Below are 60,529 nucleotides of genomic sequence, written 5' to 3' on the forward strand. Positions count from 1 at the left end.
TACCATGGGAGACTGCTACAACTGGGTATCCCAAAGGGACTAGGAAAAGAAGGAACACTGTGTCAGGGCTGATCCCAAGCATCTCCATCCTTCCTGCAATGGGAGAAAGCATTCCTACTAGTTGGAGAAATCTACACATTCCTGGTCCTGTCTGGTCACTCGTGGGTCTCACTGAACCTGTTGGTGTTATAGGGTGCTTTGCACTTGTAAATCAAAGTCCTGGTTGTCACAGCTATTAGAGTTTTGGGGACTCTGAAGTCTTCCTCATGAAGTCCTCTGGCTGCTAACTCTCCAGCATTCATATCACCTACTCTCAAGGCATCTTGCACTCTGTGCGTGTATGCCTGTAGCCAAGTGAAATGCAATGGTTAGTGTTAAGGAAATCTGAGGAGGAGAGCCACTGATCTGGTGTTCTGTTGAATCCATTGGTCCTTCAAGTTAACAAATCCTTGTTTTACAATGACAATTGAATAGCTCATCTGCCAGATACCTTGTTGGAAAGGGACTTCAAGAAATACCACTGTTAAGGGAACCAGTATACTGAAAAAAAGAACAACTCTTGCAAGCACAATGAGTGTTATCTACCTTATTTTGTATTGGGTTCAAAGCCTTTAGTGGGAAGACTGGTGATGGCGCTGTGGCAGAAGCAGGAGATAGTGCCTCATGTAGAAATAGAACATCAAATGGCATCACTGGCTGTACCACAGAAAATTTTGACACTGCACTTGCATCTACATTGGGGATTTAGCTCAGATCATGATAAGCTTTTGAAGAAAATGTCCCAGTTGTGACCACTTGTTGCCTTTTGCTTTGCACTACAGCATCACAGGTGTGCACACTGGACCCCTTTCCACAGGAAGTCAAATGTAAGTTATTCTCTATCCATGAAGGAACATTCAGTCTGTGGGACCAGTTGACCTGAAAGTGTGATGCTTCCACAGGAAGTCAAGTGTAAGATATTCTCTACCCATGAAGGGACATTCAGTCTGTGGGACCAGTTGACCTGAAGGAATCCCCTCCCAAGTACATTCATTGTGGATGTGAGATCCTCAGCACTAGTTGTTTTGGGGTACATCTCTGTTCTCACTAGTCCGCACTGTTTTCCAATACAGTCAAATTAGTGGGCAATTGGAATAATTTGTCAATAAATTAAATTTACTCACTTATAATGTATGTAATACAGACATTAGCAGCTTCTATTCAACACTAATATGTTTGCACACTTTCTTATCCTAAAACTAAATATGCTAGGATTCTAGGGTTTTTTGAAGGAGAGAAGATGCTGGTCTTTTAAAAAAAATAAATATTCCAAAAGGATGAATGTTACTTTGGAGGAGGATAATGTGGTTGTCCAGTAAATGCCTTGCTGGCATGAGTAAAACAAATATCAAATATAAGACAACTCACGATCCAGTTTTAGGCACGTGATGTGACTCAGACCTTCCTCTTTCTATTGTTACAATGTGATGGGTTACATACGTACATGTCTGAACAAGAACGTTATTTGCATGGTCCTCCACCAGATGTCCCTACTGTAGGCCCTGCAGAGTCCGTTTATTTGCACACCAAGTGGCTTTGTCACCAGGTGAGACAGGACCAGTGAGCAGTGCCAAGTGTGGTACCCGGGGTGCCAGTTGCGCTGGGGAGGCAGACGGGGAGTGAGAGCAGGAGAGAAAGGTATGGAGCAGGCTCTCCTGCCTGCCCAGGGTGCCACCATCTCTTCCACCTGATGCTATTTACTCGTGCTGCACTTGCTGTCTGAATGCTGTGCATTACAGGTTTTTTTATTTTTTTTATTTTTTTTTTTTATTTTTTGGACAGTGGGAAAAAAAATCGGAGTGGCTGGATAAATAACATAGTTGGAAAGGGCTTTTTATTCTTCAATAGGGTGATGCTGTGGCCAAGGTTTATCTGGGTCGGAGGAACCTGCAGAACCGGTATCTTCATACAAACTCCAGGTCCGCCTGTAACACAAGGAAAAGAACAGGCACATTAGGACTTTTAAAATGACCTGTAATAGGCAAATGAAGCAGCCCTGAGAAGAAGCGTCCGTGGCTATGAACAACGTGAATTAACAGGAGTGAGTGTTGCATACCTTCATGCACCCGTTATACCCTATATCTGTAATAAAATAGTCACAGCCCCAGACATGGGCTCTGCTGCTCCGGCACATGTAAAGCTTTTGAACTGGTTGCCGTTGCTGTTGAGTCTGGTATCCTGTTCTGCCCAAGCTGAGGATAAGCCCAAGCTGAGCAACAACTTATTGCCTCACGACGAACTTGATCATGAGGATGCTGTTGGCTCTTCACAAGATACAAGGCTACATGTTTTCACAGTGGACTATGACTATGTGCAAATTCCCTACGAAGTTACTCTTTGGATCCTCCTTGCCTCTCTTGCAAAAATAGGTAAGTAGGAAATGGGATCTTGGGGCCTCCTACCACTGCAAGAAGTTAAAAATGTACTATGTAACCAAGTATCTTCCATGCATTTTTGTATGGATTGTTTTTAAAGCTTCTGTCATCAAAAGAACAGGTGTGTTCATTATCATGACAATGATAAAATTCCACCTCTGAATGTTTCCAGTTTACTTAAGTAAATGTATAACCTCTAACCATCTTGCCTCTTGGGTTGTCTATGCTAGTGAGTGGCAATGGAGCTCCCCTACACAGTGCTGTCCATCCCTTTTTCTAGTCTTTAAATATCACAAGATAGAAGAATTTGCAACCTGCCACAGATGTAGAAATCAGTAATTCCAGATTGAAACTTCAAGCATATTGAATTTGGGGGAGAAAAGTGGGAAGAATTCTTCTGTTGAGCAAATAACAGGAAATATTTCCCTATGAGTCTTTATTTTCCATGTTTGCTGTTTAAAGTTGGTCAGAAAGTAATACCAGAAGAGAGGGACTGAGGGTCTAAGAGGGTGTAGGTCATCAGAGATGCAGGGTAAGTGCCTTTTGAATTCATGCCAATACAATCAACTTTCTATTAGAGCTCCATGTAGGTATTTGAATGAAAAAAGGTGACTCAATTAGGAGAAGTAGAGACTGCAAATAACATAGCAGGCTAGGTTCAAATTATTTTGACCATTCAGAATTAATGCAGCAATATCAAATAAATGAAGAAGATGGTAATAATGTGAAGAGCTGCACACACGTGAGCTGCACCCTGTCCTTTCGATCTTTCCATGGGATTTTAAAACATTGCTATAGAACAGATTGGTAGGTGAGACTGATGATTTTCTGGTGGTGGCCTGCAGATAAACATTTTGCATGTCATAGTCACACAACTGACAAAAATTTTTACCACTGACCATGGTTTGCCAGTTTTGTAATAGCTGATGATCTGAATCCAATTTATATAAATGAATGTCTTCACTACTAAAACAATAAAAGATTTCACAAATCAAATTTGTTGTTATGGCATTAGCAGAGTGTGTTAGCTGTGACCGTAATCATCAATTTCTTTATTCATCATCCATAAAAGCACAGGAATTTCCACATGACACATATACTCAATAAATACTTTAGAAGAACTGTTTGATGCCTCCCAAACAGACCTGTTCCTTAGCTGGGATTTTTCAAATAGTATTATTCTTGATGAAAAGTGTGGAGCCGCTGACTTCAAATCTACTTGGAAGAAAAAAGTTGTCTGAATAATCTAGTTATCCAGAGAAGATTTCGGAACTGTTACAAATTTTCGGTGTTTTATTCAGGTATTACCTTCTTTCTGGATTTCAAGATTCCAGGGTGGGAAATATTTCTGAGATCTCAAAAGGCAGAACAATCCCATTATTCTGTAAAACTGACAGAAGACCTGAACATGACTTTTTAAATTCACAAAATGACATGAACAGAGTTTTGATCTTAACATACTTTTTGGTAAAAACAAATAGTCTTCTAAATAAATTATTTAAAATTTGATAAAAATTTTATGAAATTTCTCCTATGAAGACAGGCTGAGAGAGTTGGGGTTGCTCAGCCTGGAGAAGAGAAGGCTCTGGGGAGACCTTATAGTGGCCTTCTAGTACTTAAAGGGTACCTACAGGAAAGATGGAGTGGGACTCTGTTTATCAGAGTGTAGTGATAGGATGAGGGGTGAAAGTTTTAAGATGAAAGAGGGGAGATTTAGATTAGATATTAGAAAGAAATTATTTCCTATGAGGGTGGTGAGGCACTGGAACAGGTTGCCCAGAGAAGCTGTGAATGCCCCATCCCTGGAAATGTTCAAGATCAGGCTGGATGGGGCTTTATAGATTTCTTAGTCTGCCTCATTCTCATTCTTGTAAATTTTGAAAAATTCCTTGTACTTCTAATGGAGACACCTCTCATTCACAATATGATTACCCAGTTCCTGGTATAGCAACCAGATGAGCCATTGCTAGACATTATCTTAGTAATGGTATCAGTATTATGTCAAATGGGAAGAATTACATGAACACAGCTGCAGTAGTGGTACATGACGGCGGGCAGGACGAGTTCACACCCACAACATTTATACAGTAATTGTAACCCTTGGTCTGTAAAACAGCTTGGTTACATCTATGCTTGTAAACTAACAAGCACCCTGCCAGGAAATGGTGTGCGATTGTTTATACCACATGAGTATTGGTGTGCTCCTTCTCAACTCTAGCCCATGTTGACAAGCCTGTGCAGATGTGGGCCAGGATCTGTTGCCACAGGCAGTTTGGATGTGACCATTTCTTGCTGGGGTAGGGAAAAGGATTTGGCTGTATAGGTGCAAGCTGAACCTTTCCACTAGGAAAAGTCTTTGGCCTGCTTAATTTGCTCTAGTAGACTCAACCTTTTCTCTAGAGAGGAAAAAAAATCCCTTAGGGTACATTATTTTCTCAGATATATGATGGCTGCTGGTAGTTCTTTCAGCTCCACTGAAATCACTGGTTTTGTTTCCGTAAACTAACTCATAAGGTTCTTTACAAAAAGTTGTTTAATTTAGCTCCACTGAAATCACTGGGTTTTTTTCTGTAAACTAACTTATAAGGTTCTTTACAAAAAGTTGTTTAATTTATGTAGGAACAGCAGTTTTCCCAGGAAAGCAAAGTTTATCATCTTGTACAAAGCCTTATGTTACTGTGGCTTGATTCCTAATGTTTTGGATATTTTCTTGTTCATAAGTACTCCCTCCTTCTGTCTGTGGATCACCTGGAGTCCATGCAATGCTTCAGGGGAGTGTTGGAAGTGGAGGAAGCTGAGCAGACCATGGCATCTCAGCTCCTTCCTGCTCCCCATGGCTTCTCCAGGTTTCTGGTCAGCCCAAATACAGCAGATCTGCAGCCAGCGACCTTCCTCAGCACTAGGGCAGGGGGACATGCCTTCAAACTCGTAGACAGGGATCGGGGCTTGAGATGGAGGAACAACACTGTGCCCCAGAGGTTTGGCACTAGTGGTTGGGCAGCAAGGATTCCTGAAGTGTATTATCTTTCCAAATCATGGAGAACCTTTTCAAAGACTTTTCTGTATTCCTAGAAGTGGAGCTTAGACTCAAGCACACTAGCTCAGAAATCAAGAGCCGGTGAGTGGAAAGAGAAGAGATCATGGCCAAATTCTTCCCCTGCTTTAGTGATGCTAGTCTGGAAATGTTTAATTTCGAAGGCAACAGTGCTACCTGTTTTTACTTTCGTGATCCTAAGAGCAAAACCTGGCTGTGTGAAGATGAAGTATTCACAGGCAGGCAAAACATCTATCTGACATCAGGTTCATTTCAACTTGAATAATATCCTAATGTTTATTCAAGGTTTCCACCTCTATCACCGACTACCAAGACTCATGCCCGAAAGCTGCATCCTTATTGCCATTGGAGCACTGGTAGGAGCGATAATCTTTGCTTCTGATCACAAATCTCCACCAGTGATGAACACAAGTATTTACTTCTTGTATCTCCTTCCACCCATTGTCCTGGAGGAGGGTTATTTCATGCCAACTCGCCCATTTTTTGAAAACTTTGGGTCCATCCTGTGGTGGTCTGTGCTGGGATCTCTTCTAAACTCATTTGGGATTGGGCTCTCCCTCTACGGAGTCTGCCAGATTGAAGCCTTCGGCCTGACCGACCTGAACCTGCTTCAGAACCTGCTCTTTGGCAGCATGATTTCAGCTGTGGATCCTGTGGCAGCTCTGGTAGTTTTTGAAGAAGCCTCCGTTAATGAGCAGCTTTACATGATGATCTTTGGAGAGTCATTGCTAAATGATGGCATAACTGTGGTAAGTTTCTTTCCACTCCTTGTCTTCCCCTCTTTGGTGTCTTGTGGCTTGTAAGGTTATTGGACACAGAACAAGAGCAGCTCTAAGAACATCCTGCATGCATTATTTATTTTATGGATACTCCACTCATTACACACAAGTAATTTAAACATATGGAAAGGTTTCATCTTATATTAACTCTTTCAAAAACATATTGGTTTAGAATTACTGGAACAGGGAAGCACGCACACACATTAAAAGTCACATCTTGCTCTTGCATTCACTGAAGTGAAGGAATAAGCTACAGCTGATTTTGCTGGTAGGAACATTCTTGATATTCTGCAAGCAAATAAATAAAAAATTGTACTGCTTAAAGACTGGAGGCAGCAGGGGTAGCAATACAGGAGACCCTGCCTTGTCACATGCCTTAGAAAGCCCTCTGAAAAAAAACCAAACCACCAAAAAACCAAAAAAACCAGATGTGGACAACCTCTGAAGGCCACACTCCTTCCTCCAGCCCCTTCTCGGAAGTTCTGCAGAGACCTTAGACAGGAATTCCAAAAACTACTAATAAATTTACATAACTGTTTCTATCAGTAAAAAAACTGACATCTGACAAATGGTCACCTTCTTAGTTGCCTTACCTCAAGTATCCAGAAACAATGCTTCTGGAACAAGAGAGATTTGGGGGGGGGTTGTTGTTGGTTTGGTTTGTTTTTTTTTTTTTAAATAACAAAAAAATGTTTTTACAGAGCTCCTTTTGCTAATACTTTTCCCCTCTTCTGATTAGTTCTACTAAAACTTGGAGCAACCTGAAATTCTAGCGGTAAACCACAATTGACAAAACCACTGAGAATATGCATGTTTTTCAAGGAAGAAATTTCAAGCAGGAAATTCATTGCTCAGAAACCAACAGGACTGCTCATGTGCTGCAAGTTAACTGCAAGTTAAGGAGTTTCACTAGATAAGATCTTTACAGAATTTGAATCACAGGAATCTAAAACACATAAAAACTACTCAGATACTGTTGTACAGGAGATACAGCACAACTTGTAAAGTCTGTACAGAGTTCATTGTTGAAAGTCTTCATGGGAGGAGTGCAGTTTGTGAGTAATGAAAAAAGGAAAAGGAATGAAGTAATTTCTTGCAGCCACAGCCTATTGATCATCAATCGTTCTTCTTGGTGAAGCAGAGATGTAGGGCTGATGTAGAACTAAGGGGCAAATGTTACTTCACTTTACATTCACACTGCTAATGTGTTACAGTTGTAACAAAAAAATCCCCAGTGCATCTGTCACTTCCACTTGTCTTTTTAGTTCCTTAAAGTGCAGACCTCAAAAAGTAATACCTCTTTATCACTCTGGAACACCTTGTTTCATCCTTTTTTTGACTGGCTCTCTACCTTGCCTTCCCTTTGCTCCCAGCTGTTATTATGATGGGGGGTCCAACTCATGATGGTATTTAACTGAGCTTTCAGTCAGGATCCTGCTACAGCACTTATGATGGGCGGTACAACTCATGATGGTATTTACCTGAGCTTTCAGTCAGGATCCTGCTACAGCATAAATGTGTAGGGACAGAAAGCCTTTAAAAACAGTTGTATTTAGACATTCCTCAGCAGCACTAGCTGTGTTATCAAAAGAGATGAAAGGGCTGTACGTGGGCAGCGTTGGCTACACAACTGAGTTCCCTTTGCCCCATGTACCCTCATCTTTGGGGCTGTTCTCACAGCAGCTATGCTGCAATCAACCTGTCAGCTCCTGATGATGTATCTCTGCATCACCCACCTCTCAGCCATTTTCTCGGCATTCAAGTTTTCAAAATCTCTGCCTGGCTTCATGTTTGAGAAGACTGATGGAGCCCAGTAGGTGGCTTTCTCCTTTCTGATACCCCACTTGCTCTTTTAAAGGCTTTAAAATGGTTTATCTCAGGTGTCTTATCTTACCATTTCCTCCCTGTTTCTCTCTTAACAGTTTCACTTGAATTAACTCTATGTGTTTAAAAAGATAATATCACCAAGATATATTAAGCATACATATTTTTCTATTGTTTAAATACAAATATTCCCTGGTTCTCTCCAGTCTGCTTATCAGCTTGAACATTTTTTTCCCCAGCAGGAAAAACTAGTACGAATTTTGCTGAACTTGTGTATTACATTTGAGGCAACAATAGCTCCCTCTCCTATATTTAGTTCAATATTCTGGTATTAAAAATTTGCAAAATATTGGACTGTGGAATTAGAATGATGATTTAGGAGTAATAGCTTTGATTAGTATAAAAGTGGATAATTTACTCTTTTCACCCATTTGTACTTTTTCCCATTCTCTTCAGTAGGACCATGAACAAGAAGACTTCAAGTCTTGTTAATTGCCTTTTTTTCCTGTTGCTTCTGAGCAGACTGTTAGCATCAGAATAGTGCAGACAGCAACAGGACGGGTCCTAGCATGTCTCACGCATTAGTGGAGTTTCAAGGACCTGTTCAAAGCAGTGATATTGATAAATCCAGTGCAGATTTCATTCAAACCTGAATACAAGTGGAGGACTCTGATTTTGCTGCAAAGTGTTTCAGGCATCAGAAGCCTCATTTTGTCTCAAAAGGAGCTGAGCACCTGTGTGCATCAGGAAACAGCATATTTCCCCTGGCTGCTTCATCTCTGAGGCTTGCTTTTAGAAACACTGAGGACACCTACACATCATGCTGTGCTCAAAATGAAGTGGCACTGGCTATTTTCTCTAATGGGTTTCCTCTCTTCTTTGTATGCAGTAGCAGAGCAGTTAAAGAAATCTACTGCATGAGGAGACTCAAGTAAAATTAATTTCTTTATCTGAGGGGATTTGAATTTACCTCTCTGATGTTGCCGAACAAGGCTTTGATCACTGGGATGTATAGGTGCTCAGAAGGAGAAGGTAGATACTCGCTGTTTCTGCTGTTGAGGTTGTTTGAGTTGTTTAGAGTACAATTAAACGCATGTGGTCAGAAAGATTTATCAGGGTGGCAAAAAGAGTTATGAAGGCTGCCTCTGTTGGTCTTTAAGGTAGTTACCTGAAAATTTTTTTTCCAATACTTCTGATGGGGATGGTGTGTGAAATGTTTGTAACCAGGGCAGGGACCAGTCCCTGGGGAGGTCTGCTGTGGGCAACAAAACCATTTCTCTCTTCCTTTCCCTAGCTCTAACAGTCATCCAGTGGTACACCACTACATGGTAACATCCCCTTCAGAAAACCCAAAGCACGACATTCTCAGAATTGTTAAATGAGGTCAACTATCAGTCCATCCCTTCTTTTTGAGTGAACAAAGGCATCCTAAATTGATTACAGCTTTCCTACCACATAAAGAATTATAGTACTCCATTTACTGGGATAAACACTACAATCTATCTTAGCCCAGCAGCACTCACATGGAGCCTTACTTGTATGATTCAGTTCATGATGTTGTATGGAACAGTTTACTCCCACAAAGCATGTTATAAAAAATAGAAATTATGTCATATTTCCATAATTTCCATTTCGATGCAAATTCAGTTATATCATATAGACACTTTAGGAACTAGAAGGAAAATCTGCTATGTTCATAAGTCAGTATAGATTCATGCCTTTGTATCATTCATAAAGAATCACAAGTCTTAGGAAGAGGTTGAAGTCTGCAAGAAATGGCAAACAGAGAGAAAACAGAATTTGTAATTAAAAGCTATATGGTAAGTACAATAAGGTTTAGTTACAGTGGAAACATGAACCCTCTTTTCCTTATCGGCCACTGAAGAGCTTAATCTTATGCTTTTTTTTAAAATTTTACAATTTAATTAATTTTAATTTTTCATCAGGAAAAAGCAGCTCAGGGTATTTTCTCACATGAAACATTTTGTTGTACTTTTTTTGTGCCCTGGAAATATTGGCAATGAGCCTCCTGGAGGACAGTCTATGTGACAGCTCAAGGTCATATTTTCCCAGCAGCAATTTAAAATTAGATAGTAGCTGGGGAATAATTATTATCCTAATAAGCTTGACTCTTCTACCTGCTTTAATCTTCTTAGTAGCCTTCTGGAATTAACTATATGAAGAAGAAAGACCGGAGAAAAACAGACAAGGCAAAAGATTTTGGTCTATTTTGCGTTTTTGAACTAATGTTTTGGTGCGACACCTTTGGAGAACTGGTGTCTTTAGATGTTCCCCAAATTCTCTTGAAAACTGAAAGATGAGTTTCACGTGTTACACAATCCCTGCAAACAGATCTGACAGGACTTAATGTTAACCAACTGTCAGCAATCCCTAAGACCTTTTTATTACTACACCACTCATTACTGTAGAAACTTTCCATTAGTTTCTGAAAGATGGATGGAAGTAGAATATATTGAAGATTTTTCATCACAAATTTCTGCAGAAAATAAATCATTGATAAGTGTGATAAACTTATTTGCTCTAAACCAAATGAAATTATCTTTACAGATCAAATTATATAATGTAGCAAATTCAATCTTTCTGCTAATCTGACATCGTCTCCTTTTATTTTTGTCATTTCAAGCTTTCTAGTTAAAATATATGTGTGAAGGGTCTTTATGCCATCTAGACTACCACAGCTTTTTGTTTCCACTTTGACATTGACACAAAGTTCCTGGGAAGGAGGTTAAATGACATCAAACCCAAAATATGTGAGGACAGAGAGGTTGCATTTATCTAGCTAAAAACAATATGAAACTTAGGCTACCATTTTCTTTTTCCCTTCCCTTCCCTTCCCTTCCCTTCCCTTCCCTTCCCTTCCCCTCCCTTCCCTCTCCAGCTTCCTTACCCATTCCAAGTGATTTTTAATGATTTTTGAGCATCAAGTGTTATTAAAAAACATTTAACATTCCAGAGTCCACCTAATGAAGTGTGTCCAGCCTACTGATCATACAGACAACCTAAATAGGATTTAAATCAAAAAGTGTGATTCTTTGTCACTGTCCTGCCCCATCCTGAGTCAGCAAGAGAATGTGGAGGGGAGAGCCTGGGTTGGTAGGGTACCCAGCTGGGCTTTCAACATCTGCTACAAATACCAATAATTGAATTTACCTTTAGAAAACAAAAAACATGAGTATTTTTCAGTTACCTCGATTGCATTTGATCCTCCAGAGTTTTAATCTTCTTACATCAGCATCTATCCTTCTTTTTTTTTTTTTTTTTTTTTTTTGCTGTTTTTCAGGACACTTAACAGGCCCTTAATTCCGGGATTTATTAAGAATCAGCTGATACTTTGATGAGCTGTCTAAAGAAATTTTAGGCATATACACACACACACACCCCCCATGAAATAAGTAAGTCTGCGAGGTTCAAAAAGATGCCTGACTGCTGTCTCCTTATTTTCTTACATAGGTTTTATATAACATCTTCATCGCCTTTACCCAGATGCACAGGTACGAAGAGATCGAATCCATCGATGTCTTTGCTGGCTTCGCTCGCTTCTTTGTGGTGGGGCTGGGTGGCGTGTTGTTTGGCATCGTCTTTGGATTTGTTTCAGCACTCATGACTCGATTCACCCACAACGTTTCCGCTATCGAACCCCTGCTGGTCTTCATGTTCAGCTACCTGTCATACTTGTCCGCTGAAACCCTTTACATCTCAGGCATTTTGGCGTGAGTATCCCTTACGGCTGTTTGGATGTCCTCTTGAAGGTTTGGAGGAGGTGGTTTGCTTGAGCTTGGTACAAGACAGGCAAGTTCAGTCTCTGGCCTAGAGATTTGCAGTGGATGGCTTCTAAGGGATCTGTAAAATGCAATGGTAACTAGGAAAAACAAACCCACAGTCAGCATCTACATAGATATGCTACTGAGGAGCGCGTTTCTGCTCCAAATTCTTTTAGATTCTTGCCTGTTGGAAAAAATACTGCATGCGGTGGGTAAAATGCCTAGTGCTGCCACCATCTGGCTGCTACCTCTGATAAGATCACCAGAATGAACGACTGATTTGATAATAGTGTATCTGGTTTTATTTCTAACGAGCATCACCATCAGATTACAAGAGAGATGAAAAGTAATGAGTATGGAAAACATAATAAAGACCGTTAGAGTATAGAGGTTTTGTATACAGCTGCGAACATCAGCTCTAACACAATTTACTGGAATTACATTACATTTGAACAGTATCACTGGAACTGAAACTAGGCAAAACCAGACAACCGAGGACATCAAGCACATATGCATACATATACTCATGTATATGGATATTGAAGATCAGATTTTGATGTGATCAGGGTAGCTTGATATTGCTGTAATGCTGGGGACTACTTCCTTGAAGTGCTGTCATGGCACGGGTGCCCACTGCAGAGAGAAAGCTGCTAGGTCTATCAACTGCAGTAACTATGGAGAGGAGTGTTGTGGGAAGGAAAGAGGATGGTGGCAGAGAAGGAATCAGAAGAGAAAGGAAGGAATAGAGGTGAGAGAGTGCATTTACTCACCTTCACTTGTCAAACCCTGGTTTCATAGAATCACAGAACAGTTTGGGTTGGAAGAGATCTTTAAAGGTCATCTAGTCCAACCACCCTGCAATAAGAAGAGAAACCTTCCACTAGATCAGATTGCTCAGAACCCAATGTCTGACCTTACATGTTTCCAGGGATGGGGTTTCTACTGCCTTTCTGGGCAACCTGTTCCAGTGTTTCATCACCCTCATGGTAAAAAATTTCTTCCTTATCTAAATCTACCCTCCTTTAGTTAAAAAACATCTCCCCTTGTCCTATCGCTACAGGGCCTACTAAAAAGTCTGTTCCCAGCTTTCTTATAAGCCCCCTTTAAGCACTGAAAGATGACAGTGAGGTCTCCCTGGAGCCTTCTCTTCTCCAGGCTGAACCACCCCAGTTTGTTCAGCTTCAGAGGAGAATTGGCTTTGTAAAAACCACCTTTGCAGGATGGCAGGAAGCAATATAACTAAATAAGTAGTTAGACAGGAGATATGGTTTTCTGAGCAATTAGACAAAGCAGATGAGTCTTGTACTATGCTTTGCATAGTACAATTTTCTCCAATTGAGGTGACTGGTGACTTTAGCTGAACAGGGTTAGACCTACTATGTGGTGAGCACTAATACACTATGGACCCGATCCTATCTGCACTACCCAAAATACTGCTTTCCTGCCTATTCATTACCCTAGACTATATAGCTCTTTATTTCTTTTGCTCCTTATTTTCATTAGACTGGTGAAATTATTAGTAATAAAAAAATGTTAATATAATATGGATTTATTATTCTTAGTGCTTCATTAAGGAAATTATTGCTTGTTTTAGGGATAGGAACTTTTTGTCACCCTTCTGAATTATTGAGGAATTCATTCGTTTTTGACTTGGATCATGAAAGTCTATTAGGCATGTGTTTCTGAAAGTCAACAGTATTAAACATTAATGCCTAATGGCCTTGTCTTAAGAGTGTCCTTGGACCTGCTAAATGTCTCAGCTCCGCCAGAATACCCTTGAGATTTCTTCAGTGGAAATTAAATGAGCAGAAACTAGATGAAGGGTTATTTAATGAACAGTCAGCGTTCTCTGAATTCACAGGTTTTGAAAAATATCATCACAAGAAGTCCCCAAAGACTAAAATAATATCAGCAGAAACTAGATAGATGATGGAATATGTTACTAGCATATCACTCAATCTATCTACTACCTATGACTATGGAAAATGAAGTGGGGAAGAGTAAAACCCCTTCAGTAGTAGCAAACTACTGCTCCATGGGATTGCTACCACCGTCTGCGCTGGGTGGCTGTGGATGACTCTGAATCAGGCAAGGAAGAGGTAGAAAACATCCTTTTGCTTCCTTACGTCCATTCCCCACACCCTGGGTAACTAAAAGGCAGGGAAGGACCCCTCTGTGGGACAAGTGTTTCCCCCTGCTGTACAGCAATGGGGTCCTGTGGGTGGAGAGTCAGCAAAGCTTACCCTGGCTCTGCTGATCTGCCAGCCAGCTGGCAGGGAGCCACCAGGAGCTTTGGCCCTAGCATAAGACAACCAACATGTTCTCCCACCACCACCTCAAAGGTGAAGATCAATAAGAGGCAGGTTATATCCCTCTAACCTATCCGTCCAGAAGCTGGTACAAAACTGACTTTCCCTTTGTTTGAGACTCAAATATTTGGTGCTTGGTGGCTGCATCTTAGGCATTCAGGATAAAGCAAACTAGACTTTGAACTGGAACATGATACCTTCACTTCCTCGTCAGGAAGGCTGACTGATTTGCTTCCTTTTTCCTGTATGCAAAATGGATCTGTAAAGCTGAATGGAGATGGTCTTCTATCTAATGAAATAGCTAACATTACTGAAGAAATAAAATGCTTCTTGGCATTAGGAAGGTCAGAGGCTGGTGACGGAGGGTGCAGGTATGAAAGGTGAGGTTGTTCTTAAATGAAAAGAAAAACAAGTTGTGACTGATATCTGATGTTTTGCCTGGTGCAGGATGACAGCATGCGCAGTGACAATGAAAAAATACGTGGAGGAGAATGTTTCCCAGAATTCCTATACCACAATAAAATATTTCATGAAGATGCTGAGCAGCGTCAGTGAGACCCTGATTTTTGTGTTCATGGGAGTGTCTACAGTGGGGAAAAACCACGAGTGGAACTGGGCCTTCATTTGCTTCACTCTGCTCTTCTGCCTCATTTGGCGAACACTGAGTAAGTCAGCATTTGCAGGCAACCTCCTTTGCCCCTCTGAGAGAAACACTGTGGTGCAAAGGTATGTTTGAAAACTTTGTGCAGGCTGGTATAACCAGTTTAATAGCAAATTTAATAGGCTTATGTTACCGACAAGTTAATTTCACAAATCTACACATGGACCAGAAGGGGGAAAAAAGCCCCCCAGAAATCTGAATGCCAGTCTCCAAGCACAGACTTTATAATTAGGTGAGAATGGACTGTTTTAAGCAAAATTAAAATATTGTCATGATTATGCCTATATAGATGTTTATATCTTAGTTAAGATAAAGCATGTCCTTGGATAAGTGAGTTTCATAATGATTTAATTGCACACTGTAATTAACTTACTAATTAAGTAATGTATATATAATGATATAGCACTTCTGGTGGGTGCTTCAACACTACAGGTCCTGGGCGAGGAGTGCCAGAGGCATTGGAAAAGAGGGAAAGTGAAAATTAGCACTAGCAGATAACTGAACAGAGACTTTTCTTCCTTATACCACACGTTGTCCAACCAAGCTATGCTACTGCTCCTCACAAGTCAACTCTGAAGTTTCAAACTGCTAGAAGAGTGCCTGTTTGAAATTGCTCCCTTTCTACACACAGTAGCTCTCTATGACTGCAAAAGTTTTCTTATGGAATACACCCTACTCAACCACTGTTATTTGTCATTTAAATTTAATTAAAAATATGAGTGAACAATCCTTTTGCAATGAAAGCTGTTTTGGAAGTAGTACACATGAGAGGTTCAAAAATACAAGATTGCAGGCAACCTTATTTCAAAATAGGACAAAGAAGGACAACTGTGTCCTGGGCTACATTAGCAAGTGTGTAGCCAGCAGGTCTAGCAAAGTGTTTCTGCCCCTCTTTTCAGCACTGTTAGAAAGCAGCACTGTTGGAAGTGTGTGCTCTCTCCAAAGTGCTGTCTCCAGTTCTGGGCTCCCCAGGATAGAAAGAACATGCAGGTTCTGGACCAAATGCAATAGAAGCCACCAACCTGGTCAGAGGCGGGAGCACTGGACATAAAAGGAGAGTCTGAGAGTGCTGAGTCTATGCAGCCTGGGGAAGATATGGCACAGGAGGGATCTTATTACTTTCTATAAGTACCTGATCAGAAAAGAGAGAGAAGATGGAGCCAGACACTCTCAGAAGTGCACAGCAATAGGTCAGGAAACAAAAGACACAAGCTGGAACATGGGAAATTCTGATTAGACAGTAGAAACATGTTTCTTAACATGAGGGTGATCCAATATTGTAACAGTGGCCCAGCTCTCCAGTGTCTTTACATTCAAGACTACTGGACCTTTGAGCAACCTGGTCTGATCAGCTGTGCTTTGAGTAGGGATTTGCACTAGATGACCTCCAAACGTCCTTTCCAACCTACAGTACTCTGATTCTAACATTTGAGACCAGATAAGTATTGGTATCAAACATCTAAGATTAGGGTGCTGTTTCTTAAATCTCTCCTGTGGCTTATCTCTCAGCCAAAAGAGCTGGAAGAAGTTGTTGGCTTGAACCTCAAAGCCCATACACGTTTCAAGACCTTTGACTTTTAAGCCTGTGAGCCCTGGAGGAAGGCATTTTACCAGAGGAAAAAGAGGAAAGGGGAAACCTGTGAAGGTTCAAGTATATGCATCTGAACAGCTCATATAAGGATGGCACAAATACTCAACAGTAAAGGTGATATGATTCTTGTGGGTTGACTGCAAAAAGAACGTAATTAAATATTTTCTTGCTGATCCTGGACCAAGTATGGCCTTTAAGTTTTTTCAGAGTCCATATTGGAACACCCTTCCAATTGAGGCAGAAAAAGTGCTCTCCTGGTACAAAAGCTTTTTTGCTACCACATGTCCATCCTTCTCTCAAACACCAAGGGGAGTGCTAGAGCTTTCCAGAGGAAGACTGAAATATTTTCCGCTAAATTTGTTTGCTAAAATGATTACATCATTTTCTCTGCAGCTTGAATAAAGTAAAGAGAATTGGCCTGAGGGTGATACCTCACATACATATGCAGTTTCAGTCCGAGTAGCTGATGTCTAACATAGTTATAAGTACCAAAAAAAGGTCTTATATAAAGCAGTGTGCAGGAACCTACGTAACAGGATACTGATACTAGCCTTATCTGTAATAATCCACGGAGTTTATCAGTGACAGCTGTGTAAAATAAAACCAGTAATTATGAGCATTTTTCAGCTTTTACTTCAGTAATTTAACAGTTTCCACACAAAACATAGGATACATGTTTCTTAGGAAGGTGAAGAAGATTAAGAGTGAATCAAGCAAATTGCTAAATGTACTCTACAAAGAAAGAGCTGCAGTCCTTACACAGCCACAGGCTATCAGATTAATTTTAAATTTTATTAAAAGTAAAATGAAATTTGAGAAATAAACAGAGAATTAGAGACACAATAAATCAGAGGATTAAAAATTAAAATGCTATTACTCTCTGCCTTTCACTGAACCTGTCCGCAGGACTTGTTGGTAAAACAGTGTTCAAACATCTTGGGCAGATACTGTGCAGAAAGTCAGAAACATTGCAGGGGAAGGCAGAGGAGAAACTCTCATTCAGTGGTTTGTCTTGTCTCCAAAACACTTCAGAAAAACACTATGCAATACAAATATAGAAAGTGAATCTTCTCCCTTAGTCTCAATGCTAAACTGCATACATGAATGTGAATCCTGAAGCAGTTTGGAAACATGGTCTTTTCTAGATTATTTCACACAAAACAGATTCAGCAGTTGGTCAAAGAGAAGCTATAAGAACCCCAAATTGAAAAGAAAGGTCTATCAAAAGCTGCCTGAGACAAGATTTTGTTTCACTTTTCTCCTTAATTAATAATAGTCATGGTTTTTCCCTTTCTAGGTGTATTTGCTCTGCTATCAAAAGCTGCCTGAGCCAAGATTTTGTTTCACTTTAAATATTTTCCTTTTCTCCTTAATTAATAATAGTTGTGGTTTTTCCCTTTCTAGGTGTATTTGCTCTCTTCTACGTCAGTAACAAGTTCCGAACCTATCCCTTCACCTTGAAAGACCAACTCATTATTTCCTACAGTGGCCTTCGAGGAGCCAGCAGTTTCTCTCTTGCATTCTTGCTTCCAGGGAAGCTCTTCCCAAGAAAAAAATTGTTCATCACTGCTACTCTTGTAGTTATATATTTCACTGTGTTCATCCAAGTAAGTGTACTTCTTAATAGATTGCTTTCATGTCACAGAAGTGACCGAAAGCTTCATAGTGAAGATTGCATTGATTTGTTCTTAAACTAGGACAAGCTATTGTATTTTATGGCCAGATTTAGCACTGCACTGTGCAATTACCCTTTCAGGGCTTTTTAGGTATTATTAAATAACTCTTTTCAGAAAGTCTGTATTGAAAACCTGTGTCATCTAAAATACTGAGCGAAAAGGTCACTTTGTGTCCAAATTCTCTTATGTTCACTGCACATGTGCTTCCTAATGTTTCCACATTAAGAAGCATTTTAACTTTACACTTCAGCACAGAATCGTTCTCTAATAGTGGTGTATCTCAAACTAAACAAAAAACAATATGTCTGTTCTGTGAATGATTTTGAATTTTTAACTTTTATCTTCATCCATCTTGGAGACCAAATGAGAACATTTTTGAAATCTTTGTAAAAGAAATTAAAGAAAAATAAAGTGAGTAATTCAGATTTGTAAGAATAGGTGGCTTCTTCAGATATTTGGTTTATTCCACCTGGCTTACACCTGGAAGAACTGGATCTTCTGGAGGGCTTGCATCCCATGTTCTGTATTATCACATACCATCATCTCAGATACTCTAGGGTGCCAATGGTGCAGTATGTACTTGTAGTCAGGCACTCAGATTGCATCAGAATGCTTCAGAAAAAACATTTTGTCTAGGCACTCAGATTCCATCAGAATGCTTCAGAAAAAACATTTTGTCTCTATCGCCCTTCTATCGCACCCAAATACTGCTCTGTAAAGAACAGTAAGGTTCTTGCGGTACAGAATTGGGCACAGCTGAAAATGGTTTCTAAGTAAAAAAAATCCAAAATATTTAATTCTGAAAATGTTGAAGTAAGAGATTTCAAGATTGTAAGAACCTCACAAAGCTTTCTTTCAAGTGGGTGTTATTTTGAAGAAGGCCAGCAATGAGTCAGTTACTTTATGTAATTAAAACATGTTGATAAATGCAATCTCATTTAAAAAAAAACTGGTGTGTTATTTTTTAAAGTTTTTGAGTTTTAATCCTCTTCTGTCGTGCTCCCTACAGGTAAAAAATCATTCTTGTGTTTAAGATGCAGCTTTCCTAATTGATTAAAATTAATTCCTTTTGCTTTTTTTTTTTTAAGAAAGATAATTAACATTTGAACTCATTGTTCCAAATGCAGGGAATCACAATTGGACCATTGGTCAGATATCTGGATGTTAAAAAGACCAACAAAAAGGAGTCTATCAATGAAGAAATTCATGTGCGAGTAAGTTTTTTTCTATCAGTAGCTGGTATCCTAAAAAGAAGAAGAGGAAGGGTGTGCTGAAAGAACTGGATAGAGGGAGGCACTGCCATTCAGTGGATTTGGACACTGAGTGCTTTTAACAACATTTGAGGACACCCAGGCATAATGTTCTAAACCACGACAACTCATTTTATATTCATAGTGACTGCCATAATATCTTACCACAAGTGTCATGGTGTAGCAGGTCCCTTACTTCTTGATACTTGTGATGCTGGGAGGACAGAAACATAAAGGTAGCATTTACAAAATGCTCTGATCCTTTCCAGCTAGATTTGTCAGATACCTTTGTTGCCATCCTTTGACTTGTTCTAGACACACTGACACCTTAAAAGTCTTGAATCAAGTGTTACTGAACTGAAATGAGTTGAACTATTGTGGCGTACTTGGCCCTGTGCTGCTCTCAGGGAGGTCATACGTGCAGGAGGGAGACTTGGTTGACAGAATCAAGCATTTAGTTTTTGGTCTCAATAGACAAAGAGGACCAGGCAATTCGGATGCTCAGTATCATCTTCCACTTGACATAGCCCCTTACTTGAGCCTGTATGTTACTGGGTGAGATGACAGCAGACTGACAGATCTACATCAAAATATTGCCACTGCAGCCATACATAGGAACTGCTGCAGTGGGATTTTTGCCTTGATTTTTAGAGAAATGCGGATGCTTTCACAATCAACTCACACCGTCTAATTAAAAAAAAAAATCTCAAAATCCTGTCAACAATTGCATGTTTGTGGTGACATTTTCTCATAATGGCCACTTAAAATTTTTCCATGTTTATTTCTCTAGTTGATGGATCACTTGAAGGCTGGTGTTGAAGACATATGTGGACATTGGAGTCATTATCAGCTAAGAGATAAGTAAGCATCTCTTATTGCAGCATACTATAATAAAATAACCTATCTATCATGTGAAATACAATAGGTAAACAAAATAGGAAATCAATCTTATGCTTCATAACACTAAAATAGCATGAAAATATTGGGGGTTGTGTGCAATATCTCTTTTTAAAAAGTGAAGTCCTGAGTAACCGTTATCTCTTGGGAGTGCAGTGCTCGTGTATTGCCTGCTAAATTGCTTCTGCACAAACAAGCAGAAAATAAGCCTTCTGAAAGAAAAATGTAACACGGGAACTCATGCTGCAGACATCAGCCTGTGCACCTAGCTTTGGTATAAATCTTAGATGTGTGACAGTGCTCCTTTAGGTCAGGATTTAGAACAGAAGCAACGTAAGGTGTCAGTGCTTCACTGACTTTTGCTGTAAGTCTCCACAGCAGATATGATCCCTTGTTGGCGAGTACAGATTCAATAGTAACTAGTCATCTGGCCTTACAGGTCTTTGCATTCAGTAATACTTAAAATAAAAGTACTGAAGGGGATGGTAGAATTGTAATATCCAGTAGCATAAGCAGATACTTTCAATCTAGTCTTCACTCAGAAACAGAGGTCCTGTGTTGCGTCTTCTATAAGCAGGATGAGGTGGTTTTGTGAAGCTTTGTGACTCTTCCAGGTACTGTCCAGAAGAGACAGATCTCCCATTCTAAGCTACCATTCCCTTTATCTTTTCCCTAGGGAAGCCCTGTGATCACATTGGCCACCACCACGGCACACAAAGGGAAGTGTGGGGAGAGTCCAGATTTTCCTTTCCCACAAACGTCTTATCATGATGCTGTGGGCTAAAAATCATCCCCAGTTATCCTAGTGATGCCTAGACTTCTGTGCTGGAGTCCTCTGTCTCACCTTTCAGCACTGGACCCCAGTAATCCAGTCGGGGGGGTCTGTTAAGACATACGGCAACTCCTTTTCGTGGCTGGGTTTCTTCCTATGGAAATTAGGAATTAAAAGTGGGAAGGTGGCTGGTTTGCATCCAGATCTTGTCCCAATGAGTAGTAATGATGGCATGTGCTAGGGCACATACCTGGACCCAGAAGCTAAAAAGTTCTCTTGTCTCTCATAGTGGGTATCACAGATATACCTTTAGGACATCTGCTGGGACCACACCACTGTCTGTGCAAATCCCTGTCGCAGCACTAATTCCATTGAAATAGATGCATTTACACATGTCTGTGAGAAAATGTTATGCCCTTATCCCACATTGAAGCAACAGCTATGAAAAGAGAATCTTGTCCAAACTAGCCATAAATGTAGCGTTTCATTTCAAGAGCAGATTCAAAAAACACACTGTACGTGAAGACTTTTAATATAAGAAGATTGTACTAAGAGGTATTCCCTAGACTTTTCCACACAACTTTAAAGACATTTAGCATATGTATATCAGAATTAATTACCTAAGGGATGACACTCCAGAAAAACAGACAGAACAGACAGAAAAACTTTAAAAGTGGAAACATCTATGTACCTATCTCTGCTATTAATGTATAAAAACTAGCCTTTGTTAAGAAAAAATGTACAAGCTCTGTAGTGCTATTCCCAGAATTGTGGAGCACATTACCTTGCTGTGGTAAAGTATTCCTTTGAAAGAAATGTATAAGAAGATCTGCTGTTGTTCTGCTAAACATTTGCCTGAAAGCACATACCTGTTCCAAAAAGCACACACACATTCACATTCAAATTATGCAACACATTAGTGGTATTTTACAATCTGCAGCATGCGAGCACATAGTATTTTGTGGTCCATTCAATTTCTCTGTTATTCAGAATACAAAGAAATGTATTTTCTCTGCTCTAATTGTCAGGATTCAAAATTATCAGCAACATAATGGGCCCAAACTACTGTAACTGCCGGGCCATTTAGAGCCTCATTGGTGGCTGGCTGAATAGGCCAGGATTACTGTAAGAGCAGCTGCTGCTGTTATGCCCTACTAGAATACGACATTTGTACAAAAGCATGGAGACTGGCCATATTCTTTTCTGACAAATGTGGTGGTGTTATATGCAAACACACACCCAGCCCTCTTCTTTGCTCTGATTGCAGCTTGTTTCTTTCTTTTGTCTGGTGGGCTTCACAATCTCCGTGGAGCAGTAGACCATGCCAAATGTGCCCCTAAAGGTCTCCACTCCCTAGGCCTTCAGGAGTCCACAGGTGCTTCCAATTTGGATTCAGTTTCCACCACTGAATTTTATATGTGTGTGTTTGAATAAAGATCAGCTTGTACCACAGAAATAAAAACACATTTCCTTTTTTTTTCACTTTGATTTTAATATCTGTTTTGCAGATTTAAGAAGTTTGACAATAAGTATTTAAAGAAAATCTTGATTCGGGAACACCAGCCCAAATCCAGCATTGTGTCATTGTACAAAAAGATGGAGATAAAACTGGCCATAGAGATGGCTGAGAGTGGCATGAAAATTTCAAAATCATCTTCAGCTGCTTTACAGTGAGTACTGACCCCCTGACCCTTTGCAGAGTAGGGAAGGAAGGGAACAAATGAGGAAATAGAAATGTAAGAAAAAAATAAAGACAGTTATAAAAAGAGAAGTTGCTGTTTTGTGCTGGCAATTTGTTGCTCATCTTATTTGCACTTTGGTTTTTTATTCACAGAGTGAAAATTAAAACCAGGAACATTTTCTCTGTTTCTGTTCAGTGATGGGCAGTTCTGAAGAGGAGTCATGAGTCAGGTGCAGAAACCACTCTGGATTCTTTAAATCACAGCAGTGGTTCAAGGTGGCCATACTCAATACTTAGCTGGCCAGCTGGTTTTATTCATCACTGCTAGGTGCCTAGGGACCTGCAGCATTGCTTAGAGCACAAGTCCCAACTCCATTATTCTCATCAATTCTTTGCTGAGAGCAGATTTCCTTGTAGCATTTGTAATTTTACCTACTTCGGTTTGCAGTCCCTCAAACTGTCTTGCCATATTTTGGTACTTCTGTACCAAATTTGTCCAATTAATCATTGAGAGCAGGTCTGTGGAGAAGGACTTGGTGGCTGAAAAGCTGAACATGACCTGTCGATGTGTCCTCTCAGCCCTCAAAGCCAACCACATCCTGGGCGGCATCAAAAGAAGCATGGCCAGCAGTTCAAAGGATATGATTCTGCCCATCTGCCCCACTCTGGTGAGACCTCACCTGGAGTACTGTGTCCAGCTATGGAGCCCTCAGTACAGGAAAGACATGGATGTGCTGGAGCATGTTTAGAGAAGGGACTCAAAAATTATTAGAGGGAGGGAATACTTCTCCTAGGAGGAAATACTTGAAAGGGGCTTATAAGAAAGATGGGGACAGTCTTTTTAGCAGGTCCTGTAGTGATAGGAAAAAGGGTAATGGTTTTTAGCTAAGAGAGGGTAGATTCAGACTTGATATGGAGGAGAAATCTTTTTACAATGAGAAGAGTGAAACACCAGAACAGGTTGCCTAGAGAGGTGGTAGGTACTCCATCCCTGGAAACATTCAAGGTCAGGCGTAGGTACTGCATTCCTGGAAACATTCAAGGTCAGGTTGGTCGGTGCTCTGAGCAACCTGATGTAGTTGAAGGTGTACCTTCTCCTTGCAGGGTGGTTGGACTAGATGTCATTTAAAGGTCCCTTCCAACCCAAATCATTCTGCGATTCTATGATTCTATGAAACAGTAATGCAACCTGGCATCAGACAGACCAGGGGAGAAAAATGGTGGGATCTCCAGAGCCATCACTGAGGGAACTACCCTCTAGGAGAGAAGTCTGTACAAATCTTCACTCCTGCATACTTTAATGCTATGCATATATTTATCCTCACGTTGCAACCTACTGCCCAGACTGTGGGTATTTCTAGTGGCACTTGCCCCCACAAATGTTTTCCTGGCCTCCCACTGGCCACTGCTCCTGCTACTGCCTGCTCTCTGCTGCTGCATCCTTCAACCCCTCCCCATTTTGCAGCAGCTTCTGTCAGGGCCCAGCATATTTCCTTTTTTGAATGATCATCTCAACCCACCCCAGAAAGTCCAAATACCATCCAGACATTGAATTAAAATCTCTCTTGAAACTTTGGCTTAATCATGTCCAGATTTATCTGCTTTCTTGAAACTGGTGTCAGCATGCAGCATAAGACCTAGCCCTTTTCTTTCTGAATCATTCTTTGCTGAATGGATTATATTAAAAAAAGATTGTGTGTCTGACAGGCTCCTTTCTGTCTGCTGTATTCCCTTAACTGTTCTGAGCCAAGAGAAAATGTGCAAGGTTGGTAGACAATCTATGGCAATCAACCCACATTCCTCTTCAGTTCTTGAGGGAAAGAGAATATAAGAAATATTGCTTTCTTGTAGTTCAGAAATTCTCTCCAGAATGGTGAATTTAGATTGAAATATATCCTATAATAAACAGCTGATATGATGGACTAATTTTTTTCCAGCTCTACTCTGGATGTAATAGAATTTTTCTGTGCATCAACCTCTGGTGCACAGGTTCTCCTTACTGAGACGTCCTTTTTAAAAATGAAGTGTCAACTTCAAAAATCAAAGTGTAGCCTGTGGCTCAGAAACATTCTGATTCTTGGAGGCTGTGAAAGCATTCTAGGAAAATACGTGTTTTCCCAGCTCTCTTTTTGATAGCTGTCCTCTGTTGAGCACTGATGGAGACAGGATAGCGAGCTAGTTGCTGGATCTTTGGTCTGAGCCAATGCAGCAGTTTTTCTATGTCCATTCTCCCGAGCAATTATGTGAAACTGCTTAAGACTAAAAGGTTTCCAAATGTATCTATAAATTGTTTGATTGTTATCATTGAAGTAACTTGTACCTAAAGTCCCTGTCTTCAGTACAAAAATCTGGCCATAAGCAAGTAGAAAATTGAACTCAAATTCCAACATATGGCATGTAAAGCAATCCAGTTAGGATACAAAAATCTGGTCATAAGCAATAGAAAATTGAAATCAAATTCCAACATATGGCATGTAAAGCAATATTTGTGGTGCCAGAGTAGTGAGAAAGCTCTCTCACTAGCACTTCTGATCAGTCCTTCAGCCTTTAGGCACGTGAGGGGAAATGCTCTGTAACAATCAAAGCAGATCTCTATTGCTGTGAATTAGCATTATTCTTAGAAATTGCATTCATGCTGGTGTGATTCTTGCAGGTGGACTGGGAGTCCAATAGGCACTAAGCATTTCCAGTGCAGACTGGAGAAATTTGCCCATGGACTGTGCAACAAAGAATCCACATTTGAATGAAAATAGATCATTTTGTTATGATGTTTTGGAGAATATAAGCCTTAGAAATAAGGATAGAAATGTCAAAAGCAGAGCCAAACAGATATTATCAAAACTGTGTTTGCATGGCTGTTTTTTGCCCATTAGAGAGAGATGGTTTAATGCTGAGCTTACTTAATGTTGGCTTCATGTTACTGCAATACTGACTTTAGTAAGAGCAAATCTTAGAATGCATGAGTATAATACGGATCAGAATCAAGTGCCGTGTTGTCATTTGTGGTGGTGCAGTTGTGCAAGAGCTGTGCCTAATGAATGGTACTTCCTTCACAGGAGTAGTGAGGATCGGTGGAGAGTTCACAAAGTTCAAAGTTATATGTATTATATATAAAAAATAATCTTACAAGGTTGTGGAAGGTATTATAATTCTTCCGCGTATCAACTATCTATGTCTAAAGAAGAAAGAGATACTGTCATGGTACTTATTACAGAGAGACTGGCAGTTTTAACTGCATGTTGTCATTTCAGTATTTTCTTTGCAAACATATCTCCTGTGCTGTGCTTTGTTGTAACATGCTGGAAGTTTCAATAAGAACAAAGAAATAGTTTTAATAAGGATTGCTTTATGGGTTAGGTAAGATACCAAACTGCTTTGGGTTCATTTGAAAGGCCTTTTCCAATGTTGAAAAATGTAAAAGAGATCTGTTCCTTATTACCATACTAGTGCATTGTTACTGGTTGGGTAGGTTAATGTCTAATCCTGTGAAAAGAATACACATTTTTTATTTGTGCTCCAGAACAATACAGGCTATCTTCAAGCTGTTTGTTCTCTTGTTATCCCAGGTCAGCTGAAACTCAGGGAATTTTATTTCTTTTATTTTAGTCACTTTAAGAGCAAAATGGTAAGCCTTTAAATGACTTAGGACAGGCCACTTCTGTGCTGGAATGTGGAGGGGGTCAGATATGCAACTGGAAAAGCAAAGGGATGATATGATGTATCTTTCCAGTGGAGTTCTGCTCACCACTTTCCCTATCTTATTGCCAACTGTAAGGTATAAAGACCCTGTGGAGACATTCAGTGAAGAGAGGACCAGACAGACAGTTATTCGCTATGATCTCAACACTGCTTGCATCAACCATGACAGTTCAATTTGCATTATGCAAATGAGCCAAGCCTGCATTCTATATACCACTACTTGACATTGATCCCCAGAGGCTGTGCTTATGTTTGCTTTCCCAGGTGTGCCCTGGTATCTTGGTCTCCCTTTTGCCCAAAGGGACAGCAGCTACAGGCTGCCGTCAGCAGAGACTGGTTTCCTTGATGTGGAAAGTAGCTTACCTTAACTGTCCCACAGCCTAGGACATGCCAGATCCAGTATGGAATAAAGGTGCATTACCCCTAAGCTGGGAAACTTGGTGGCATCACTGGATCCTCTCAGTGCTATCTCTGAGAGCTGAAAGCAAGGGAAAAACCAACCAACCAACCAAAAAGCCCAGCTGGCCTGGAACTGGGTGGTGGTGATGGTCTTTCTCCTCTGCTGGTAAATACTTGGGTTTGTTGTTGTTGCTGTTGTTGAGAATTGATCAATATCAATTAAACATTTGTTAGGAAGGATTTATCAGGGCCAAGATAAGATTTCTGGTCAAATCCAGAAAGGCAGTCCTTTTTCTCTCACTCTGGCTTGCCAATAGCTGAGTGGCAGACTCATGGCTGTCTCATGCCTCAGCGAGATACTTAAACTATTGGTTATCACAGCCCTTCCTCGAACACTGCTCCTTAACTTATTGCCATTTTCTCTTTTTCTTTTTAATTGATGAAAAATTTGGCAGATCGCAGTTTTGATCTGATGCAGATTGAAATCACATTTTGAAACCTTAAAATATACCAGGATTTAATTCTTATATTCCAGGGACTTTGGACAGAACCAGGCCACCAGTGCTTACCGTCTACTTGACAGTAAGAGTAAAATGTAGAATCCAGGCTGCTCATTATGGTCCTACAAGTTTTCAAGATGTTCATGTTCATATAGATATTATAGCAGACAACGGTCATAAACTTTTTAAATTAGCCGTAATTGCAAACTGCAACTTTTCCTATGTTTACAGCATAATCTTAGTTTAGCTTGAATTCACCTCCCTTTGTCGTTAAAAGTTTTATATTTATTTTAGAGGGATTACAAAATAAATACACACAGAGTTTTAGCAATACTGTACATTAATCATAATCCATTCTTTAATTGCACAATTTACAGACACCACTTTAAGGACATCACTTAGCTGAGAACAAAGATTTGCAATTTCTTTTTTCTTTTTTTTTTCTTTTTTAAAAAGTTAAGAAAGAAAAATGAAGAAAGGAAAAAAACAGAGACAGGAAAACAAACTCAGACTGATTCATCCCGGATGATCACTATCTGTTTCTCTTTCTTTTCCTGGGAATTTAGGCGAATGCTAACTCTCACGCAGATTGACCGATTTAGCAAAATCAGTTAACATTTCGCAGCAGCCTTTGGCCATTGTTTTGCCGGTGAAAAGGGCAGGCAGCTACAAGTTATTGTGGGCTTCTTGTCCCAGTTTGTTAAAAACACAAAGACGGCTATCTTTTAGCTAGTTCTTTCATTTTAAATGGAGAAACAGGCTCAGTACCGAGGAAACCCTATACGTTCTCCTCACCACAAGGCAGATCTCTTGGACTCCTTCATCAGCATGTACTTCACTTCTTAAGGATTTGCTGCACTTTCTCAAAGGAGTTAAAACAAGTAGGACCATAAGGCCCAGACCACTAGACCATGTTGGAGAATGTATTCAGACAGAGGAAGAAACTCGCAGTGCTCTCCTGAATCTACAACTGGTTGTTGCCAATCTAATCCTTTAATACCAACTTCCTTATGAAGCTTTGAAAAATAAAAGAAGAGTTTCTGCTGTCACGTATATGACAGACCATTCTGACTACCCCAGTGTATTGATAAAACCGAGAAAAGAACAAAATTTGCTATTTTTTAATTCATCTTTGGATGATTTCGTGGTGTCACGGGTCATCGGAAGGCTCGTCATAGCCTTCTGCTCCAGCGCTAAAAAGAAACCATGCTTGGGAACAGTATTTAATCAACTCATTAATATCATATTTAAACTTCTCTTTTATTTGCAGGAGTGGCAGGAATTGGCGTGTACATAGGCTCTCCCCCGCAGAGGTGGAGTCCATGAGAGATGTCCTGGCACATAATCTATATCAAGTGCGACAAAGGGTGCGTAAGCGACCTGCTATCGCTCACTATTTGCAGACCGAAAGAAAACTCTTGTTTGCCCTCCCCATATCGTAGCCACGGCTGGTGGGTGGTAGCACCAGGGGGGTCACGCTGGTGGGAAACACGAGCCCTGATCATGCAGCCATGCCGACCTGAGAGCAGGATGGGGAAGGGAAGGAACCCTGGCTCAGGGCTCTCTCCTGGGTGGAAAGAGGGAAAGCAGCTTTTTTTTCCATCAGCTTTTCACCCTGACAGCAGCAGGAAAAGCCAGGAAAATCTGGGCATGAGCTGTAGAGGTCAGGCTTCCCTCGCTGCACAGAGACCTGTGACTCAGAAACCACCTTCCCAAAGGCTGCCAAACATCCCCGAGGGAGCCTGAAGTCCCGGGTCTTCAGCCTGGGGGTGGAGGTGGCCGGCTGGGTGACCGACCTACGTGCCCCTGCTAGGCAGTGAGAGGGACCAGTGTTTGTCGGACGGCTACCTGGCACCCAGGGAGGGATGCAGGGCTTGGTGGGAGGCAGCGGGCTGGCAGGTGGCCAGCAGCAGTGGAAATTCCCCTGGGGAGGTGGGTGGGCCAGCGGTGACAAGGGTGGCCCAAAGTCAGCTGAGAGGCGGGTAAATCCTCGGTCTGGATGGCAGCAACAGTTTATCCTTGCCACAGGGAGGGAAAGGCAGAAAAAATTCCACCTCCTCTGGTGCTTCACTTTATGTGTTTGTGGCTTTTTTTCCCCCATAAAATGGGGGTGATAAGACCTCTACGGAGATTTGCTTTGCAACGGTTTGCGCTGATTCTGATGCAGCCCAGTGTATCACATCTAATTAGTCCAATCTCGGGCCCAGAATATGCAACTGAGTGCTGTTGTACACCAATGAGTGGTAGAGAATGTATTACAGTAACCTTGAAACTACACAGATAAATGGGGCTAATTTTTGTAACATAAATTTGCTAGAAAATGCTAGGCCTTTCTCATTTAAATGTGTCATTATTAATATGATATTCATCCCTAATATTGTTTGATTTGCCATGGCCAATTATCCTTATAATATTAATTTCTTATCTTACCAGCAACAATTTGCATATATGGCTGCCTCTTAGATTACTGAAATGAACTTTCTCTCTTCAAAATCAATTACAGTAATGACTATTTGCGCCAGTCACTTTCTATGTGGTATTGAGAACTGTGTGCTTTCGGAAATGAAAGATAGGAAGTAAAATAATGCGGCTTATAATACTTCAATTTCAGTTCTGAAGGCCTGGTAATGCTCTGGCTCAGCAGAACAACTTTACAAGGACCCTTTCAAGTGAGACTGAGATCAGGTTCTGCTTTTTAAGAGGGTTTATAAACTTCAGTGAATTTTTCTCTTTAAGGTAGATAATTATTTCCCTCATATCACTAGATGTATGTGATAAATTAAAAAGATTGTCCTAAAAAATGCTCATTTTTAGGGTAACATTAAGGTGTAGTTTGTCCAAGTATGGAAAGGAAACTCAGCTGTGTGTCTCATTCTGGAGATGTACTCCTTTTAACATAGTCTTTTGCTCCCGGGGACACCTTCAACTTGCTCCTGGCTCAGTAATATTAGTACCAAGGCTCAGAGGTGGGTTAACCATCTGTCTCTCTCGGGATCTGCCTCAGATCTGTAAGTCCCAATTGTGTGATCAGAAGAGGGCTGACAAAGGGAGGACAATCCCAGAGATGTTAGCAGCCTTGTGTAGGTGGGTATTTTTATGGTATGCTTCGAGCAGGCATGACTCTATAAAAAATGGCATAAAAATGTAGCCATTGAGGTCCAAGACTTAAAGCTATGTTCAGGCTTCTTCCCATCTTGCCCTGCAGCAGTGAGGTTAGTGCAAGGCTGCATTTTTCCATGTGATACCAAAGGGACCTGTGGCGAGTCCATGGTGCCCATGTGATACCAAAAGGAGCTCTGGTGAGCTGGAGTGGGTGTCCCTGCGGCCCCATGATCAACCAGACTGCACAGGTTATTCATATTACAAGTGTAAAGAAAATCAATTGGGTGTATTTTCTATTTCAGGCACCGACATACAGCCGACACAACCTGCCCGCCAACACAAATGAGAGAGAAGCCCAAGAAATCCTCATCCGCCGCCAGCACAGCCTGAGACAGAGCTGCAGGAAGGGAAACAGCTTGCCTTGGGGTAGACCGGTACCTGTTATGTAAAGTACTATTCATGCAAAAAACACCTCTGCTTCTCGGTAAATAAGGAGAGGCACGCTTTTGAATATGCTTTTTTGCAAAAAATTAAATGGTATATTCCCCAATGTCTTCATGCAGCACCTAAGAAGAAAGAGCATTGCTTAGCATGTGGACAGCAACATATTTATGTTCTACCTGTATACATTGGCCAGAAATCAGCTATTATGGCTACAAGTAGTAAAATAATGTAACTTGAATTGTTTCGGCATCTGCAAACCATAGTATAATCACAAAAGGCCTAATGCAAAGCCCTTGACAGCTTGCACTGACAGTTTGGGCTCTCAATCAGTAATATTTGTATGACCAAATGCAGGCATTGGATAACATAGACGTTTACAGCTGAGATAATCACAGTTAAGGAAGAGAAATAAGTCTTTGCTGGGTGTATTAATTTTGTTTAAAGTTGCCACCTGAAATAGGAAAGGTGAAGAACATATTTCTCTCTGCTGACTGTAAAAAAGCCGTTAGGGCTATTATATCAGACACAGACATTTTCACACCGAGTTCAACCACACAAGCTAAGCATTGATCTTACTCACACCTCTCTAAAATTGGGTGTAAAGGTGCAGAGGCACAACAGAAAAGGTATATAACCATTCCTCCCTTTCTGTCTCATACACAGGCTAATACCACAGAGGTGCGCTACCTCTCCTTGCCCCAGGGCCCCAGCCAGCCCACTAGACGAAAAGCCAGGCGTGTTACTTTTACAGGTAATGGAAGTGCTTTACTCCATATCCTGCTCCAGCTGTGAAAGAAACTTGCCGTTGCTCAGTGGACTTGACAGTACTAAATGAATACTCCCATGGAAGGCCCTGGCCTCTTTAAATGTGCTACACCCTCCTCTCCTATCTTTATTATCTATGTTGTTTATATGGTCATTACTGCAGTAGTTTCTGTCTCGTTCCAGCACCGCCTAGTTTTCTCTTTTTCCCTCTTGCACAAATAATCCTGTGACCCCTGCAGTTTGGCCTGGCCGCAAGGGCATCCCTGTAAGCCTGAGAGAGCAAACTATCCATTCCCTGCAACCTTACAGACACAATTCCACGTGAAATTGTTAGGAGCTGCTGAACCTGAGGCTGCCACAGCTCCGTGCCCCCCAGGTCCCGCAGGTAGCAAGGCTGGGCAGGTATTCCCAACAGGCACCCCCTTTCTTCCCCAGAGCAGCACAGACAGGGGACAGTGCTCACACAAGCACAAATGGCACCAACAGCCTCATCCTGGTCCCCTCTCTGGTTAATCAGGATGAAAGGCCATTAGTGGAAGATTATATATATGTACCTGCTATCTGAATCCCCCAGTAGCTGGCCTCGGATACACACTCTGCCCAGTAGCTGGCCCTGGATGCTTGGTCTTCCCATTTGGTGGCACTTGCGCATCTGAGTCCCTGGGGACACAGTCCCATGGCAGCTGCCGATACTCAAACCTACACACATGTGCACACACACACACAGAGGCAGATGCTCCTCCACCCCACGCACTGTGGACCACTCCAGCAGCTGGCCTTGGACAGCAAGTCTTTCTTGTAGCAGGATCCCCTGGTCTCCCCTTGCTTCACACAGAGGGACACACTCTTGCAAACATGTCTCTCTGGTACCGGGTCCAGATTATGGCCTCAACAGTAGCCAACCACAGACCCCATGATCTCTTCAGTCACTGGTCTGGCTGCTCTCCCCAGTCTCTGTAACAGACTGATGGTTCCCAAGCCTCTTATCCTACTCAATGGCTACTCTGGCTTGGTGATTGCTAGCAGTTTTGCACTGCCATGTGCACCCTCACTCTAGAGGTGCCTCAGGGACAGCCTCTCCTTTAGCTCATTGTGGTGGGTCTCACCCTGTCCATGAAGCTGATCACCCCTGTGATGGATCAGGGTAGAGGCTCAGACTTATTCCTCTGACCAGGACACTGGGGGCCTCCTTGTCTGCCCTTGTGCCTTGGGGCTCCTCTGTGTTTGTGGAGATGAGCACCTAATCACGTAACCTAACAAAAAATACTGATAGAATCTGTCCCCAAGCAGACGTTCACCTCTTCCCTTTTCCCAGCATGCTCTCCATGAACATTTCTGTAATAATACTGGTATTACTGCGTAAAGTTATCAGCCAGTCTCAAGTTATCATATGTACATGGTAAAATGCAGACCCATCTTCACTTACACTCTAAGAATGGAGACAGAGGTTAGGGATGGAGCAACACTGAATTGTCCACAGAAACACAGTGGACAGTGTCAGAGAAAATATGAGGTTTAGGACACTTGAATGTTCATTGTTGTCTCCATCTGTAATCTTCCTGACTCCTTTCTGAGTTCATTTATGTGAACCTGAAATGCATTTGCGTTCTTTAGAAAAATTCGTTTTCATTCTGGCAAAAATAGCTGTAGTGATTGAAACTTGAAACCATATTTTTAATCTTTGTTTTTGTAATATTTGTTTTTGTATCAAAAACTTGGATGACAAAGTTTGTTTCCTGCAGGTGCAAAATTATTTTCTTTCTTCCCTTTCTGTTTTACTCTGAAAGAGATGACAGCAAAAGAGATCTATGTAGGCAAACCATCCCCCTGGGGCTGTGCACTCACGTGTGATAGCAGCAGAACAGAAACCCATAGGATCTATTGAAAGGGGAAAATCAAAGTTACTTGAGGGGATTATTTTTTTTTTTTAATACAGCTGACTTCTTTTCTATTCTGTTTGTCAGGGTGTTGTGGTAGGGGATATTCTAAAATATTCAAATTGTCCTACACAGCAGCCTCAAATCTAAAAGTATTTCAGACATTTTTAAGGGACCAAGTTCTGCTATGCAATCAGGCATATTATTTCAGTGGGGAGAGTGGCAAATCCTGAAGCACTGAAAGCAAGTACTTTTTCACTAATAACTAGGCCTGCCTTGTGATCTATCAAAATAATTAGTCATCTTGGTCCAGCTTCTGGCTCCATCTTAAGTTCATTGTGTAGAATTCATACCACTTTAAATGTCTCTGACAGCAGGAAGAAACCCTAAACTCCTCTCATAAACTGTGTTAGGATGAGAGGAACTGCTCTTGGGAACTGTGAAGATAAATACTCAGTATGTAGGAAATTAGAATGACAACCTCATATACGCACATATGCATTAACAGAGATAAATGTTCTGCCTATGTCTGGAAACCCACTCTGGAACAAGCATCCTCCAACAAGCTTGGTTTAGCTTTTGTATATAGCATGTGCAGAAAGCTTAGTAACTAAGAGGCCAGAAGCGACCACAAATAGATGCTTAAACCACCTATCAGCTCTTTCTGCCATTCATACAAATGAATTATTTCTTTGACAATACATATCATTCAAACTTTGTAGCAGTGATGCTCCCAAAGGGCCAAGTAGAAGCCCTTCAAATCTGAGAAAACCCATCCTATTTTATTGCTTATAGTGTGGTATGCCCACATGGCTTATAAGAAGCGAGTTCTGCTGTTAAAGAAATCTGTGCCCCTGTTTGGCAGAGGCAAGTGCTGGTGCACACATTCTTACTTTGTGCCAACTGTGAAGTAAACATTAGCTTAAAATAAGTCAGTAATTATTAAACTGCAATTACTTGATAAATTTTCACTGCGTGACTATATCCAATACTTGTTTGCTTTAACTGAAGCAGGAAATAGTCTAATTTTATTATTCCTATGCCTTTGTATTTATCTCCCAAAACTTCCTAGGTTGTTATGAGCCAATTAATTAACCAATTTGCTAGTGCATAGTCAGACGACAAGTGGCTTTAAGAAAAGTAAAAAAGCATATTTTATAAACTCAGGAGAATGAGAAAGTCAGTTTTTGGCCTATTGCAGGCAAATTTTTATTGTGTACTTGTGGCAAAGAAAGCTGGTAGGAGCAGGTCTGACACACCCAATGTAATCAAGGTGCCCTGGAGTCAAACTCCTGGTTTCAGGTGAAACTGTTTTCTTCCCAGTTGTTAATCACAGGTGATCAGTAAACTTGATTTTTGGTGGCACTAGAGTCTTCTCCTTCATCACTTTTATGTCTTCTGCTGTGGGTTTCACAATGCTTGTCAACCATGATCCTAGGTATACTTGTGAAATTCACAGAAAATGGAAAGCTACATAAAGTAACATTCTTGCCCTGTGAAGGTATTTAGCAGCTCTGCGAGGCACTAAAAGATAGCTCAATGTGCTTATTTGCTGGGATTTCAGGGTAGAGGTAAGATCAATAAAATCTTTTAAACATCAGCTTTGGGATGAAAATAAAAATTTAAGGTTATTTTTAGCTCTTGACTGCGCTCCTATTCTATAGTAATTATTTTAAATGCTTCGGCTCCAGGGTTTAAAATCGTAATGTTATATTGTATTGAATACCTTTTAACTGTCCTTGACAATACCACAGTGTCTCTCTTTTTTCTTCTTCAAGATATGAGTTATTTGTCTCTTTTCCTTCAGATCACCCCAGAAGTGGTTCTGATACTGCGTATCCAGCAATGTTCAGACCCCAGCCCCGACTACGACCACTTGAAGCAAAGTACCGCCAGGAAGAGCTGATTCCAATGGCGCGCTTGGATAGACGAGCAGGCCCACCCAATCCTTCAGGTCGAAGAAGAAATTCAACGAGCCAGCATCATTTCACCAGAGCAGACAATAAAGCTCTAATGCCAAAGTCTCGATTCGCTGTGGGAGAAGGAGAAGGGTATGAGTCAGAAGAAGAGACAGAAAGGATGGCACCAGCCAGGCCATTAGCCATATGAGGAGCAAAGAAGAGCAATGTTTGCATCTCTAGGGCCCTCTGTGCACTGCTCCAGAGAAAATAACAAAGCTCTTATATGAATCAAACCACAATTTTCCTTTTGGGACCTGTGCACTCGCTCTCGTATCACTTTCAAGTGCTGTATCAAGGTACTTAGTGGCTCGGAGAAGCCTCAAACACTTACATGTTTTTATCAAGCTTTCTTTCCAACAGAACACTGCAGGAAAGAGGGGAACGTGATCTTTGTAGAAGTTTGGACATGGATTTAAATGACAATAGTTGAGCACGTGTAATGCTCTGGCTGGAAGCTGATAATCCCTTCCTCTGTTCTGTGCTATGACCTACACGTAGAAGAAGGAAACACTGAAGGACATGCTTGACACATGACTGCCCAGATTGGTAATTTCAATTAGTTTAGTGCTTTCCACCTCAGAGTATCTGCAATATTCTAGGAAATGGTTAAAAATATTAAAAAACTCCATTTTTTTGGCACCTAAATTTCACTGAAGATGCCTAAATGGGTACTTAAGTCAAAAGGATATTTTAGTGGACACTTTCAGCACTTGGTAATCTGTTCGCATTTCAGGTTTTGGCTCTGCAAAAATGCCTAAAGTCAGTTGCTATGACGGTCCATAACTCCTGCTACTTCAACCAATTTCAACATGTAGGCACCTGTCACCCACCTACAATTGTTTGGGATGAATAAAGGAGGCATCCTGGTACGTACAAATCCAGAGAGGACTCTGCAGGCTGGGTGCCTTTTATTTGCAAATGTGGGATGGCAAGAATGTACACAATACTCTGGTGGTTCAGCAAGTGTGAGGCTTCATTAGAGCTTCTAACCCCCATTCCCTATTCCCACATTGCCAGAGGGTGTCCAAATCAGCGGACCACTCTTCACGCTGAAGCTGGACCAGCACTGCACATAGGGAGCAAGAAAACTGGGCCAAAATGTAAAGGCAGCCTAACTTTGTAGCCAGCTGGCTAGCATCAAAGAGGGGCCCTGTGTTTTGCTCCCAGGTTTTTGTAGGGTATCTGCCTATATGTCGTATGGAGAAGCATTTGCTAAAAAAAAAACAAACCCACAGAAAGAACCAGGGGACATGGCAGGGGCCTGGGACCTGTCAGCCTTCCTACTGAGCTACCTTCCAACTGGCTCTGAGTGCCCATGCTCCAGTCTCAACAGGGTGTCTCCCTAGTGGTAGGAGAAGCAAGAAGCTACGGTCTTGAGTCCTTTGGGATAAAGTTTGAAATCCCAGACACCTAGTTCCTCTGATGGACTTCTTTTCTGCAAAATGGAAGCAGCAGTGACAGTCATTTGTGTCTTGAACCTAAAGGTGAGCTGATTTTATTCAAAGGGATGATCCGAGTCCAAAAGTCCATAAGCCCTCCTTTATAGCTGCACTAAATGCAAATCTACACCTGAGAAATGTGCCAAGTTCAGTCATGCTTTCTTCAGCTCTCCCTTTCTCTCCCCCATTGAGAGCTTGCTTAGCTGCCCAACTCAAGGTCTGTAAACGCTGTGGTAAGACTCAGAGAAGCAGGAATTAAGAGGTAGCAGTGCCACTATTATATTTCTCTTTTATATATTACTGTTAAATGCTTGTATGTCCCGGTCCAGAAAAAACTTTTAAGTGAAGTTATGACTTCACATTTCATACAATGGATTTCTGATTCAGGACAGGTGACATCTAAACTAGCAAATTTGAAAAGCTCCACCAGAAGAAAAAAATAAAAGGCCTTTTTCCCCTTTTCTCATGTTAGCAGGTTTTATGTTTAGCAAGTCACAATGAATCATCTATACCGAAATTGTAAAAAGCTTTATGGAATGTAAGTTCTATTTGTATTTCCTCTTTCTGCCAGAGAAATTGTACAACTTCCTTTAATGAAAGCAGTTGCACATTATTGAAAGAAGGTAGGATTTGGCTTTTGTACCAACACTGAATAAGCAATGAAATACAGCTCTGTACCTGAAAATCAACAAATAAACCCAGCTCCACAAAAAGAGGAAGTGCTCCACATAGTTTTTAAACAAAAGCAGCATTGTGTCAGATCTCAATCCTACAGCAAGTTATATTTACATATCATAAATCTCAATGAAAACATTATTTTAAGAAAAAAAGTTATCATACAAAATCAGGTCTTGAATTGCACTGTGTGTCACCCAGTTGCCACATGAAATTTAAATTTAATTGAGGGCAAAATCAGTACCTGTGTGACATAGTCCTTAGGGCACAGAGCTAACATAGGTGCATGCAGTAGGATGATGGAGGTGTGGGACATCCACGGAGGGGGTGGGATCTTCAAAACTGGCTGGTGGGTGATGTGAACTGCACCAACACTTGAGGTCAGCGGTGAAGGGAAAGTGGAAATCTGAGAGGAAGATGAGGAAGGGATACTGTCTCATCTTCAAAGGGAGGCTCAGGAGGGAGATTAAATAGAGAAATTACTGTGAACTGCAAATTCAGCATTTCCTCTTTAAGAAGATTTAATCAACATGTTGTTTGGGGGAACTGGTCAGATAGAAACTGTGAGATGAGGAAGATTAATGGGATGTCTGAAATGGCATGGAAAGGGATTAGACATACAACAGGAAAAAGAGGAGTCCATGCAATTTGGTCATGGTATGTTTGAAAAGCATGCTTAAAATTGGCTCCCAACTTCTTTATTAAATATTATAAAATTCCTGGAGCATTTATATAATTACATGTCATAAGTAGGGAGCAAAGCATTCAATTTCTAATGACTTTCTATTAGAACTAGGAGGAAATAATTAAGTCTTTCTAAAACACAAATAAAATAAGGTTATAGCTGGAGTCAAATCCCCCACTTTGAGTTCATTCCTAATCTTTCCTCTGATGGAATCAATGAGCCAGATCTTCAGAGACTGTAAAGCCATAGACCATCTAGAAGTTAATAGAGCTCTCCCAGCATTTGCAGTCTGGCCTCCAAACTTGTAAAGTCTATTTTTATCTTTCTTTCCTAGCAATTAGAAAACAGGACTGGAAGAAAATTTCCTTCTGTGCCATTAGTTGCTGTTAATGGTTTTGCTGGCCATTAGCCAAGTAGCAATGCTGCAGGATGCCTGTATAAAATATGTTCTAATATATAAAGTTGCACTATTTATTTGTTTTTATGGGTATTTCATACCTGTGGACAAGAGTTCTAGTTAAAGAAGCACGTTGCCTATGTTTTAAATAGCAATAACTACAGCAATATTTCATTACAAGTAACTTATTCCATGTCTATGGGATCTCAGCCCGTGTCCATAAAAAAAAATCTACTGGTTTAGGGCACGAATTTAAATCCACTGTGTGTGGGCATTCTTAAACTCTTTAACTTGGGTCATATAAAGGTAAGTTAGTTTAAGATCTCTCTTTTATTTCATGCTGGTACAGTGATATTTACTCAGGAATTTAAATAGTATTCAGATTTAAGGTGAACTGGCACAGGAAGGTGAGGAAATATTATTCAAAATCCATAGAGGAAATAGGAACTGAGGGAGTTAAGACTGTTCTGGAAGGAATAATAATGAATAGCCCTGTATCTTTGACGGTAGAAAGAAAACAGAAGATACACTTGAACAGAACTTGCTAACCAATGAGAAAAATAAGACAATAATAAGACCAGGACACAGTGATACTGAGAAAATATTTTAGTAGTAAAAGCAACAATGGTCAAAGAGAATATTGCAGAAAAAGGGAGGGAGTCGTCAAGGTCAATAGTACATTGTGAGCAACTGGCAATACTTTCATATTTATTACATGGTGTGATTAACTGTTAGATCCTGTTGTTCTTGCTGCAGCTGCTACTGTCCAACTAATATCTCAGGCAAGTAAGAAAGTGTAGTAAAGGGAGAATCTCTTCCTCAGAGAACTTTCCATCAAGGACGCAGCAGCGAGGGAAGCACCAGCAATCAGGACACGATAGCAGGTAGAGCAGAGAGAGCCCAGAACCTCCAGAAATACCAGTTGAAAGTGCACGGAAAGAAGCCATTGCCATGGTCCCTCTTCCAGGGGAAATAGCTCTGACTGGGAACGTCTGCAACTGAGTAGTCAGGGCGGTCGCTGCCATCTGTACAGCACCCGGGGAAACAACATGCTAGCTACATGATGACACCAGCGAGCAGGACTGGGAAGGATGCTATGAAGGATCTAAAACCAGTTTGTGTGTCACACTCGGGGTGGACATCAGGGAAGGAGTGCAGAAGCAAGGGATAATTCACCTCACAACACAGCTTGAAACTCAAGTGAGGGGAGCAGGTGTGTACCCATCAAAGCCAGAGAGGAGAAGATGTAATAGTTGGAAAAGAACAAACGCCCTGGCAGGAGTTCTAGATGGACTGATTTACCGCTGTGCGTGTGAGCCAAGAAAGTAGGCCAACTTAAAAGACAGAAGTTAGTTTAGATGTGTTTAGAGCAATTAAGGGAGGTTATATGAGATCCAGAAAAGTAGGCCAGGGTTTCAGGCTGGAGAGACTGATAGAGAAGAAGTAACCTTGACCATCTTCAGGAGAAGAAGGGTAGTTTACTCCATTTTTACAAGAGAGGTAGTCAGAGAAAAAAGAAGACCAGTGGTGTCTGCAGGGGAAATCATCAAAATGCTATGGATGAAAAACTGGACTTTTAAGTAACAGATGAAAATTATTGTAAAGTGATTCTTATTTTCTTGCTGGTATGTTGATTTTGAGAATTGATACTTTCAAGGTTTTTCCTGCAGCCATTAGACCCTGAAAACTCACATTTTATTGTCATGTAAGATTAGAAACTACTATTTAAAAGCCCATGGGAGACTCTGGAAAATGTAACAAATATTTCCAAGCTTCCTTTCTTCACAGGTACTTTTTCTAATTTTCTATCTACATATATGGACAGAGCACAAACATTAAGAGTGGAAAAACAGATAACCTTATCTTTATATTTTATTTGCTTTTTAGGTAGGACAATTACGTTTATTGTTTTGCCAAGCTCACTGTACTTATGAACCTTAAAATTAGAGGTGTAAGGTAACATGAGTAATAATCTGAACCAGTTAAGAGGACTGAAAGTCTATTGAGCTATACTGCCTAATTTATTTCCTTTTGAGAATCTGTCTCAATGTTAATCACAGGTGAAACTCCTTTTTCTTTCCTGCTTTGGTTTCACGGGTGTGAAATTTGAAAAGTTAATATCGGCTCTTGTTTATTTCTTGTCCACCCTTTCTCCTGGAAAAATTTGAGTTTCTACTACCTTTCAATCATAAGAGATGAGACATGGACTGAAGAAAACAATGCCAAACTCTGATTTTCAGAATTTTCTTTCTTTGGCAAGATAGATTGCAGACACACCAATAGTGAAGAGCTGGTCAGGAGGAGACATCAAAACTGAATATCATCACTGACTTTTTTCTACTGTTCTTCCAGAGGCAAGCTAGGAAGAAAGAAGTATCTGCCAAGAATAGCCACGGTGAGCTGGGAGCACAGATATTGGTCATCTGCAACATCATTTTTACACATGCAAACACAGGTCACATCACTACACATCTGGTCAGTGCTTTCTTATCAGTAACTTAGTCTGCTAAATACAAAATTGTCATAAAAGAAGCTGAAAGTTAAGCTGCTTTATTTGCTGGCATGTATGTCAAGTATTAATTTAGACTGGTTAGTTGGTACCAAGCCTAACACCATTTGTTCTTTGCTCTAGTGTATTATCAGCAGTGACAAGGGGTGGAAATAATGAGTTAAACACAAATGCCAAAATAAAAAGGCTTGTATTTTTTAAGATATCTTTGAATAAAACCTATAGCCCTCTAGCTAGATTTATTTTGCCTTTCTTTAAGGTCAAATTTCCCATCACAGAAGCTTGCACTGGCTGATAAAACAATATGTAAATGAAAGCCACCTGCCCAAACACATTTAGCTCCAATATTACATGATGGTAATTAATATTGGTAATACTTGCAGTGGTGCACGGTGTCTTCCAGGTGCTGTGTGAACACAAGGCACAGACAGTTCAGAGGCAGGGCATCCTGAGAATTATGCCAGTGTTAAAACCCCACATGAAAGGTGGGGAAACTTGCACAAGGAAAACGAACTGTGTGTACACATAATGCAGGAACAGTGCCAGGAACCGAACACGAGACCCTGGTGCCTTGACCCCAAGTCTACCTTTATTTCCCTTAGGCTTTCAGGTGACTGAAACCTACAAAAAGGAACAAAAGAACAGACTGAAACTGTTCATCCAGCTCTCACTACAAAAAAGGAACAATCCCACAGAAATTACATTTTTTGGGCAGTGATTCAAGCCAGCCATCAGGACCTGCTGTTTACAAACAGTTCCCTAAAAGACATCATAAAATTTTGCCATATTTAAGATATATGTAAAAAAGATGTAATTCTTCACTCGTTTTTTCTCTAGTATTTTCACTGTTGTTCTTTTCAAAAAACTGCATTTGTTTTGCTTAGGGACAAATACTTGATAGTATTGAAGGGGTTTGTAAGAAATGAATATGCTATGGCAAATACACTTTTTCCTTGGCACCTGCAACCACAACTCTTGAAGGTCACTTATTCTCCATTTTGGTCCAGTGAGGAAGGGAGGCTGTAGGTGTTTAGTACAGGTGTTAGACAAATTTCTCCAGCTTTCTATGCCTCCACTTTGTCACATGCACAATAGGCATAAAAGCACTGAGGGCTAAGTCACACAAAGGTTCCTCAAGCCATCTGAGTTGTCAGATTTGGCACAGGAACCACATGAGCCCTTTGCTTCCTGGATCAGCAGTTGGAGGCTAAGGAGGTCCCTTGGGGCATCTTTATGGCAGCTGGACTGCACGCCTGGGGCGATCAGCACAAGGCAGCCAATGGCACAAATCAGTTGAACACATGTGGATGGCTACCTTGCAGCGATCTGGGGAACAGCTTAGACTCCACTGACACCAGTGGGAGCTCAGACACCCACCCCCCATGTAGACGCCTTCATGGTGAACATCTAAACACTACTTACAGAGTCTGAAGAGAAATTGCACTGTCCTCATCCTTTAAGTGATTTTGGCACCTATGAATGAAAGGCATCTTTTCAAGTCTAGGCATTATGACTGCTTTAGCTTTGAGATGAATCTTTTCTTCCTCAACAAACTAAGCTATTTCTGCATGTACATGTAAAATTTTCCAAGCTTCCTTTCTTCACAGGTACTTTTTCTAATTTTCTATCTACATATATGGACAGAGCACAAACATTAAGAGTGGAAAAACAGATAACCTTATCTTTATATTTTATTTGCTTTTTAGGTAGGACAATTACGTTTATTGTTTTGCCAAGCTCACTGTACTTATGAACCTTAAAATTAGAGGTGTAAGGTAACATGAGTAATAATCTGAACCAGTTAAGAGGACTGAAAGTCTATTGAGCTATACTGCCTAATTTATTTCCTTTTGAGAATCTGTCTCAATGTTAATCACAGGTGAAACTCCTTTTTCTTTCCTGCTTTGGTTTCACGGGTGTGAAATTTGAAAAGTTAATATCGGCTCTTGTTTATTTCTTGTCCACCCTTTCTCCTGGAAAAATTTGAGTTTCTACTACCTTTCAATCATAAGAGATGAGACATGGACTGAAGAAAACAATGCCAAACTCTGATTTTCAGAATTTTCTTTCTTTGGCAAGATAGATTGCAGACACACCAATAGTGAAGAGCTGGTCAGGAGGAGACATCAAAACTGAATATCATCACTGACTTTTTTCTACTGTTCTTCCAGAGGCAAGCTAGGAAGAAAGAAGTATCTGCCAAGAATAGCCACGGTGAGCTGGGAGCACAGATATTGGTCATCTGCAACATCATTTTTACACATGCAAACACAGGTCACATCACTACACATCTGGTCAGTGCTTTCTTATCAGTAACTTAGTCTGCTAAATACAAAATTGTCATAAAAGAAGCTGAAAGTTAAGCTGCTTTATTTGCTGGCATGTATGTCAAGTATTAATTTAGACTGGTTAGTTGGTACCAAGCCTAACACCATTTGTTCTTTGCTCTAGTGTATTATCAGCAGTGATAAGGGGTGGAAATAATGAGTTAAACACAAATGCCAAAATAAAAAGGCTTGTATTTTTTAAGATATCTTTGAATAAAACCTATAGCCCTCTAGCTAGATTTATTTTGCCTTTCTTTAAGGACAAATTTCCCATCACAGAAGCTTGCACTGGCTGATAAAACAATATGTAAATGAAAGCCACCTGCCCAAACACATTTAGCTCCAATATTACATGATGGTAATTAATATTGGTAATACTTGCAGTGGTGCACGGTGTCTTCCAGGTGCTGTGTGAACACAAGGCACAGACAGTTCAGAGGCAGGGCATCCTGAGAATTATGCCAGTGTTAAAACCCCACATGAAAGGTGGGGAAACTTGCACAAGGAAAACGAACTGTGTGTACACATAATGCAGGAACAGTGCCAGGAACCGAACACGAGACCCTGGTGCCTTGACCCCAAGTCTACCTTTATTTCCCTTAGGCTTTCAGGTGACTGAAACCTACAAAAAGGAACAAAAGAACAGACTGAAACTGTTCATCCAGCTCTCACTACAAAAAAGGAACAATCCCACAGAAATTACATTTTTTGGGCAGTGATTCAAGCCAGCCATCAGGACCTGCTGTTTACAAACAGTTCCCTAAAAGACATCATAAAATTTTGCCATATTTAAGATATATGTAAAAAAGATGTAATTCTTCACTCGTTTTTTCTCTAGTATTTTCACTGTTGTTCCTTTCAAAAAACTGCATTTGTTTTGCTTAGGGACAATTGAAGGGGTTTGTAAGAAATGAATATGCTATGGCAAATACACTTTTTACTTGGCCTCTGCAACCACAACTCTTGAAGGTTACTCATCCTCCATTTTGGTCCAGTGAGGAAGGGAGGCTGTAGGTGTTTAGTACAGGTGTTAGACCTGGGACAAATTTCTCCAGCTTTCTGTGCCTCCACTTTCTCACATGCACAATAGGCATAAAAGCACTGAGGGCTAACTCATACACAGGTTCCTCAAGCCATCTGAGTTGTCAGATTTGGCACAGGAACCACATGAGCCCTTTGCTTCCTGGATCAGCAGCTGGCACAACTCTTGAAGGTCACTTATTCTCCATTTTGGTCCAGTGAGGAAGGGAGGCTGTAGGTGTTTAGTACAGGTGTTAGACAAATTTCTCCAGCTTTCTATGCCTCCACTTTGTCACATGCACAATAGGCATAAAAGCACTGAGGGCTAACTCATACACAGGTTCCTCAAGCCATCTGAGTTGTCAGATTTGGCACAGGAACCACATGAGCCCTTTGCTTCCTGGATCAGCAGTTGGAGGCTAAGGAGGTCCCTTGGGGCATCTTTATGGCAGCTGGACTGCACGCCTGGGGCGATCAGCACAAGGCAGCCAATGGCACAAATCAGTTGAACACATGTGGATGGCTACCTTGCAGCGATCTGGGGAACAGCTTAGACTCCACTGACACCAGTGGGAGCTCAGACACCCACCCCCCATGTAGACGCCTTCATGGTGAACATCTAAACACTACTTACAGAGTCTGAAGAGAAATTGCACTGTCCTCATCCTTTAAGTGATTTTGGCACCTATGAATGAAAGGCATCTTTTCAAGTCTAGGCATTATGACTGCTTTAGCTTTGAGATGAATCTTTTCTTCCTCAACAAACTAAGCTATTTCTGCATGTACATGTAAAATGATAATAAATATATATTTTTTTAACAGTGTCTTATTGTATACAGCTCCTATATTCTCTTTATTTCTGAAGGACTCTCTGTCTGCAAGCCTATTTGGCTCAATCTACTGTAATGGGTTTAGCAATAGAAAATTGCAAGGCTCACATTACTGCTGGCTCAAATGGACCCTTTGGCTTGAATTCCTCTTAATGATGAATATCCCAAAATCTTTTCCCATCATTTTCATAAGTATGCAAACATAGATTCAAATAAAAGTGATGACTGCTGACAAATTTGTTAATCAAGCCTTAGCAATTTGAAAGAGCTTTTTCAGGAGTTTTTTGTCTTATTTTTCCCTAATGCAAAAATGCCTGATACTGATTTAACAAGTGATGCAGAGCAGACAGAACAGCCAGTGCCAAGATCAGATTTACAGGTCTTGTTCCCAGGTAATGAAAAGAAAGATAGATGTAGCAACAAAGCTCAAAACATCACTTAAACCAGTTTGCATGAATTAGGTTAAGCTCCAAAGCCCCAAAAGTTGTTGTTTTTATTATTTTTATTATTATTATCATCATTATTATTATATCACTATGTGTAAATTTTCATGTACCAGTCTCTAATGCATAAAACAAAAACTCTGCTAGATGAGAGCATTAATTCTGCTTTATCTGCTGGAAAATGCATGCTTTTACCAAAGAGGAAAAGAGCTGCAGTGACCTCTGTTGATAGAATGAGGCAATGTATTTAAAGAGCCAAAATGGAAAGGTGACACATTCAAATCCCCTTCTAGGATTAAATGGGACGAAAAGCAAACTGTGCAAAGAGGGAGTGGCTTTCAGGTTGCATATTAAAACGACTATTTCCCAACACCCACTGAAGTCAGAATCCTCATCAAGATAGTTGCCTTTTAAGAACGATTTGTAGACACTTTGTTCCCTTCTTAGAGTGGAATGAAAAGCTATTGGCATGAAGATAGAGGACATAGCACGCTAAGGAATATGTGGTTTTTTCAAGTGCCATACTGCATTCCAGGAGTTTGTATCACCAAAGGAAAACATCGTGCCTGGATGTATTACGTGATTTGAATTTAGTGACTGGTTCCTTGTGCCAGCCTGACACACGGTATTCTTGAAGTTTTGAGGCGAAGAAGCTTTCCAGTTGGCGGGCTGCCTGTACCAGAGAGAAGTATCTAGGAACTGTCATGCCTTTATGACCAAGAATTTGGAACATGCCTTTATGGGCTAGTTCTGATCCAGGAAAATAATTAAACACGTAAATTCCCACAAGGATCTGGACCTTAATGCTTAACTTCAAGGTTGGGAGTAGTTTCCATGAAGGCAAGCATTTAAGGCTTGATCCTCTATGATTAAAGTTATTGAAATCAATAACAAAACTTCCATTAAGAGCTAAGTAGCTTGTGGAAATCGGGGTATTATGTACTACTTTTTTCAGCCTTGTGTGTTTGCTAAGGAATACTCAGTGTTAAACAGAGGCATAAATGAGAGTCTGGGGTTTGTACTGTTAAAGTTATTTTATGTTTCTGAGCTGTCCAGTAAGTAATTGGTACCCACACTGTTTAGCTTTTCTAGGAGCCACAGCAATACAGATTGGTATAATTTTCCATCTAAGTTTGGTGTTATAGCAGATTTGATCATGATCACAAAGCTGTGAGTTTTCCCAGCTCAGGTATTTTAATTTGTTAATGTCTCCACCAGGGCCTGAGAGGTTTATTTTTAGTATACCTTCCAGGAACACTGCTGTCCCTCTGATCCTAAAACATCTTTCCCACAAGAGACAAATGGATATTGGAAATGACACTTTACTAGCATTCTCTATGGTATCCTCGTTCAGGCTTTGTAGAGAAGAATTTCTGCAAGTGTAAGGAGGGGAAAAAACCCACCACATTTATTCTTTTTTTAATAAAAAGTATGAAAATCTGTACATAAAGCAATATCTTATTTTGATATAGGTAAAATCAGAAAATGAAATAATAGATCAGTACACTATGATATCATTAACTGGATATTAGGGATGTACTTGTTCTGCCAGTCTAAGAACATCAAGGTACACAAAATTTAAAGTATTAAAATCAATCCTAGTTTGCATATGTTATAGATGCTGTAAATGCCATCTTACAAAAATTTCACAATAAAGCCAATTATTATAGCTACCTATTTGATAACTTCATGCTATCAGGCATGAAGGAAGTACTGATGTATTTTCCATATATAATTAATGATCCTGGCGAAGATCTTCATTGACTTCTGGGAAATTATGTCTGGGTTTTTTCACTCTGCCTTTAGTCTGATAAATTTTTATGGAGAGTGGTCATGATGGGAAGTACAGCTGGGTGATAGGTTGGATCAAAGATTTCTTTACCTCAGTGTATTTAGCATCCTACAAAGACTTCTACACATTAAAGGACTCTACTTACCCACTCACTTTTTTAAAGGTACACCAAGAAAAGTCTCTATGGCTGGGAGAGTTTATATATTAAGTGAATTAATTCTACATTAGAATAGCACATAGAACCAGCCTGCATACGGCATAATTATTTTCTGCCAAGTTTACATTGCCATAGGACAATTTTTTTTTTTTAGATTACTTGAAACAATCCTAAAATGAACATTTGTAATACCGTACATAGCTACAACTTTTGCACTGAAGGCTGAAATCACCCATGGTCTGATATCTGTGCTAACTCTATGGGAGCCCCAGCTCCATGTGTATTAGCTTTTGCTGCCTCAGGTGTGGTTTGGGAAGCAGGTTGTGATTCAAAAGAAATCAAAATATCTTATTACCATTTTTCTACTGTCCATTCTTATTACCCAGCATTCAGGCTTTATAATTTAGTTCTTTTCCAGTTTAGTCTTACAGTGCATTTATGAACGAGTTCCTGAGTGGTTATTTATGTACCAGTCTTCAGCGGTCAGCTCTTTTGGCTTATCTTATAGAAGAGAAAGAAAAACGTCAACAGTCATCTTTTTTTTACATCTGGAAAAGTATCTTTTTTCATACAATTATAACTGTTTGACAGGAATTTGCTCAAAGTTAAAGAATATCTTTGGATAGAGATTAAAAATGGAAAATTACATCTTCAGAGATGTACTTTTCTTTAAATTGCTAGTATGTGAAAACTGTTTTGGAACTTTAATTGCTGCTACAGACTTACTACAAAATAAACTTTGCAATAAACCCTAGCTGAGCCTTATCTATAACCAAAAATCTCCACACTGGCAAGAGTATAATACAGGGTGAAATCATATTTGGATTTGGGATATTTTGCAGCTGAGTTCAACAAGGCAGGATTTCCTCTTTCAAGCAGTCCCAAACTTCTCCTCCTCTGGGTATGTGGGGATTATTTGGATCCTGCAATAATTGCTGGTTGGGTCAATTGCTTGATTTTTTACAGTGAGGAGACTTACATACTTTCTGGTTTTGGCCTCACACAGAGGCATCCGGGCATGATTCTCAGGCTAAACTGGACAGTCCAAACCCAGTGTTTGAGTGACCTGCTGAGCTAGAAGCCAACTTCTCTGCTCAGTGCCAGCTCTGAACCCTAACAATTATGCCCGTTTCCAAAAACTGCATCAGAACCTGTCATTCTTTTAATCATTGTGATTTTGGCGATTTGCGTCTCTCTGGTCATCCTGTTTTAGCATGCTGCAGGTGGAACAAACCTGAAGCTCAACCCCAGGAGAGAAGGCTTTGTCAAAAGCTCCCAGAGTATCAGCCACCACAGAGCTGATAGGTAAAATCCCTGCTCATCACAGAATCACAGAATGGTTGAGAAGGGACCTCTGGAGGTCATCTAGTCTAACCCCATGGCTCCTTTCCCCTCTTTCCAGTAGTCACTTGGAGAAGCCCTGGACAATGCACACAGGTGCAAGTCTCTTAGCAATAGCCAAAACTCATGATCCATCCCAGCACTGTAAGAAAAAATCCTGAAAAGAGGTTCTTGCAGTGAATAATGAGGGAGGAGGCACCTTGCTCAGCTTGGCTCATGATTTTAATAGCAGCAGCAGTAGGAATGAGGGGTTGGAATCCACCACATCTGGCTTCAGACGTGTGTGCCAGCCTGTCAACCCGGGACTCCTTTCGTGCTCAGCTGTAAGAGTTAGCATCTACAGGCAGTGATTGATGGGCCTGTACTGGGAAGCAACAGGCAGGCCCTTTTGAAGTGCTTGCTGCTTTCCAGGAGCCCTAAATAGAGCCCAGGGTGACAAACTGGGACATAGATTCCATTGCTAAAGGGCAGATGAGCCACACTGAAAATAAAATTATAACTGCCTTTTACTGAGGAGCTGAAGGGGCTTGAATAGATTTTGGTCTTTCTAAGAACAGCATCTGTACTCATTTTATGTGATACTAGGGTTGAACTTGTGAGCAGTTGTCAAAAGCACATGGATACTTTTTACTGTAGTTCTGTACCCAGATACTCACATTAGCTCTAAAAAAAGTAATTTCTAGACCTAGAACAGCTGTATCAACCTCTGTATCATGAGCCCAGTGCCCACGTTTATCTAAGAAGCCCAGCCCAAAGAACATATCTGCCCATGTGTGTGTTGTCCTGAGCTAGTCTGGGAATCCTGCTGCCAAGGCTGGACCACACGCAGGACCAAAAATTTCTTTGTCCCCCACTGCTGGACTTCATGCAGCTTCAAGTTTTAAGGCATTTGAGTTCTACAATATAAAACACAGGTCAGACTGATTTCTCTTTCCCCTCTGTGGTTTTTCAGATAACTAGCTGCTCTGGTTTATTTCAATCACTGTGGGATGGTTTTTACAGGACTGGCACCAACATACTGGTCTAGCTGAGATGAGAACCAAACTGCTTATGTGACAAACTTACTTGACCACAAGACAAGCAGAGGTTGATTGCACAGGACAGATATGCAGCCTCTGCTCCTCTCCTCAGAACGGGTATTGTTATTTTCCTGGCATTTTCCAAAGTACCTGCAAATGGAAAAGGGGATTTACTTATCTCTGTGTATCAAGAGATGATAACTCCTTTCGCCAATTCTGTTAGAAATTTTGCTAATTCCATTTTTTGGCAGTACATTCCTTGCTCAGGAGATACAGATGGAGTGTCACGCAGGAGGAGTTCAGAAAAATACCAGTAGTTAATGACTATGAACATAATTGCTCCACCTTCTTTTTCCATGTCGTAATGTTCTAAGAAAGACTATTGCACAAGAAAGCAATCAGAGGCAGGTTAAAATACAAGGAAATGGATATAATCTTCTCAATAAAGTAATGCTATCCTGACATGGCTTTTTTGAGTAGATTTGTTTGTTGTAGGCAACGAAAGGCACTTTACCATTCCTCCACACATTCCTGCTGTAGTTATTACAATGATTTTCTTGAGGTTTTTTTGTTTATTGGTTGGTTTTTTTCCCCTGTGCAGCCTTTCCTCTGATTAAAAGGTATGCTCACATTTTGATCCCCATATGTAATTGTGGGATCGAATCCTACTGCTTTTTTTTATAACTTGTAAATGCTTGGGATTAAGTTGGGAACTCTAACATTTAAGTATCTATGCCTAGCTGAAATGATTTAAAAACACAGGAGCAGATTCTAGTTTCAAAATCTGCATTCATGAATAAATGGAGAAATAATTTTAAATGTAGGACTGTTGATCAGAGCTAATTACATGGAGGATATATAAAATATAAATAAAATTATACACATATATGTATGTGGGGTTTTGTTTGTAAATGGATAGATATATTATATATATATATATAAAAGGAAAAGATACTGTCTGTTAGACCATGCAGAAGCAGTAAATTTATTCTTTATTGAACTAGTAGTACTCCAGTATAACCAAACCCAGAATATAGGTAGATATAGAGGGTATAGGAGTAAAAATGATACTGATGATCACCAAAGGATTATGATCACTGAAAAAGTTCATCAGATATTTCCAGGGGTATAAGTTACATATTTCTTGCATTTAAAAAGTTTATCAAATGCTGTTCAAGTTAACTGAAATCATTTCACTGAGACAAAGAAAATTTGCCATCTTTCTTATGATGTCAATATATCCAGTTTGTTTGTATAGCAAACAGCAACCATTAGTTTGTTAACAAAATTTTCCACTCATCTGGAAGCTTTCAATAAGGTGTCTGCATTTTCCGTTCCTGAAAGCTCCTGTATCCATCTTTCCAACTTAAAATACCATTACAATTCTTTGAAAAGTGTTATAATATTAGTAATTCATCCTATTATTTATCATTTTTTATTTGGAAAACTCTGATAATGAAAATATTGTACATTTGCCTTTACACTCTTTTGTAAGGTTAAATGAGGCATGGGGTTCAAACATTATCATCTCTGAGATCAAGAGAAATCTCTTTCTATAAAACAAAGGATTGTGATGCTTGGCTGCTGCTCGCTCTAACTACTGCGTATCTAAATACTGAATATTTTTGGCTGGGGCTCTGTTAACCCAGTGTGAGGATGCTATTGCATTTAGGAACTGCTAAAAACCAGGCTGCAGGTTAGGGAGGATTTTGTGTGCAGCTGAATACTGCAACCTTTATCTCCGGAGTGGAGAGACAGAGTTTAACAGCTGTAGCCCTTTTGACTCTGTGTTTATAGTGTCTACAAGGAACTTCAAACCAAAGGCTTTCTTTTAACTCTCACAGCCTCACTGACTATATTCTGCCAAACACATTTTATGTGGCTATGTGGAGGGGGGGACTTTCCCATGTTATTTCTTCTCGAATGAATGAATGATTTTCATTAATTTCTTACCTGATTGTTCTGTGCTAACTGTCCCAAGGACAGGATTATGTGAAGAGGTGAGGAAGGTTTAATTTTACACATGACTTTGGAACAACAATGAACTGGACTAATTTTTATTGAAAACAAGTCATATGTAACATTCTGTGTAAAATTTAAAGCCAAACTTCCACCAAGTCAAGTGGAAAACCTATGTTCACACCAGCTGCCTGCTAGTCATAAAGTCAAGCAGCTGAGATCAACAGTTAAAGAGTCTGCAGGGGTTTATTAACCTTCTGCAATGAAAATTTGGTGACGTAAGCGATGCAAGCAATGGCTAATTAACTTCAGTGAGCAGGCTGGATAAAGAGAAATGAGAAAAATTGGGGAAAAATAAGCAAAACATAAACTCAAGCCACTGAAAAGAAGCAAATGTTCCCCAATTCCTGGAATGCGCATTTCTGAACCCTAACAGAAAGTTATATATAGTGTATAGAAAATATCACCTAGTCTAGGTTTCTTCTTTTTCTAGGTAACATACTCACGATTTAATCCCTGTGTACACAGTATTAGTAAACAGGCAGTTAATTCTTTCGCTGGGCACGGCAGCAATTTGTAATCTACCTTTTAGTGCGACTCAAACTGCAAACCACCTTCGTTGTATTGGGCTGCTGCTGCTTCACCTGTCAGGAACACTTCCCTGGCTTCAGTGGGATACGTGTAGCATCACCCAAGACAGGGAGTCAGCTTTGAGGACTGGGAAGGATCTAAGGTAGTCTTTTAGACCATAACTACAGAATTGTTCCTCTTGGCTCAGTGATGACCAGTGTTGGTCACCTCTGATTGAGAAAGCACAGGATGTATGTATTTGTATTTTGCAGGTGGGTTCTTGGTGTAAAGGGGAGAGACAAGAGGGTGTCAGAAACAAATGGGTGGGTGAGAAAGTGGCCATGGGGTGAACAGCCCCCCATACTACCCACACGCACATAGCAATTCCAGCTACTGGTTATAAAATGACCTGCATCACTGACTGCAGGATGATGTTCTGTGAGGCACCCCAGCAGACATTTCTAGAATCCTTCTGAAGGTCTGAGTCCTCTTATCAAGATCCTGAATCTAACCTGCTATGCCCATACAAATCAGCTTGTGTTGGTGAAGGGGGAAGCAGACTTCGGTCTGCAATTATGAGCTGAGTGCAAGCACAGAAAGAAGCATTCCTGGGCCAGGGGAACTGGCCACGGCAGGACAGTCTGAGAATAAGGTGGACGATTATTTGAATCAAGACAGAGCACAGCTTGGAAACATTTTTTGCTTGCTTCAGAACTGCTTGAAAAACAATGTAACATTTATTTTTAAATGAAATTTTCTTCAGAAAAAAAAAAACAAACACAAAAAACCCCTCAGCATTTTTGAAAGCAACATTTGTTCAACACTTTTGTGCCATTAATTTACTGACAAAGAGTGAGCACCAAATGTAGCTTAGCAGAAGGTCTCCCAGGACTCTAGGACTGGGTCAGCCTTTACCTTGCCCTTTTCAAACAGAGGTTACACCTCTATGCTTTAAAGGTTGCCCGAGTTGTAAATATAGGCTATAGCACAAAAGGAATCATTTCAGTCACCAACTCCAACATCTGAACTCATGGAAAAACATTTTAAAATATGTTTATAAACCTATCAAACTCTACTTTCAAGAGAAAATTCCCCTTGTCAGTTACAATGCCATTGTAAGTCTGAAACTGGAGTCAGTCTTTTAGTCATTAACTTTTTTTGCCCCAAAAGTTAAACATTTAAATTAGTATTTCTGTATTCATGGCAGTGACAGGTGCTAGGCTTGAGAACAGTGGCTACTTTTGACAGCCAGCGTGGGGACACAGCCTCAGAAATCATTCAATGACTAAGTGTCCTGGTGCAGAATGAGCTAAAGAGGGAATTTACAGTTTAAACATTAAACATGTTGCTTAGCTATTAAACAATTAGATTGTTCTAATCCTTAAGAGATGGAGACCAATCTGTCATCTCCGGTTCTGGGTTTCGAGCAAATGTGCCCAACAATGACATTTTCCAGTGATACCCAGATCGCCTCAAGCACAAGTAATGAAAGAAAGGAAACGCAGCACAAACCTCCTCCAGGCAGCTCCTCTCAGTTTTGCCTGTTTTATGAACAGAAGAAATGCACTTTACTTTCAAGTAATGGCAAAAATTAACTTCATGGGTTAATAGCCTTCCCAGGTTGTAAGTGTCCCCCTGGGGCTAGAAACATCACTTAGCCCTCCAGCAGTAGCTGATGGCAGGTCCCTCTTTTGTTCTTCAGGCTGATATTTAATGCTGATGCCCTGCAGCACTGCAAAAACCTCTCCGTTATTTGGTAGGAGGCACCAAATGCTCTCCCTGAGCCTCCTGGCTGAACCTGCTAGAGGTGCTTTGGTCCTTCTTTTGTTCTTCAGGCTGATATTTAATGCTGATGCCCTGCAGCGCTGCAAAAACCTCTCCGTTATTTGGTATGAGGCACCAAATGCTCTCCCTGAGCCTCCTGGCTGAACCTGCTAGAGGTGCTTACTCATGGTGAGCAAAAGTGCCTGTGTACACACCAGCCAGCTGGGGAAGGCCTTAGGAGAAGTCTACGGGAGAGTGTTCACAAGGGTGCAATTACACTGATGCCCAGATTAGCTCTGCCTCTGGGGAGGTGGCTGCCCATAACCCGCAGAAGCAGCAGCAGGTTGCTCCCTCAGGGCTTCAGGCTGGAGTAACTGTGACTGGTGCTGCGGGGTGGCAGCCCCAGGAGACCCCAAAAAAGCAGAGTTTATCATTCTGAATTCAGCACTGGCTTCATTTGTGAGGCTGCTTTTGAAGATTAAAAAAATTAGCCGTGTTCCTTCCTTCATGCTCTGTGCCTGGAGTCATGTACCTTGCTGCTCCTGCCACTCCTCGAGTGGCTGCTAGTACCTGTGCCCTTTCTCAACCCTTTCCAATTTAAAAAGCGAGCTGTGCAGACACAACAGTTAACACCGCAAGGGCCTTAAAATGGCTTACCAAAGTTCAGACCTGCACAAGTAAATTGCTGCCATTAAAGTGTCCATATTAGGAAGGTATAATGCCTCTGGTAGACCTGGTTTATGGGGGTGGTTGCTAAGCAGCCCTGGAAAAGTCTGTGGAAAAACACATCCTCAATGGACTATTGATTTCATATAATAAATCATTTGATAGCTGAGATATTCTTTCACTAATTAATGGATTTAGAGACAGAGTTACATGGGCAAGGCCCTGATGATGACATAGTCCTCATAAAAAGAGTCTAACTCCTAATGGAAGACAGATTTTGAGAAAGGCTTTTTAACATAACGCATGCAGATGATCGACCAGCTCACCTCCCAAAGAAAACAACTCGCAGTCAATGCTGTTTGTACTTTATAGTCTTTAAATCTCTACTGAAGCTATTTCTAAATAAGTAAAAAAGATCTATGTCAGTTTTTTGGTGTCTGTTCTCCCTTAACTCTTTGAACATGCCAGTGACATGTTCCACAGGTGCAAGTTTTCCCTGCATTACTCTGTGATTCCCATGCAGCTGCAGAAGTCAAGAACAACCTTCCTACCGGCGGTGACCTCAAAACTTCCTTCTTTGTTCCAATGGAAATACTAGAATTTTTCACACATTTATTTAAGTAACACACTGATGTATTTCAGTAAGCTGGTCTGTGTTTAAGTCTCCCGTATTACTCTTTTGGGCAAAATGGCAGAAAATCTTTCTGTCTGTTTTAGAGAACTGGCCAGAAGGAGGGTGAAATTTATACTTTTCTTCTAACCAGGAACACAGATTCTACAATACTGCTGTCTGGGCTGTGTCAGGGAAAATTTAAGAAATACATGACCTAAAAGCTCTTCTGACCAAAGTTGATTTCCATCAAAATATAATATCAGCAGTAGAATATAACATTATTTTTTTTTAATCTGCTGAAAATATCAGTCAAACTAAAACAGCAAGGAAAATTATGGACAAATATATTTATGATTTTTCCCTCAACCATTTTGATATTTTGATCATATTCACTAGAGAACACCTATAACACTGCTCATAGGAGATCCAGTTATTGAAACAGTCACAGTCACGTTTTCCAGAAATGCTTTCTTGATATCAAAGAGAGGCCAGAAAGTTTAAGTCCGAAAATATGACCTCATGATTTTTAGGTAATCCCTAAAAATGAAGTTAAATTTATGATACAGTGAAATTTCTCATTTGTTCAAATCAGCATTATTTTTTTTTTTTTCGTTGCGAAAGCAAATAACAGCAATTAGGATAGACCTTTTCCTTCTATATAGATAAAGGTTGTTTAACACATGATGTACAGCCCTGTAACTCACCGCTGTGCCCAAGACAAAATAGTCCCTATAGCAAAAGTAAAAATTTTTTTTTTCATTGCTAAAGCAGATAACAGCAATTAGGATAGACCTTTCCTACTATATAGATAAAGCTTGTTTAATATAACAGATGATGTACAACCCTGTAACTCACCGCTGTGCCTAAGACAAAATAGTCCCTATAGCAAAAGTAAAACTAAAATGTCATGACACCTGTATGAACCACCTGAACTCTTGCAAACCTGGGTGGTGTGACTCCCAACGCCCCTCTTTCCCAGAAAGCACGCTGCGGGTACCCTGAGTGATTCCCTGCTCTGGCGGCAATTCCCAGTAGTTATCTATAAATGGATTTAAAGGTAAACAAACCGGATTATGCGAGTTACCATCCTGATGTATGGAATAGCATGTGCTTTGTCAGGTGAAATGCTGGTAGGACTGTCTCTGGTAAAACAGACGATGCCTGCGAGTGGAATCAAAGAGATGAAAGTGCACCCAGGCGCAGATGGGCGATGAGGCATTGGTGGGGACACTGCAGGAAGGTCCTCCATGGATCAGTTGCAATCAGGCAAGTGCAGCGTAGGTGCTTTCTCTTTGTGCTATCACTGAAATGGTGCGGGGTGACCCGACGGTTCTGAAGCGGTAGCAGATGCATTGAGCTGTCAAGGGCAAAGCCATGACGGGACACCCTGGCGCCAGGGACACACCTTCACGTCTCCTCTGTCGCTCTCCCAGGCTGAGGGGACCCTCCACCCTCCCCTCCCCGGGCAGCTCCGAGACTGGGGAATATTTTTTCCTCCATATGACAACGTCCCCAGCCGTGCCCTCAGGAGAGCTGGTTATTGTGCAGATACCAGCAGGGCTGGGCGCATCCCCGGGCAGCTCTGAGACTGGGGAATATTTTTCCTCCACATGACGACGTCCCCAGCCGTGCCCTCAGGAGGAGCTGGTTATTGTGCAGATACCAGCAGGGCTGGGCGCAGAGGGAGCGGTGGTGGAGGGGAGCGTTGCTGCTGCCTCATATCATCTGGGTGAAACAGAGATAATGGGCATATCCCACCTCGCTCTGCTCTCTTAGGGAAACCTCTGCCTGGGTTTAAAGACCTTCTGCCAGCACTGAAACCCTTCAGCATCCCTGGGACCAGCTGCACAGGGCTACAGCACTTCTGTCAGCATCCCTGGGACCAGCTGCACAGGGCTGGTGGCAATGAAAAGCAGCCACATGCTGCACATACTGAGAGAAACTCCACAAGACCTTCTGCACTCAGCTTCGCTGCACCTATTTCAACAAGCTCCAAAATCAAAGCTGGTCCACTTCCCTGCTGTGTCATGCCATGCCATAAAGTCAATTCCCCTCCAAATGTTGGATATCCTCTTCTGTACAATCCATCCATAAAACAGGTTATTTTGGTGTAAGAATAGCCAGTATTAACTTTAGCAATTAATCTCAACTTCAGTTTTCTTCACCCTCCCAGTTTTTTAGGGGTCTGTGTCAATGTATTATGTTTTTTTTTTATTACTGGCTTGTAATAGCCAGTAATAAACAGCCTCAGGATTAATGGCATCTTCCCCTCATTTTTTTTATTCCCATATACCTCTCATTTTCACAACATTATTTAAAAAAAAATCAGCCTAGAAACCAGACCCACAGCAGTGGCAGAGCTAGAAGGATTGGTGTTGTGTCTGCCCTTTTATTTTTGGAGAGGAGGAAAGTAAGAAGACAAATAATGGCAACTATGTGGATGGTGCCCCGAGGAAGGGTCCATATTCCTGCGTCTGAGAGAGACTTTGTGACTGTAAAGGCATCACCTGGGTACCAAAGCATCGCTCTCTGCCAGTCCGCAGCAGCCAGGCTCTGTCGTCTCTCACTACCTGTAATGAAAAAAGCAGCAATGAGGAACATTTTCCATGAGAGGAGACCTTCTTCCACCTTCTCATGCCTCAGCACTTTCCCATCCAAAAGGTTCTTTCCCCTCTTTTGGCAAACTGAAAATCCTCAGCCAGTTCACAATTTCCAAACGCCTGTGGGGTTACCATATGGAGGTCCAGTTCCCTGCTCTGCAGTTTATTTGTGCTGTGACTGTTGAACAGGGATATCAATCACAGCACAGAGAGGGATTAGGAGGTGCTATTAAAGAGAAGGGTTGATGGGGCAGTATATAAACAGCTCTACTTCCAATAGCCTTGGCCAGCTTGCTCTTGCCAATACTTTTTCACTGACATTATTGAAGATAATTCTCAGTCCAGTGCAACATCCTGCAGGCAGATCACTAGAGACGATCTGTAACATTGGTTTTAGGAGGGCAGGTATTGACACTTTCAGAACTGTATTTTTCAGAAAGGTTTTCTTCATCTGCAGGAAAGGTCATAAAATGAGGCACGCGAGTACAATTACAGATTTTATGATTTCAGGCTGAATTATGATTTACAGTCTGATTTGCATGTGAGAGATAATGCTATCTCCTTCACCTGAGGGTTAGGCTTCTCTTCTTATAGATGGTCTTTTGACAGGGACAAGGAGATTCAGGAATGAAGGAAAGTTGGTGTTTTTTTTTTTTTCCCCATATAAAGGAAATGTTCTCAGAATTGGCAATATTTATCTGTTTCTATTATTTCAGAGAATCTAATATAACAAATGAAAGAACGTATGAAGATATCATATGCAGCTAGAGGACTACATGGTGTATAGACTGGTTTGATATTCAAACGTGTTCTCTTGGCTGACTTGTAGATAAAATAAAGAAAAAAAATATTAGTGTCAAGTTTTTCAATTTGTCATTAAAATCATAGGCTAAGTGGGGTAAAGGACAGCTACTATTCAGCTAATTGATTCTGAGCTTTAACTCACTACAGAAGCTGTAGCTTCTGGTTACTCTTTGCCACTTGGAGAAAAAAGGAGAGCTCTCACTACCTGCTTTTGTTTTATTTAAGCCAAGACAGACATGCTTTGCTCTAAAGGCATGCAGAATGGTGTGCTATAAAGATTTTATGAGTTTGAGCTTTGGAATACTGTCTTACTCTCAAGTGGTGAAGTCATAAGCACATCGTGGCTGAGATCGCCTTCTTTCAGGAAACACAGAAAGCTGGTGCTCAGCAGTATCTGATGGAACACTGGGCATGCTAAATTCACGGCAGATTCCCAACGCCTTCAGGAACAGGATTCTGTCAATCACATTTAATATTGGCAACACACACACTCTCTCTCTCACACATATATTTATATTATTAGGTCTATATTTATATACATATATATCAGAATATATGTATGAACACTCACACATGGTTATACAGTGCATTCTTTTAACTCTATGAATTAGCAGCGTGTTAACTTTCTTAATGAAGAGGAACAGCATTGTGCCTATCACATATTTGATAAGGGAAACATAGACAATATATATAGCAATACATTTTACATTACATGTTATATGTTATATATTAAATGTATTATACTATGTAACATATACCACACATAATTATATATTATACAGCAAGTATATACATATGTGTGAACATACACATATATATTTACATGGAATATGTTCTTTTAGCTCTCTAAATTAGCAGAATTTATCTTTTAATTAGCAGGAACAGAAGGCTGACTTTCATATAGTTGGTAGAAGCACCGTTCTTGGTGCTTTGGTTATGGCAACATACAGATGTACATATACACATACACGTACATACATGCATATGCAGATACATATATTAAAATTACTTTATTAAAATATATATACATGTGTATAGACATACATATGTATGTATCTATATATAAATTTGGACAGATGTATTTACATATACATACATCTGTATTACCGATAGACATGAGTCTAAATTACTTTTGGTAGTGTAATGTATGTGTATATATAGGCATGTACATGTGGGTAGATGTTTATAGAGTGTGTTAACTCTCTAAATGAGTTTATACGAATATGTATGTGAGTGTGTCCTTGTATGACTGTATACAAATGCCTTTTGAAGGAGTTCAGAGCTAGAAGAACACACTCGGTTATGCCCGTACCGCTGCTCGCCGGGGGACGCGTTGGGGGGCAGGAACGGGTGCCCCTACACCCCTCTGCCTCCGATCCCGCACGCCGGTGTCCGGCTGCCCCGCACCCTGCCCGCCCACCTGCCGGCGGGGGGGCTCCCGCCGCGCTTGACAGCGGCCCCGGGGGCGGCGGGGGCGGCGG

General features: G+C 40.7%; 2 protein-coding genes across 2 annotated transcripts in view; both read left to right on the forward strand.

Moving 5' to 3' along the window:
- The first annotated feature begins 1,620 nt into the window (after positions 1–1,620).
- SLC9A4 (solute carrier family 9, subfamily A (NHE4, cation proton antiporter 4), member 4) lies at positions 1,621–37,604 on the forward strand. Its single transcript, XM_014955848.1, is given in 13 exon segments — positions 1,621–2,408; positions 5,755–6,218; positions 11,544–11,803; positions 14,611–14,828; positions 17,820–18,022; positions 19,219–19,305; positions 20,132–20,202; positions 22,519–22,680; positions 28,560–28,656; positions 30,694–30,825; positions 31,499–31,586; positions 35,285–35,408; positions 35,410–37,604. Coding segments are annotated over 13 exon segments (2,247 nt in total). The 5' UTR covers positions 1,621–2,149; the 3' UTR covers positions 35,492–37,604.
- Positions 37,605–56,847: 19,243 nt separating this feature from the next.
- Positions 56,848–60,529, forward strand: part of SLC9A2 (solute carrier family 9, subfamily A (NHE2, cation proton antiporter 2), member 2) — a 36,547-nt gene continuing 32,865 nt past the window's right edge. The window contains exons 1-2 of the mRNA XM_014955832.1: positions 56,848–56,921; positions 60,321–60,504. Of these exons, the coding sequence (XP_014811318.1) occupies positions 56,848–56,921; positions 60,321–60,504 (258 nt within the window). The remainder of the gene's footprint in view (positions 56,922–60,320; positions 60,505–60,529) is intronic.

The sequence above is a fragment of the Calidris pugnax genome, unplaced genomic scaffold (genome assembly GCF_001431845.1).
Source record: "Calidris pugnax isolate Ruff unplaced genomic scaffold, ASM143184v1 scaffold277, whole genome shotgun sequence".
Classification (NCBI taxonomy): Eukaryota; Metazoa; Chordata; class Aves; order Charadriiformes; family Scolopacidae; genus Calidris; species Calidris pugnax.